This window comes from Oreochromis niloticus, unplaced genomic scaffold (genome assembly GCF_001858045.2).
Source record: "Oreochromis niloticus isolate F11D_XX unplaced genomic scaffold, O_niloticus_UMD_NMBU tig00000734_pilon, whole genome shotgun sequence".
Taxonomy (NCBI): Eukaryota; Metazoa; Chordata; class Actinopteri; order Cichliformes; family Cichlidae; genus Oreochromis; species Oreochromis niloticus.
This window is the reverse complement of record NW_020327228.1, coordinates 1-66866: the sequence shown is the minus strand read 5'-3', so window position 1 is coordinate 66866 and position 66866 is coordinate 1. Positions and strand designations below refer to the sequence as shown.

Genomic DNA, 66866 nt, shown 5'->3' with positions numbered 1-66866 from the left:
AAGATATCTACCTATTCGGAACCATGGTAACAGGGTTCTTGCTGATCGGAGCTGGCTTGGCCCTGGCTTATCGGAAAATTGAGAGAGCGGAGCCGGCTGTCCAAATTCCCACAAGGCTGCCCGCTGGGATTGAAACGATTGGACGAGGTGCGAGTTCTCAGAAAGGGCTCACTGAAAGCAGCAGCATGGTTAAGAGCTTGGAGGCGCTTACGACTGCAGTGAATGCTCAAACTAACACCTCTGAGCGTATGTTGGATTACATCAGGAACGAATCCACCCGAAACAACAACTCAGGGAGGAAGCTGGACTACATCTCGGATCAGTTGGCTGCGGTTGTGAGGTCTCAGGATCTGCTTTGTGAGCAACAGAGTGACAAGATCTCGGGATCGATGGCTAATAACATCTTGGAGAAACTCGAAGCTATAAAAAAGGAGATTGAGAGACCAGTGTCGGAGTGCTAAAAAACAGCCTGAAATTCTTATGAGTTGTTTGCAAAAGAAAAATCACCATCATTATACGGCTACCCCTTCGGCGCCAGCTGCGGGCTCAAGGCTGGAGCCGATCAAAAACAATCCCTGATAACGACTATGCTGTGACTGTTCCTTCCCATCCCAAGGCCACCTGGGTTGGCTGGTAGACTGTTTACTTAGCCTGGCAGGGCGAAGGACACTGTCTCCGCTGAACTATGGACACGCATACACATACACTTACACTGATAAGCAAACACTGATCCCTCTCCCTTTCCAAACGCCTTCGATGCTTGTTTCCTGCGGGGGAACACGGCGGGTCTATGTGCCGCTCTGGAATGATAGCGCTGTGCAGGGCGGCTGCTGTGTTCGCTTCGGATAACTCCTCACCCCCCACCCATCCCCGTGGCTTGTCATGTCCTTCATAATGTTGTGCTGTGGACATTCATGTGCTTTTTTGTGCAGAGGAGTTTTTTTGTTTCCTGTTCTCATGCTGTCCTACCATGGAAGCACAGCATGAGTAGGAGTCTCTTTTTTTCCTCTTGTACTTTCCCATTGTAATGTACATTTCAATGTTTTTCTCTAATGCTACCAATCTCCGACCGGTATCCCCATGTAATGTCTGTGTTGTATGTGTAAGGTCGGGGGGGGTCCCATTTCACTGCAGGGCAACCTGCATGTGACGAATAAAGCTTGATGATTGATTGATTGATTGATTGATTGATTGATTGATTGATTGATTGATTGATTGAATTGCTGGGACGGAAGTTTGGGGTTTTGTTATGTATAGTAAAATGTCATCAGCATAAAGCGATATAGTATTAGAAGTGTATGCTGTGTCATAACCATGTATATCAGGGTGAGTACGAATTGTCTGTGCCAGGGGTTCCAGAGCCAGAGCGAACAATAATGGACTAAGAACACATCCCTGTCTTGTCCCTCTGCTGAGCTTAAACTGAATTGATAATGTTTGATTTGTAAGGATTCTGGCTGTGGGATTTTTATAGAGCAGTTTTATCCAGGAAATAAAATCTTGTCCCAGTTGAAATTTCTCTAAGACAGCAAAGACATAGGACCACTCCACATGATCAAATGCCTTTTCGGCATCTAAGCTAAGTACAAGTAGGTCCTGTTGCACCTTGGAGGAGTAAATTATATTAAATAGACGCCTAAGATTATTAAAAGAGCTCCTATCTGGTATGAAGCCTATTTGATCTGAGTGTACCAGTTTATCTATTACCGTATTGAGTCTACTCGCTAGTATTTTAGCCAGGATTTTTTGATCTGAATTTAATAAAGAAATAGGTCTATATGATCCCACTTCCTCCAAGACTTTACCTTTTTTTGGGAGTACTGTAATAATTGCTTCATTCAATGTTGGTGGTAGAGTGCCCACTTTGTATGCATGGTTGTACAGTTTAAATAGATATGGAACAAGTTTAATCTTGAAGTGTTTGTAGAATTCATTCCCTAACCCATCTGGGCCTGGACTCTTATCATTTTTTAATAAACCAATAGATTTAGTAATTTCTTCAGTTGTAATCTTGGCATTCAAAATAGTGCGATCCACCTGATCTAACACAGGGAGGTCACACTTATCTAAAAAATCCTGCATATCTTTAGGCCCTGCAGTAGAATGAGAGGTATAGAGAGATTCATAAAACTGTCTAAAGTTATCGTTAATGTCTTTATGTGATGTAACCAGGTTTCCATTGCGTGATCTAATTTTGTGAATCATTCTGTCATTTTCTAACTTCTTTAGCTGTCTAGCTAACAACTTATGTGGCTTATCCCCAAATTCAAAGTACTTCTGTCTTACAAAGGCGAACGCTCTATTAATATTGCTGGTTAGTATCTGATTTAGTTTATATTTTAATGCACAAATAGTGTTGTATTCATCTAAAGAGGGAGCCTTTGCGTCGTTGGCATCCAAATCGTGGATCATTTTTTCTAATTTTAACTGTTCTAGTTTATTATTTTTATTCCGTGAGGCCTGATATGATATTATGGACCCCCAAATATAAGCTTTAAACGTTTCCCATAATATGTCAGGTGAGGTTTCGGCATTATCGTTTATATCAAAAAATAAAGAGGTCTGAGAGTTTATATACTGTTGAAATTTTAAATCGCTCAGTAGTGGGTCAAATCTCCAATTCCTATATGCTTTGGTGAGATTGCTAAGTGCGAAGGAGCAGGTGACAGGGCAATGATCAGAGATAATAATATTGTGATAGGTTACATTACGAACTAGGGAGAGCATTTTTCCATCTACCAGAAAATAGTCAATCCTTGAGTAGATGTTATGTACAGAAGTGTGGAAGGAATACTGTCTACCTGATGAATTTAAAGTTCTCCACACATCACAGATATTCATATTGTTCATATATGTTTTGATAAAGTTGCTACCTTTACACGATGTGGTTCTTTTGGAGAGGGATTTATCTAAGTATGGGTCTAACACTAAATTAAAATCGCCTCCAATTATTAAATTACCATTAGGTATATCCGGAATTAAACTGAAAACCTTTCTATAAAACTCTGGGTCATCATGGTTAGGTCCATAAATGTTCAGTAGAATAATCGGAATAGCGTGCAGCTCCCCGGTCACTAATACATATCTACCATTCTTGTCAGCTATAGTGGAAGTATGCCTGAACGGGGTATCTTTCTTAATTAATATAGCTACCCCTCTGGTTTTAGTGGAAAATGTTGAGTAATACACCTGATTAATCCATCTACACCTAAGTTTTGTCATGATCCTGGGTCCTTTTGACCCAGCGTTTTGTGTTTTCTATTATTGTAATTTTGGTTCTGTTCTTCCTCGGTTAGTGTTCATTCTTTTCTACCCGTGTATCCCTGTGTTTAATCTGCGTTTTTGAGTCTGTGTCATTACGTGTATGTGTTTCCTGTTTTACTTTAAAAGTCTCTGTCTTATCTCAGTGTGTTCAGTTTACTTTTCCCCTGTCTCGTCAGGTCGGATTACTCCCAGCTGTGCCCTCCTTTTGTGTCTCATTCCCTCGTTATCCTTCTGTGTATTTAAACCTCGTGTCTGCCTCTGTTAGTTGCTGTTTCGTCTGTGTTGTTCCCCGTCATGTTCTGGTGTATTCTCCCTGCATCTACGTTTCTCACCTCAAGGTTTCAGGTTAGTTTTTGTGTAGCTTTTCCCAGTTTAGTTTATTCTTAGGGTTTGGTTTCCTTCCTCCTCGTCTTTATTGGTTTTCCCTTTGTTAATAAAGCTCGCTCACAACTGAAGCAGTCTGCATTTTGGGTCCATTCATATTCACACACGGCCTGCCTCGGCACCCCGCGACAGTACGAAACAGCCACGACATGGATCCAGCAGACTTACCCGGGGAGAGCGATCTGATGCGAGTCCAACGCCTGGTCGAGTGGATAACCCACACCTCGAATATGAGAGCTAGGATCGTGGGGATAAATGGCATTGAGGAGATCCTCAAAGGAAATCCCTATCTCCGCCAGGTCAGAGGATGTTTGGACTTATTGGCCAACTTGTATGAAGCCCGGGAGGCGGCGCGAGCTCGGGAAATATCGGACTTTGTCCAGCAGCAACAGCCAACAGCCACCCCGGAGCAGCCGCGTCAGCCTCACCTGCCGGATGCGAGTTTACCCGGCCTGTCGGAGCCGGCTGCGGGGAAGAAACGTCGATCGCGCCGCCGGCGCGCCACCCCACAGCCGGACATTCGGACTTCTAAATCGCCGGCTGTGGTGAGTGAGGACTCTTTTTCCGTTGTGGATTGTGGAACTGCTTGTTCCGGGGCAGTGTTTTGTGCGGCAGATAACAATGTAAACAGCTTATCGCCTGCTCAGCCATTCTTAGCTCAGTTAGCTGCCCAGCTGCCATTCTCAGCTCAGTTAGCTGCTACGCAGCCACTCTCCACTCAGTCTCCAGTGTCAGTCGCTCACTCACCGTCTGCTCAGTCTCCGGTGCCACACTCTGCTCAGTCTCCGATGCTCCCAGCGTCACCCTCAGTGCAGTCTCCGGTGCTCCCAGCGTCACCCTCAGTGCAGTCTCCGGTGCTCCCAGCGTCACCCTCAGTGCAGTCTCCGGTGCTCCCAGCGTCACCCTCAGTGCAGTCTCCGGTGCTCCCAGCGTCACCCTCAGTGCAGTCTCCGGTGCCGCCTGTAGTCCAGGCCCCGGTGCCGCCTGTAGTCCAGGCCCCAGTGCCGCCTGTAGTCCAGGCCCCAGTGCCGCCTGTAGTCCAGGCCCCAGTGCCGCCTGTAGTCCAGGCCCCAGTGCCGCCTGTAGTCCAGGCCCCAGTGCCGCCTGTAGTCCAGGCCCCAGTGCCTCCAGCGTCACTAGAAGGTCAGGCTCCAGTGTCACCAGTGTCTCCAGTGCCTCCAGTGTCACCGTTACTTGCAGTTCAGGTTCCAGTATTACCAGATTCACCCGTTCACTCCATGCAAGGAGAAGGTTTTATGTCTACGCAGTGTTCTTTTCAGGGTTTAGCCGCCGTTGGCACAGTTAGCCACTCCAGGGCTTCCCCAGAGGCTGGGTCTCGGTCCCCAGCCGATTCTGGACCCCTGCAGTTTAAGCAGCCCCCTGAGAACCACATCCTGTCAGCGTTGCCTGGGCAGAGCCAGTGCTCAGTGCAGTGCCAGTTGCTTTCGTGTTTGCTAGTGGCCTTCATGGCTGCTGGCTTAGTGATGGCTTCTGCTGGAGGGTCCGTGGGACCGCTCCGGCCTTCGTCTCGTGTCTTCGCTGGAGGATCCAAGGGACCCGTCCAGCCTGCAGCGCCTCCGGCTCCGGCTCCCACGCCGCCGCCTGCAGCGCCACCGTCTCCGGCTCCCACGCCGCCGCCAGCAGCGCCACTGCCTCCGGCTCCCACGCCACCGCCTGCAGCGCCACTGCCTCCGGCTTCCACGCCGCCGCCAGCTGCAGCCTCACCATCCACGCCAGCTGCAGCCTCTTCATTCTCGCCAGCTGCAGTGCCTCCGTCTCCGGCTTCCACGCCGCCGCCTGCAGCGCCACTGCCTCCGGCTCCCACGCCGCCGCCAGCAGCGCCTCCGGCTCCGGCTCCCACGCCGCCGCCTGCAGCGCCACTGCCTCCGGCTTCCACGCCGCCACCAGCTGCAGCCTCACCATCCACGCCAGCTGCAGCCTCTTCATTCTCGCCAGCTGCAGCGCCTCCGTCTCCGGCTTCCACGCCGCCGCCTGCAGCGCCTCCGTCTCCGGCTTCCACGCCGTCGCCTGCTGCAGCCTCATCATCCACGCCAGCTGCAGCGCCTCCGTCTCCGGCTTCCACGCCGTCGCCTGCAGCGCCTCCGTCTCCGGCTTCCACGCCGTCGCCTGCGGCCTCCGTGTCTTCCGCTTCAGCATCGCCAGCCCCGTCTGGGTCTGCAGCTAACCGGCCATCTTCCAGGCCACTGGCCAGGCGCCATCGCCGTCGTGGGCGGCCCCCAGACTCTTTTCGCCTGAGTCGCCACCGTTGCCTTCCGCACGGTCGGCCTCCGGACCAGCTCCATCACCTCGTTTGCCAACGACGACGCCATTACCGTCCTCACGGTCGGCCCCCTGAACTGTTTGGGCTCCGGTGCTGTCGGCCCCCTGGCCGGCCCCCTGAACTGTTTCCACGTCGCCGCCGCTGCCTTCCGCACGGCCGGCCCCCTGAACTGCTTCCCCGTGGCCGCCGCTGCCTTCCGCACGGCCGGCCCCCTGAACTGTGTCCACGTTGCCGTCCTCACAGCTGGCCCCCTGAGGTGTTCTGTTTTGGACTGTTTTCCTGTGTTCTGATGTGTTTCCTTTTTGTCTTCTTTTGGTTTTGGACTCGTGTTGTGTTTTCTGGTACTCCTATTTTGTTTTGGCTTCGAGCCCTCCTTCCTGGACCCCCACCGCCCGCCCTGGTCGGGTTGTTTTCTGTTTTTGGGCGTTTCTTGGTTTTCTTGTTTTGGGCTGTCTGGGGCCAGCCCTTGAGGGGGGGGTACTGTCATGATCCTGGGTCCTTTTGACCCAGCGTTTTGTGTTTTCTATTATTGTAATTTTGGTTCTGTTCTTCCTCGGTTAGTGTTCATTCTTTTCTACCCGTGTATCCCTGTGTTTAATCTGCGTTTTTGAGTCTGTGTCATTACGTGTATGTGTTTCCTGTTTTACTTTAAAAGTCTCTGTCTTATCTCAGTGTGTTCAGTTTACTTTTCCCCTGTCTCGTCAGGTCGGATTACTCCCAGCTGTGCCCTCCTTTTGTGTCTCATTCCCTCGTTATCCTTCTGTGTATTTAAACCTCGTGTCTGCCTCTGTTAGTTGCTGTTTCGTCTGTGTTGTTCCCCGTCATGTTCTGGTGTATTCTCCCTGCATCTACGTTTCTCACCTCAAGGTTTCAGGTTAGTTTTTGTGTAGCTTTTCCCAGTTTAGTTTATTCTTAGGGTTTGGTTTCCTTCCTCCTCGTCTTTATTGGTTTTCCCTTTGTTAATAAAGCTCGCTCGCAACTGAAGCAGTCTGCATTTTGGGTCCATTCATATTCACACACGGCCTGCCTCGGCACCCTGTGACAAGTTTATTATGAGCAGCATTTTTCAGATGAGTTTCTTGTAAAAAGATAATATCCGCTTTAAGAGATTTCAAGTGTGATAACACTTTGCCTCTCTTAACAGGCTCATTTACACCTTTCACATTCCATGTACAAAAGGTTAAATCCACATTCTTTACATTTCCATTGTCTTGCATTTGAATAAATTAAGGCGGCTTAATTCTAGTACTTTCCATACTTATGCAGTGAAGATATGGGCCCCAACCCTCGCCCCCCACCGCCCAACCCATGTATAACCATAACAAATCTAGACAAATTCGTAAGCAGTGCATCCCCGTCCATGCAGTCCCAACTGAAAATAAAAACAAAAACAAAAAATCCAAAGGGATGCCGTAACAAAAACTAAGCTTACCAAAATACTTTATCTCAAAACTTCCTCTATCCAACGTAGCTCCATAACATGCCACGTGTTGTTCCTGATGTGACTGATGACTTCCTGCAGAACCTGGTCTTTCAGAGTCCCTGTTTTTATCTCCTGAAGTGTCATGGCTTTTGGGGTGGAGTGATAAGAGAAGAAATTGACATACTCTTCTGCAACCTTGCATGCACGAGCACTTTCATTCTCCTGTGTTGGCACTGGATGATGTGACATAAAGTCAGCTGGATTATCAGCACCTTTTCTGTATTCCACTCTGAAGTTACATGGCTGAAGTCTCAGTCCCCATCTTTCTATTCTGGCAGGTGGTTTTGATCTTGGGTTGTTCCAGATGATTTTGAGTGCCTTGTGATCGGTCACCAGTGTGAATGGATGTCCATAAACATACAAATGGAAATGTTCGCAACTCCACACAATGGTGAGTGCTTCTTTCTCAGTTTGCGAGTATCTCGTTCCCACATCACTCAGTGCTCTGCTTGCATATGCAATAATGTGCTTCATCCCCTTTTCATCTTTTTGGCAGACAATGGCACCCAGTCCTACTGGACTAGCATCAACAATCAGTTCAGTCTGTCTGCTGGGATAGAAGTAGGACATCATCGTGTCGCTTGTGAAACTGACCTTGAGTGCCTGCAACGCAATGTCTTGGTCCTGACCCCATGTCCAAGGGGTGTCCTTGTGTGTGAGCCTGCGCAGTGGCTCAGAGATCGATGAGAAGTCCCTGATGAACCTCGAGCAGTAATTGGCCATGCCAAGGAGACTTTTGATGTCAGCAGGTGTTTTTGGGTTGGGAGCGTGTTGAACTGCTGCAACCTTTTTAGGATCTGCTGAAACGCCCCCTGCAGACAAGATGAAACAAAAAAACTCAAGTCTTGTTTTATTAAATTCACACTTCTCTCGATTCAGAGTAAGACCTGACTCTGATAGTCGCTTAAAGAGAGCTGTAAGATTGTTGTCATGGTCAGCCTGGTCCCTGCCAAAGACTATAATGTCACCACTAAGATTTTTGACTCCATTCAGTCCTTGCAGCGTCTGATGAATAGCATTTTGGAACACTTCAGCTGCAGAAGAGACTCCAAAGCTCAGTCTTTTATAGCGCCGAAGTCCCAGATGAGTAGTGAACGTCGTAATGTAGCGGTAGTCAGGGTGTAGTTCAAGTTGGTGCCCTGAGATCAAGTTTTGAGAACACCGTAGATCCATTCAGCTCATGGATTACATCATCAATTGTGGGCGTGACATGTCGTTCTCGTTCGATTGCAGTGTTTGCTTGTCTCATGTCCACACATATCCGTACTTCGTCTGGATTCTTTGGTTTTGGCAGTGTTACAATGGGTGAAACCCACAGTGTTGGTCCCGTAACCTTTTCAATAATGTCATCAGTTTCTAATTTCTGAAGTTCGTCCTCCACTTTTTGACGTAAATGAAAAGGAACACGTCTGTGTGGTTGACAGGTTGATTTTACATCTGTGTTTATGTGCAGTTTCACTTGAAAATCTTTGAGTTTTCCAATTCCCTGGAAAAGTTCTGGGTGTTGTTCTACTAGCTTGTCTGCAACAGAACGTTGAGACTCAAAAGAGACCGCAGTGACAATCTGGAGGAGTCCCAAGTCTTTTGAGGTTTCAAAACTCAAAATATTGAAACCTCCTCCTTTAATGACAAAGAAAGAACACCTAACTGTTTTGTCTTGTTTTTCCACACTACACCTGAACGCACCACACACAGGGAGAGACGTAGATGAGTGGTATGGGTAAATCTTGATGTCTGTAGAAGTTAACGTAGGACGTGGTGTCAGTTTGTTGTAGGTAGCTTCAGTTAAGCAGTTAGCAGTGGCCCCAGAGTCGATTAGCACCGGTATCTGGGTGCCCATTACTCTGACTTCAGTGTGTGGGAGTCTAGGATGTTGAGCTGTGTTCACCACATATACATAAGCGTCATCACTGCTGGATGTGTGCCCTGTCTCCACATGTGCAGCGCTGTCTGTTACTTGATGAACAGTTTGCGGTGGCAGGTTTTTCTTATACTTCTTTCCACAATGTGTCTCTTTTCTCTTTGAGTGACATTGCTTTGCAAAATGATTGAATTTGCCACAAGAATTACAGATTTTGTCTTTCGCTGGGCAGCCTTGCTCATGAGGATATCTGCCTCCACAGTTTCGACAGCGGTTATTCGGCTGCCATGAGGGTGTCCATTTGTTTCTAGCCGTGGTGTCACGTCCTGTTTTGTGCTGTACTTTATTAACTGCAGCTGTCTTGTCAGCTTCCATCCCTGTAGCTTGCAATTCAGACAACTCACATGCACGGCCATGATTTAATAGATCATCCAACGTTAAATCAGGTTCTCTGAGTGCTTTTCTACGCAGCTGTGATGATGTACAGCTTTGGATAATTTGTGTTTTGATTTTTGCAGTCATGTCTGCAAACTCAGTTTTTGGCTAAAATCCTAAGCCTGGTGTGATAGTTGTCCAACTTTTCACCTGATTCCTCCACCACTTTCCTGAACAGATAAATCTGATACTGCACGTTTTTCTTAGGCGCAAAGTATGCTGACAGCTTCTGTTTTGTATCTGCGTACTTGTCGCCATCCGTTGCTAACGTGTCGTAAACGTCATGCACTTTTTCACCAGCCACATGCAGCAATAATGCTCTTAATCTCGCATCTCCAGTAATGTTCATTGCTGTGGTGTAGTTTTCAAACCTTTGAAGCCATTTCGTCCAGCGAGGTCCGACGGAACCGAAGTCGGTCTCCGTGTCGAAGGGTGGAAGTGGAGTAGCGTGTGTAGCCATGTTCTTGTCTCCTAAGCTCCAGGTAGGGCAACTTCCTTCGTCTTGCTTTGGTTGTAGCCTTTACTCGCCAATGTAATGTTTGCATTCCTCAAACATTAATGATGCAGGGTTCGTACAGGTGCTTGAAATCCTTGAAAATGCTTAAATTCTAATGTCGTCTTTTCAAGGTTTGAAAAGTGCTTGAATTTCAGATGTGGTGCTTAAAAGTGCTTGAAAATGTAAGTGTATTTCATTCACAATAAATAGCTATCTGATTGAATTGTTTTCTTATCAGATAGAGAAATAAAATGAGACGCAAAAGCAAAATTTCCCCGCCTGGGCTGTCTTGCGTCTGTTTCAATATGTGACCCCGCCCCTCCCTCGGACAGTCGGGGACAGTGTTGCCAACTTAGCGACTTTGTCGCTATATTTAGCGAGTTTTCAGACACCCTAGCGACTTTTTTTCTATAAAAAGTCGCTAAAAAAAGACGTGAAAGCGCGTATCGCCTTTACTCTCAACAAGCAGCGGGTGCTGTAACGCAGTCAGTTCTTCTTTTACTCTTTTACTCTTATGCTGTTTTGTGGATCACAAGGTTTAAAACTACACACAAACACAAAGTAACTCCACCAGAGTGCCTATTTCGTGTCACTTTTGCCGGTCTAAGCCCGGGTAAAGGAGCAGGGTTGGAATTGTGACATTAAAAAAACAATAATTGCTAAAAGAAATTTAATTTGTAGTTCTAAATAAACTCTAAATGCATTTAGGACGTTTTTTACTCACTTTATGTCTCTTCCACGATGTTATTTCTCTCTCCAACAACATAGGTTACAATTATATTAGCGTGACCAATTATGCAAATTAGGTGACGATGTCATTTAGCGACTTCTAGCGACTTTTAGGACAGCCAATAGCGATTTTCCTTACTGAGGAGTTGGCAACACTGGTCGGGGATGAGTGCGCTAACATACCTGTAGGTTGCTGTTTTAATGAGTGTTTGATGGAAAACAACAATGGCGGAGTTTGTGTTCTCCAGTCGCATGATAGGTGAGTCCTAGTAAATAATTTTCCAGTACGCGTACGTTACACATGCTATTTTTTTTAAATTATGGTTATTATTTTGCTAGCTATCAAACTCGCTGGAGAAATGATTGAAATGCACTGAGTGTGATGCAGTATGGCAGCGCTATTACAGAATATGCTGTGAACTTAGCTAACATTACTTAGCAGTAATATGAGTTAATTTACTCAAGTGAAAGCTTTAAACATTAGCCCGATACATAACTAGCTAACTTAAGGCTTTCTGATTAACCCTCTGGGGTCGACGGACCCAGAGTCTCCATTTCAACTTGGGTCGAAATGGAGACTCAAGCTATATACCAGTTTTTAAATTATGTTGATAGGTCACGTAAAACCGATGTTTTGGGGGGGGGGACATGTACCATGTCGACCAATCAAAAAATGATACGGCAACATGTGGTATTTGGTTGTTGGGAAGAGAGAGAGCGCGAGTGAGCGAAAAAGAGAGAGAGAGTTTTGATACGTGAGAGATTTGTGATGTTTATCATGTTTGGAGTCTCAAGTTAGTGTGTTTTCTTGTGTAGTTAGTGTGTAGTGTAGTCGTTTTGTTTTGTTTTGTGTGTCAGTTCTACTAGTGAACGTCACAGTTGCTGCAACTGTGTGCTGGAAAAGCTTAAAAAGGGACCTTGAAAGTGCTTAAAAAGTGCTTGAATTTGACCCTGAAAAAAGCGTACGAACCCTGATGACACCTTCAGTATTTCCATTCTTTAATTCTCAGGCTTGCAGCGGCAACACAGTCTGCAGCGCTAACTTGTTTATCTCCCATTTTTCGTTGTCCCTCTTTTCTATATTCTCCTTCCGCCTTACATTTGACCTTTCAAAATAAAATCTCTGTAAACATCACAACTGTGTACCTGGATGGTCTGCTGATAACTGGGACTTCACCCAAATACTCAAATGTTCTGATATTTGTTCTTTGGGTGTTTATTCAGTTGTTGTTTCTTTGACATCTCGCTCACTCACAGCATGATGTCTGTAAACAGGGTGAGCAGCTAGCTTGTCTCTGTCCAAAGATAAAGAGCAGCTGTACCTGGGCCTCCTTGTTCTGATGGTTGTTTGTCCATAACTGACATCTTCACTTCTCACCGCTGAGTAGACCACAGCTGAATCAGTCTCTGTACAACAAGCACATTAAAATTACTGCAGGTACAACTGCAACAGTACTGTGATATTATTACACATTATTATTTAGTTTTATGTGGCTTTTTGAAGATATTAAGTGTTGCCTTTTTATAAACCACGATATCTTTTCACAGTTTTTCCATCCTAACACCTCTGCTGTGAAACTCAGAGTGACCACAAAGAACTGTGGAGTTTCTGAGAAATGCACACTGACACTCTTCAGAACAGAGCTCAAAGCAAACATGTTCTCACAGCATGAACACTATTATTAGCCACAGTAAAACACACTGTGCTGTGTCACACAGTGTCACCTGCTTCAGACTAAGACCAGTGAACAACAGGAAGTAGCTGCTGTGTATTTTTCACAACTTCAAAGAAGACAAAAAGTTTCATTGCATTAAAAAACATTTGCTTTGTTCTAAAACAGAGTAGTAACAGAAATTAGTCAGTGGGCACTAAAACAGCCTTGTTAAAAAGTGAATTCCTCATTAAAAAAAATCTAAAAATGAAAATGCAAAAAAGTCAAATTAAGACTGATGGCCTGTACATGTGCCATGTGGAATATTGCCTATTTAGATTGAATCCATGATGTTCTTGTTCAGCCTAAAAACATATCCATTTGATTGATTAGTGACGGCTGCAGAGTCAGGAAGGGGAACTCTGGCCAAGTTGCCCCACTGTCAATGACGCTGCTAAAAAGATGCATTGTGTACGAGCGTCTTTATTGATTAATCCTCTGTTTAGGTAGAGAATATTTCTACTCTTGAACTGTGGAAATATATATGTTGAGCAATTTTCACTCCGTTTGCAAATATACTGAGAGAACATTAGAGATGTTTAGAAGATTTATTTTTTGATATATTGTTGGCTCATGGGCATAACTTTGTGCTGAACTGTCTAAATAAATACATTGGTTTTAAACGAGGACGACTGGCATTTTTGCTTGTCACCTCTCCACTGCTGTATTCAGAATCAGAATCAGAATAATTTATTAATCCATAAGGAAATTATTCCTAGATGGCAAAAATACCACATGGAGCTTATTTATGTATATATTCAATCATCTACATCATTGTATTGACACCAATAAACTATACCAACAACTATTCCTACATGACCTCATAGAGCTAAACCTTGCTGAGCTAAGTATTGATGGAACCTACACTCTTCAATAATCCATCTGTTGCTTCCTCCTGTTGTCTGGCAACAGCTGAAGAAAGCTGTGAAGCTACAGTGTTTCATTTTGAGCACAGATGTTTATGGCATGGATGTGTACCTGATTTTTTGCATGTGCCTAGAACCTGAAGAGAGCCTTTTTCCAATTTCTAAAGCCTGCACTCACAAAGGCAGGCTCACACTTGCTTGCAAATGTTGACTGATTTGAATAAATTTGGACCAGTAAAAACACAGAACCCCTTGTAGTGGCACCGTAATGCAACCAAGGAAAAGTTGTGAACCCTTTTTGTTTAAAAGACAACACACATTTAGCTCGCTTCTGCACTGCTATAAACTCAGGATCAGGTTGTGCAGGTGATGATGTCTGAAACATCAAATCCTTCTCTGTCCCTGTCATCTGTGTTTGGTTCCTGACATGGGGCTCAAGTCCCTGTGGTAAACATGGCAAGAAAACTTGCCACTCTCTGAAATGACTATATTTTAAATGATTGTATTGCACATATTAACCCACTCCCTACATGCACACAGCACAGCACACTGCCAACCCCCCTCCACCCAACTGAATCATCTGTAAGCCCCTTCCTCACATATACGGCATATTGTTAACGTCAAACTTTGCAGTGATTTATGGTGGCAGACGTCGACAAATAGGGGAAAAAAATATTTTCCTTGCATTGCAATTATTTTACATTTACATTTTTTGCAGATAAGCTAAAGAACAGCTAACCAGATGTTTCTGTTACTCCTCAACTCACCATCACCGTCATAGACTACATCTTTTTGTAACCAACAAGCCTACAATCAGTGTTGGGGAGTAACGCAATACATGCACCAGCATTACGTATTTAAAATCCAATATATGACTAACTGCTACAGTTCATTACAGTTACCGTTATAGTTACTGTTTAAATAAATAGAATACACAGCAGTCATTTCTGGTTTCATATGTTAGTTAGGCTATCCCCCCTCTATGCCTTCTCCAGTTTGGTGACCTGCGCCACAGTTGGGTGCAGGTTTAGCTCAGTTGGATGGGCATCTATCATATATTGCATGGCTGAGAGTGGCCGGTTTGAGTACGACTTGTGGCCCTTTTTTTTACTCAATTTCCATCTGGGATTAATACAGTTTCTCTGATTCTGAATGCTGGAAACCCAAACAAAACACGCAATAAGAGGCTCTAATGCAGGGGTCGGCAACCTTTCTGATGATGAGTGCCATCTAAATTTTCCTCAGGAGTCAATGTGCCATATGATTGCATTAGCAATAAATTTAATAATGCTCTATATGAACAGTTACACACTATAAAGAACAACTTTCTAGAATTATATTTGTTCGCAGATGTTGGCAGCTATCAGCGAATAGTTATCAGCTATTTTGAAACAAAAAAAGAAGACGCAAGAACTCCATAACAGCATATGAACTGTACAACAGAAAATGCAAATGCTATTTATGGTCTCTGTTAAGAGATTTTTACATTTACTTACTTTGATAACCTTTATTTTGCCTAAGTATAATTTCTTGTGAAAACATGATGTGCCTGCAACCTACAGATTAAGGACCAGAAGCATGCGTGAGGAAGTTACAAAGTAACACACACTCAGGCAGAGACAGTTCCAACCTGAACCTGATATGACAAAAGATACTAGTTCCTCTTGTCTTATGGATAACGGCCACTCATGCGATAACCATATCTAGAGATGTTTTTCTATTACGTATGCTCCACCTAGAGATGCTGTGTAAGCTATTCTCTGCTATAAAATAAAGAACGGACTGAGGCTCTGCGCGACTTGCCTGTGTCTTGCCACGCAGTAAGCCTCGCCCATGTACATGCCATAATTTGAGTTTGTGTTTCTTGCTTCTCTAAGGTTTTTTCCTTTGACAGTCTCCTCACAACAATGATATGAAAAATAAGCTGTGCCAACATGGCATGTTTGTTAATACAGAGATACATATGATAATGTGATCTCTGGTCTCCCACTCAGAGATACAGGTCTCCGAGTGTCCAGCATTCAGACGGCTACCTGAGAGAAAATCTGCTCACACAGATATGTAGAGCCAAATACTGTCAATAAGGCCTCTGCAATGCTCTGAAGACAGTTAAACTTGTCAGGTAGTGATGTCCAGCAGGTGAAAATGTAAGCTCCATGAACACGCACAGCTGTGGATTCCAGCTGCGTTCGTAGTTCTGCAAACTTTGACCCCCACAGAGTCGAGCTTTTCAGTTCAATCAGCTGCATTTCGATGCCCACTGTGTCCAGCCAGTTAATGCGAGACAAATCCAGCTGCTCATTAAAGTTTTCTGGTTTGATCAGAAAAGAAAACATTGGTCCATACACCTGAAAGTCACGAAAACATTGTGAATTCTGTCTCGAGTCTACAGATGTATCCGTGTATTTCTGTGGTGCTGATGCTGTGCTGAGCGGAGAGCTCCTGAAGCATTTGAAGTGTTGGAATGTGGAAATTTCAACATCAGTTGAAAAAACTGCCAGCTAGTAATGTCCCTCTCACCAGTAGGCTAAGTTATTTTTAGCCAATTACAAGTTGAATCTGATAGTTGGGGTTGTTAGCTAAGATATCGTCATTAAGAAGTGGCACAACTAATGTGTCTATGCGAGCTAATTTGCGATGTGCACTGCTGGCCCAGTCATTTATTTTTTAATGCACCTTCTCAGATTAGTTCACTGCGTGTCGTGCCAGCTGTGGCACGAGTGCCCAGGGTTGCCGACTGCTCTAATGTAAGCATCCTGTTGGTGTAATGTTGGTGGCATCAGTTACACAATGGACCCAGAGCCAGCACAACAGAGCCAGCAGTGCATGGGGAGGAATGCATTTCTTGGCAATTCCAACACCACTTCATAAGAAGAATGGGACGGACGAAACTTCAGTATCGTCGATGTACCATATTGCGGTTTTGTCGGCCATGAAAAGGTTCAACAGTAGTACAATCTCAGCAGCTGCAGCCTCCACTTCACCATCGCCGCAGCACATGTCCAGCTAAATTGCTGGACATGCTGGTAGGCAAGAAGTGAAGCAGCTCATAGCGGTGAGAAGTGACTGTCAGGGGAAAGCAGTTTGCATTAATAGATGATTAATCATGCAACTACTTTGCTGGCAGTAATTGAAATGTTTAAAGAAAATCAACAAGCTATTTATGCAACAAAATTAATAATTTTATTGGGGGGGTTATATTGGCTGGATCTGATTATTGGTGTGGTCATAACCCCCCTAATGCGCCTGGGCATACTGTTAAGCAGCTAGCTAAGCTAAGCCTTCTGCTGGTGAATAGCAGAGAACATCAAGCTGCTAGAATGTCAACAACACATATGGTTCTACTGCTCTTTACTTTTCAAGACATAAACATGAAAGACTGCAGCAGATAATACACAAAACTAGTTGAAAAGAGAGTTTTTAGTATTACTTTTTTATCAGCAGAATGATCCCAGACCTGAGGAACCTTTTGTCTCAGCCTTGCTTGGTGACCCTGAGCTCTACTTTCTGAACTCTTCCATCATCACTGGGAAAAGTGTTTGTAACGAGTGCTTTACACCAGTTGCTTTGGGCCGCATCACTCTACTTAAGCAGCCCAGTGTTGCCTTTCTCAATGTTAGGATATAACTTTAGCAACTTCTGACAAGCTTGAAGTGTGTGTAAATGCTTGAAAAGTGGTCTGCGAGATGCTGCACTTGCCGCCATTGCTATTTATAGAGATCCTTCCCTGTGAACTACCAGGAGTACATGCCTTTTGAATGAGGAGTCAGACTGGACTAAGTATTTGAGGTGAGTCTCTCTTTTCATATCGGCAGACCGGTACAGCATCTGCATCACTGCAGCCGCAGCACCTATCCATCTGTCGATCTCGGTCCCTGTTCCCCTCGGCTGTGAACTAGACCCTGAGATACATAAACCCCTCCACTCAGGGCAGGAACTCGTCCCTGACCTTGAGTGGGTACGTCATCATTTTCCAGCTGAGGACCATGGCCTCAGATTTGGAGGTGCTGATATTTATTCCCACCAACTTCACACTCTGCTGCAAACCATTCCAGTGCGAGCTGGAGGCCATCACCTGATGAAGCCAACAGAACCACATCATCTTCAAAGAGCAGAGATAGCTATGCCACTTGCCTATGCCTAGAAATTCTGTCCATAAACATTTTGAACAGAATCAGTGAAAAGGGTAGTCCTGGAGTTCATCATCCACCGACTTATGGCTGGCAATACAGACCACGCTCTTGCAATGGGTTAGAAACTGCATACTACCAAAGCACACCCACGGGACCCCCAAGGTGGGACATGGTCAAATACCTTCTGCACAAAATACATGTAGACTGGTTGGGCAAACTCCCATGCCCCTCCAATATCCTCGAGAGGGTAAAGAGCTGGTCCAGTGTTCCGCAACTGGGACAAAACTGCATTTTTCTTCCTGTTTCCGAGGTTCGACTAACAGATGGACTCTCATCCCAGCACCTAGGCATAGACTTTCCTGGTGGAGACTGAGTGTGATCCCCCCTAGTTTGAGCACACCCTCTGATCCCCATTCTTGAAGATGAAAAGCACCACCCTGGTCTGCCAGTCGAGAGGTACCCCTACTTAATTTTCCCCTTGTTTTTGTCAGGAAAAAGTGAAGAAATAAGGGAACACGTAAAATGAGCATCTTGCTGCATTTCATTGGTATTAGAGACTGCACAGCTAAATGCAGAATTTATAAAATTAGGAACTGGCTAAAGTGATACCTGTTTTGATTTCCTGTAATTGTGAAGAACAAAAGGTTATAATTAGAATTTATAGTTAGGATTTATAAATCTTAACTCGTTTGATCTGCTCCTACAAACAAACCCAAGGAGAAATGTTATTTAAATATAGAGACATGTGGTATCCACAGAAATGTCAAAATCTCAACTAAGCTCACAAAAGCATTTCAACAACCACCAAACAGCTGAAACAGCAAATGATTAAAGAGCAGGGAAACAGATTCTGCAAAAAGATGTAACACAAAGTGTGGATAGTTCACCCGAGGACACGTACACTGACATGCTATTGGGTGCTGTCTGGCAGACATCTCACAGATCCTGAAACTGCGGTGTGTTATCACTCACCACCCAAAATTCATTGAACCAGCAGCAAAAGAAGACCATACCTCAGCTTCACTTTTTAAAAACATTGTAATTAATTCTCTCTTACTTTGGCTGTTTTGCTTTCACCATGATTAAACAGCCCTTCCTGCACAGCTCTGTCAGTCTGCATCGAGACCAGTTTCTAATCAAAAATCTCTATTTTCTGCATTATTTGCTTGCTTATTGGGTACCAGTTTTGGACAGTGTTGTTGGCCGCTGTTCAATACCGCACAAATCTCAACTTTCACAAAATATGACAACCTTCCGTAAATTACTTTCTTATCGTTGTGGAGGGGTTTGTATGTTCTGTGGGGTTTCTGTGTTGTCAGGGGACTTTGTTGGTGGGGTCTCCCATGGAAAATTGTTCCTGGTTGAGGAACCAGACAAAGACAAGTGGACGACCACAAAGCTGCCATCTCTTTTAAATTAGAACTGACAAACTTCCCCACAGACCACAAAGCACACATGATCAAATGGCATGAACAATTTTATTAGCCTGAGTAGAAAACACTGTGGTGAGAAGTGCCACCTGCTTCAGATTAGGTGGAGTGAACAACAGGAAGGAGCTGCTGTGGTTTCACATGCAGAACTTCAGAATGATATTTGATACTAGAAGACATTTGCTTTGTTTAGTCTGTCTCATATCAACAATAAATCTCAATAATCCTGCTGATAACTTGTGTGGGGAGATGAGTCTGCAAGGAGCATTCACACACTTTCTGCACATCAGAGGATGTGTACAAAAAACTGGACAATTGGGCAAGAACTGTTCCATATTCTGACTGTTTGGCTGATGTTCTGACAATTTTCTGTTTCACAAATGGTTGGATTTAACCACAAACACACACACAAAACAAAAACAAACACAACTCTTGAACCCTGCCATTGCTGATCTCAAGCCTGGATAAGAAAAGAGGAGGGGTGAGTGAAAGTGATGTCGTGGTGACACAACAAAGGGTCCAGGGTCACAATAACAACAGGATTCATTCTAAAGGACATGGATGGGCACGTAAAATTGAAAAAATGGGTGAAAGATTATAAAAGACACATTACATCTAAAATTAAAAGTTTGACCTGTAGTCAAAGCAGTGCTAAAAAAGTCATCACAAAAAAACAATAGGGTTCATCCTCTTGTGGTCATTAATGTTGTCAGTAATTTTGAAAAGATTTAAATGCAAAATTTTAAAGATACATTTATCCTCAATTAAAAGTTTGTCCTGATGGTGCTGCTCGAGTTTCATTATCTAAGAGCTACTTATGTGCTCAAGAAATAAACAAAGTGCTTGACACAAACACTTGGTCAGTAATTGTATGTTGAAGGCAAACGTGTTCGTAAGATTGAAGGAGAATGCTAATATCTTAGCATGTTAGTATTAGCATGTAGCTTAAAGCAAAGCCTCATTGAACCATGACAGAGACAGAAGAAGAGCAGCTGTACCTCTCAGATTTGATTTCTTCTTCTTGTCTTTGATGATGATTTTTCCACAAGTGACGTCTTCAGTTCTCACTGCTGAGTAAACTGTAGCTGGATCACTGTCTGCACAACAAACACACACAGAGGACATCAGTGCAGGAATAACAGCTGATCATATAGAAACTGACAGATAATGTTTGGAAGTGGAATTTAGAGTCGCTGAATGAATCAGACCTGATACAGGAGGAAGAGACTGAGCTTTTATCAGCAGGATGAATGTTTCTGATGATCATGTCAGGATGTCACAGAAACCACCAAATTATTAACTTAGAATAATGTTGGATCAAATTTTAAATATGGTGTGATTATTGAATATGAATCAATGAAGTGAATTAAAAAAACAGCAAATACTGTATATAATACAAATCAACATACGACTGAAAAAAGTAGAGTTTTATCTGTAGACTCGTGGTCTGTGTGCAGAGTTTACTGTTTGTTCAGAAACAGGATGCTGGACGCCTGCAGAGCTGTTAGCTTCAGTTAACCACAGACTACAAACACACAGTCCAGCTCACAGTGAACAACACTCAGTAAGAACAGAGTTAAACATTCATGGTTACATTTGGTTTGATCTTTGAAATCTAAACCAACACTGCAGACAGTTTATCATTAAGTGTGTAAATATAAGCATTAATATAAACTCTTTCAGGGTTAAATTCTGGCACCAGATTAGTAAAATGCTTAATTAAACATTTTAAATATATTTTATATATTGTTTCTATTTTATTTTTCATAACTGTGAATATAAACCATCCATCACATGATGACAGTAAGAAATAGTGCTCATAGACATAAATCTAATTCTAACCATCATCCTAAAACCCAGGATAAATTATGTGAAGAAGGTCAAAGGAAATGTCCTCAAACATGATATTATATTATATTATATTATATTATATTATATTATATTATATTATATTATATTATAAAGCAGTGTCACAGTGCCTACATCCATCTTTCACTGATGGAGCAGACACTGGGCTCGCTCATGTTATAGACTCAGTTATCCAAGAAAGAATAACAGGAGTTTAAACTATTGTGAACCTCAACATGAGTCAGTTATATTTTTGTGTTTCAAATCAGAAACAAAGTTTTAACAGGACTCGTAGATTATTACTGAAACAAAAGGCTTGACATCAAAGTTTATGTGGAAGTTTTACAAACATGTAAAACAGCTTTAAGTGAAGCTGAAATGTTCAACCTTCAAATGTGTGTAAATGTTAACATGTACATAGAAACTAAATACAATTTAAAATAAATGAAATAATTTTTAAAATCCAGAAGTTTGAGTCTCACCTTCAGGTTTCCTGTGAACACATGTTTTCACCAGCAGAACCAGTAACACCAGTAAAACCACAACACAGGCTGCTCCAACAGATGACAACACAGGTATGAGAGGGGAACCAGCAGGAGGTGTGGATGTAGGTGGAGGTGTGGATGTAGGTGGAGGTGTGGATGTAGGTGGAGGTGTGGTGGTGTGTTTGTCTAAAATAAAGCAAACACAGTCATTAAGTTGTCGTCACATTGTGAATGTTGAAAGCTGCAGAAACACAGACATGTGAGTGTGTCACCTGTGACAGTGATCCAGCTGGATGGAGACTCTCCATGACCGCTGATGTCACACTTGTAGAGGCCTTCATCAGACCTGGAAACATGCTGGATGGTCATGTGACCTGTAGGCTGCTTCCTGATGAGGGAGCCATCTTTATAGAAAGCAGCTGGGAGGTTGGAGGGAGTGGTCTTTGTTTTACAGAGCAGAGTGACGTCATCTCCCTCCATCACAGGGAGGACAGGACTCTGCAGGATCACTGATCCACCTCAACACAGAGACAAACTACAGCATTTCATCCATTTACACACAGCTTCATCAACACTAACTCCACACACTCAGCTTACCAGTGACTGTCAGGTTAACCATGTTACTGATGGGACCCTCTCTGGACTCACACCAGTAAACTCCACTGTCCAATGGGTACATGTAACTGATATTACAGGAAGATTTTTTTGAACCAGCTGGTTTTCCCCACCCATCTCCACACGGAGTCCTCTGTCCTTCAGTTGTGTTTCTCCTCAGAGTCCATCCAGCAGAGCTGTCGTCCTCCTCACAGCTCAGAGACACAAAGTCTAATTTAAAGAACTGAGAGCTGCTGGGACTCACAGTCAGACGAGCTGTGAGGGTTAAAATGAAAAACTGATGATCTGTTAGACTTTACATTGTGAAACATGAACCCAATCAGGTCATATCAGTGAGCATTTATCAGGTTTAAACTGTGACAGAAGAAGGTTACTGACCTTGGTTTGTTGTGCAGCTCAGCAGTGAGATCAGAACTAAAGAGAAATGACACTCAGGTTGATTTGAGGTCAGTGTTGGGGAGTAACAGAGTACATGTACCAATGTTACGTATTTAAAATACTAAATATGAGTAACTGTATTCCGTTACAGTTACTGTTTAAAAAGGTGGTGTTCAGAATGCAGTTACTTTGTTGAAATAAATGGATTACATGGCAGTCTTTTCCTGTTTCATATGTTAGGCTATGCCCTCTCTATTTTTGGTTTCCATGCCGGTGGAAACCCAGACAAAACACGCATTAAGAGGCTCTAAATGTACGAGATCGTACCTAATGTCCACCTACTTTTACTCATTTTATATTAAGATTTAAACATCTAGTTGGTATTGGTATGGTTACTAACCTTCAGTAATAGTAATAAACAGTGTTGGGTAAGTTACTTTAAATTAGTAACTTAGTTACATTACTAGTTACTTCTATAAAAAAGTAACTCAGTTACTTCAAGTTACTCGTTACTTTCAAAGTAACTAGTTACTAGGGAAAGTAACTTTGGTTTTACTCAGAATTCTCTTGTTAATGTGTTGCTTCCGTAACTGGATACCCAGCCAGACTACCAGTCTTCTAGCTTGCTTACTTGCCACAAGTGCACTGTGCCACCTACCAATAGAAAGGAAAAATAATGCGCACATTTCCACGAGAGAAATCCCACGCCTGGACCGTCGTTGACCGCCGCCATGATTCTAGCCTGCTTTTTACATCCAACACAAAAACTGCAGTCGTGGTGCTTTTGATTGTACTCAGAACTTGGAAATTCTGCCTTCTGAATAGGAAGATGTAGGTAACACCAGACTGCAGATGAGCTGCATACAGAGCTGGACTGGGACAAAAAAATCGTCCCGGGCATTTTGACTAGAGACCCGCCCACCATTATAGGAAAAATCATAAAGCCTTTGAATGAAAACAAACACTGTTGTGACAGTGATGTACACTGTTCTGATGGTATATATGTATCAATCTATCAATTGTTTGTTGTAAGACTCAGATAATTATTTTTTTTAAAAGCGAGACATTTTAAATGAGAATAATAAAGAAAAGTATTTCCTTGTGTCCACCTTTCCCTGTTAATGCCCTACCTGGCCCCCTGGCAACACTTTGCTAGACCCGCCCCTGCACAGTTACCAGCTGTCAGCTACTTAGAAAAGGATCCTGGTGTTATTTGTCTCTCAGAAACAGTTCATAACTTCCCTTCAACTCATCCATGTCACCTAAAAGGTAAACCTGTTTCTCCATCACCTGTTCAGCTCTGATGATTCAGTAAGGACATCTCCTGGTTTCATCTGCATGTTTCCCTCTCACCAGATAACCAAACCGATATCATGACCAGCAGCTTTACAGCTGTGGCTCCAGCAAACATCAGCTGATACTAGAAATTAATATTAAATAAATTCTAACAACAGCTGATCAAGCTTAAACGTGCTGCTGTTGTTTAACGCGACATCCGCTGGTTTCCTCTTTCTGGCGCAAAGTGGGCGATAAATAAACAAGAGAGAAAAGCCGATCAGCTGATCATTGATCAGTTTCGTGATTGAAGTAGAAACAGGAGAGAATGAGAGAAGAAGAGGTAGCTGTGCAGCTCCAGCTTTGTGTCTTTTTCATTGTAGCTGAAGTCCGGGACAAACTGTGTTCCTTTTCACCTCAGTACGAAACGCGTCATATTTTCTCTGAATACCAGACGATTCTGTTTTTTAGGGGACGGTTGGCAACTCTAATAATTAACCTTATGAACAAAATAAAGTTCAACATCAGTAACATAGCACCCACCCAGCTGTATAGAAACTCCGTCATGCTAGCTAGCACGCAGTACGAAAATGTCAGCACACCGAAAATAAACTCCACCTAAACTTGGTTTATATCTGACTCCGATAGACTGCAGGTCATAACTTCTTACCTGAAGTTCAGTTCACCTGACACGCGGACCGGCGGCCGCTTCGGGTCTCTCCTCTTGCCTCCCTTTTCCTTCATCCACCTGCTGGCCTCCACCACTTGATAATGTTACTGAATCTATGGAAGCTCCGTGATAGCACCGCAAGAAGTAACGAGTAACGAGCCTATCTAAATCCCAGTAACGAGTAACGCGTTCCTGGTTTTGGCATAATAACTAGTTACCGTGCTCGTTACCACAATAATAACGTAGTTACTGTAACACGTTACTTAATAACGCGTTAGTCCCAACACTGGTAATAAATCACACAGTACATTCACGTAGTTGTAAAAGGCATGATAATATATTAAGTATTCAGTATTCAGAATCCATTACAAATACATTTTGGGGCATGTAATCTGTAATCTGTAATCTGTAGTGGAATACATTTTAAAAGTAACTTTCCCAACACTGTTTAAGGTGAACATAAAGAACAACTTCACACAAACTCGTCTCTCTCTGATGAATCTGCTTATTTTCTATTTAACACCAGCAACATGTTTAAAATATATATGAGTAACAGATAAATAATGAAATCAAAGAAATGTTCCTGCTCTTCACTGCCTACTAGAGAAAAACAAAAAAATGTCATCAATCAACAAAAGTCTTATATCAGTACAGAACAGTGTGGGCAGTGAGTGATCTGAACTTCTATAATTTTACACATTTGTCATGTAGAAACTGAGATTTGCTCATTTTCAGTTGGAAAAAAAAACATCTGGTAGAAGAGTGAGAGTAAGTCTTTAAACAAGTTTTTATCCTAAAAGCAGCACTTAATGTGCACTAACTACACTGTGATCATGTACAAAATGTTCACTACATTTAAATACCACAGTAAAGTCATGTGTCCACTGTCCAGCTGTGTTGATATACTGAGTGAATGATTTGATCTTTTCACTGCCTGCTGTGTTTCCTCGACTCCTGAGCAAAGATAAAGAGTCAGTTCAGACCTGCAGTTGGTCCTCGTGGTGTTTTGAACTTGAATTCAGCCTGATTTGTTTTTCATGTCTTCTCCTCCATCATCAGTTATCAGGAGAGCAGACAGTCAAAGTACAAGAATTCAAACTGTAACGTGAGGGTTCACTAGATGGTTTAGAATCTCTCTGAATAATTAGGAACAGCAAGAGGGAGACGGATAACTTTTTAGCAGCCTCTTTACTCTCAGCACACAGCCACAACAACACAACACTTCCTGTGTACCGCCCTCATGAATACTTCACTGGCCTCTCAGAAGCCAGGAAATCCTATACTCAGATCAAAACAGGGAAAACAACTAGGTAGATATAACACATACTTATTACTGGTTTGAACATGCATGTCTAAACATTCAAACGTGTAAACATGTAAATATCAAAATACGTAACCACCAAATAGCTACATAACTAGCTTTATAACCTTTGTATATCAAATTAGATTTAAATTTACTTCTACACTTTACATTTTCCTCCCCCCCTCACATAAGAAACGTCCCCGTTTCCCAAACAACATGCTGCGAGCAAAGGGGGCAACAATAAAACAACAGCAAAACCAAAAACAAGATCAGTTCAAAACATAGTCCTTGAGGTATCTGGGAGGCACAACTTGACGTCTCCCACATCGCCGTGAAACACCAGATACTCGATGAGAAGGTGAGGGGACAATGTCTGATTGGTGTATCACCACATGGCCAGAGGGGGTAGTAGTTACAGTCTCAGACCGAGGAGAAGGGGACAAAGGAGAGTGGGAATGTGGTCGTGACTGGTTTAGAGGTGGTGGCTGACAAACCTGAGGGTCTGATGAGGTTGCAGGGCTGCGGCCCTGAACATTCCAGCTCCCTTTAGCTGCAGATTTTGAAGCTGTGAAGGGCAAAGCACCTGATAATGCAGTCAATTGTGGAATCTGGGGCTGTCCAGGTATGTCACCAGCAGGCGAGTTGGTTCCACCTTTAGGGACCGGTGCATTGTAAGGCCTGAGACGATTGTAGTGAACAATTTGAGTCTTGTCTGATTGGTCCAGGAGGTAACGAATCCTGTACGTGACACCAGGGTTTTCTCCATCTGTTCCAAGGCACTCCAATATCTCAAAGGGGCCCTTCCAATGTGGAGCAAGTTTCTGCTTTGCTGTAGTGGGGTCATTTAACCACACCAAGTCACCCGGATCATAAGGAGTGTGTTTGATGCCCCTATCGTACAGTTGTTTCTGCTGGTTGTGGGCACAATCCCTGTTCCATGCAGCAGTGCTGAAGGCAGACTGAAGTCTCTGAGTCAACTGGGTGACGTAGTCAGCAGGAGAAGCAGAAGTAGATGATGCTGGCATGTTGGTAGGCAACAGCATATTAGCAGGCATCCGTGCCTCATGTCCATGTGTGAGAAAGAATGGCGTAAACCCCGTAGTAGAGTGAGGACTGGTGTTGTAAGCCAAAGCAACTTGATTGAGGCAGTCATCCCATTCGCCAGGCTGCTGAAGGAGTAACTTAGCTAACTGGTCAATAAGTGTTCGGTTGAACCTCTCGACCATCCCATCACATTGAGGGTGATATGGGCTGGTCCGTGTCTTCTGGATGCCTAGCAGCTGACACAGGTGTTTCACCAGGTCAGATTCAAATTGACGACCTTGGTCTGTGTGCAGCATTTCAGGGATGCCGTGCTGACAGATGAAGTTGTCAAACAGGCATTTAGCAACTGTTGTGGCACGTTGGTCTGGGATAGCATAGAGATTGACATATTTCGAGAAGTAGTCTTGAACAACGAGCACATACCTGTTGCCACGACTCGTGATGGGGAGTTCAAGTATGTCAGCTGCCACCTTTTGAAATGGCTCCGCAGCAACAATTGTTTTCATTGGAGCTCTGTGATGAGGTGTGGGATTCCGTCTGGCATCACATGGAGTGCATTGTGTACACCATATTTTGATGTCACGTGACATGAATGGCCAGTAATATAGCTGCTGAGCACGTTTCAGGACCTTATCTGCTGATAGGTGACCGGACACTGGGTTGCCGTGCAGCAGCTGTAGGACAGTGTCTTTTAAAGACTCAGGAACAACCAACTGATGCAACATTGACTTTTGGGATGGGTTGAAAGCTTTACGACAGAGTAAGCCATTGTGAAAGGTAAGTCTAGAGTACTCATGCCATAGCACTTTTCCCTGAGGTGGGCACTTTTTCATACGCCAGTAGGGTGGTTTCCGACCCCTAGCTTTCCAGCCAATGACTTCTGACAATACAGGATCTTTTTGTTGTTCACTTTTGAGATAATCCTCAGGCAGCTCAAGCGCAAATGTGGATGAAACAGATAGCGCTGAACACCGCAGTCGTGGATCAGGAAAGTCATTGCATGGAATGTGTTTTCGGTCAGTACTGCAGGGACTATGGTTGGACAGGCCTGCAGGACCTATGCACCTTTCTTCAGGTTTCAAGTTAGCAGAAGCAGTGCAGACCGTGTCCTGCTCTACGGTTTCACCAGTGACAGGGCGACGTGACAGTGCGTCCGCATTGAGGTGGCGGTGGCCATCTTTATGAATAACAGTCCATTCAAAAGGATCAAGTTCAAGAGCCCAGCGAGCACGGCGACCAGTTCTATCACTGTCAATGGGTATTTTCCGAAGACCTAGGAGGGGCTTGTGATCCGTGACAATAACAAATGGCTGCTTGTAGAGATAGTGACGAAAATGTCTAACTGCCCAAACAATGGCCCAGAGTTCTCGATCATAAGTCGACCACTTTCTTTCTGCCTTTGTAAGCGCATGGCTAGCATAGGCAATGACTTTCTCTTGCTGTCCCTGTTTTTGAGCTAGTACACTGCCAATAGCTGTGCTTGAAGCATCAGTATACAGAGAAAATGGCAATGTGAAGTCAGGAAATGAAACCACTGGAGGGTTTGAGAGGGCATGTTTCAGATACATGAATGCATCCTGGCACTGAGAAGTCCATTGAAAAGTTGCATGTTTTTCAGTGAGAGCATGTAGGGGAACACTGTGGTGCGCAAAGTTTTGAATGAACTTGCGATAATATGAACAAAGTCCGAGGAATGACCTTACTTCTGTCGCTGTTCGTGGAATAGGCCAGGCTTGCACACTGTTCACATTTCTGGGGTCAGGCTGAATGCCATTTTTTTGATACAATGTGGCCCAGAAATTGTACCTGATCTTTGGCAAAACAGCATTTTGAGGGGTTTAGCTTTAAGCCACTTGCCTGGAATCTGCCGAAAATTTCTTCCAGGTGCTGGAGATGTTCTGCAAAAGAGCGGCTGTAAATGAGGACATCATCTAAATACACTAAGCAGGTTTTCCAGGGAAGGCCACGAAGTACCATCTCCATTAACCGCTGACATGTGGCTGGAGCGTTTGTGAGTCCCATGGGCATAACCGTGAAGTGGTAAAGTCCACTGCCGGTTGTGAAAGCAGTTTTCTCACGATCCTTCTCTTCCAGTTCAACCTGCCAATAGCCATGTTGAAGGTCCATTGTGGAGAACCAGGCAGAACCTGACAGAGCATCCAGTGCATCATCAACCCTTGGAAGAGGATGAGAGTCTTTGATTGTCACTGCATTGAGTTTCCGATAGTCGAGACAAAAACGCCACGTACCATCTTTCTTTCGCACCAACACAACTGGGGCAGCCCATGGGCTGTAGCTTTCTTCGATGACACCTGCCTTTAAAAGGTTGTCAACTTGAGTCTGTATTTCAGCTCTCTGTTCGGGTGTCACTCTATAGGCTCTTTGTTTAATCGGTGTAGCATCACCTGTGTGAATATGATGCTTGATTATGCCTGTGTGACCTCTGTCTTCTGAGTGCTTACTGAAGATTCCTGAATACTTCTGGAGAAGTGATTTCAGGGATTGAACCTGGGAGTGTGACAAGTTCGTTTCATCGATTTCTACCGGCAGAGTCGAATCATACACAGGTGAAGTAGCACAGAATGTCTGCTCCAGTGGGATGATATCAACAGATGAGCCTGAATGAAACTCACCAAGATGCTGTCCAGGGTGCAGTTCGATTTCATCGCTGGAGGGATTAAGCATTCGAACCACTGTAGTACCATTCTGAACTTCACTGAGAGTGTGAGCCACAACAATGTCACAAGTTGGATTAGGGATCAAGACACCATAGTAGTCTGTTGGAACAGGAGAAGCCGGTGTGGCTGCTGACACACAGGCTGTGATCAGAGTTTCGCTCATAGCTGGGATTTTGGTTGGCGCTAACACAGAAACATTACAACAGGCAGCCACCTCATGTCCTTTAGGCAACAGGGGAATTTTCATGTCCCACAGTTGCAGTACTTTGTTTTTGAGGTCGAGAAGAGCATGGTGCCTCTGCAGAAAATCCCAACCTAGTATGACTGGCTGGTAAGCACCCCTGAGGACTTCAAAGTCCTGCTGCCATACCTGAGACCCAAGCCTAATACCAACGGTTAACTTGCCTAAGATTTCCAGACGTTCTCCATTGACTGAACGAGCTGGCACAGAGGATGCTACAATAGGCCGTTTTTTCAAAGCTGGATGAGAGTTTCGAAAATCTTCACTCACAAGGGAGACAAAGGAACCAGAGTCAATTAGAGCACACACTTCAATGCCCTCGACAATAGCCAAGACATTAGAGGAGACTGATCCCTCAGAGTCCGAGGGGAACTGGGGGATATTGTATTGGGGCTCTGATACTGCAGCTGATGTTTGCCCCTCAACAGCAGCTAATGAAAGTTTCCCTGTGGGCCGGAGGTGAAATGTGCAGGCCTTTCCGGGGACTGGAAACGAACACTGGGCCTACTGTAGGACCCTGCATCTCTAACTCTACGTGGAGCAGGACTGGGACTGCGTCGGTATCTGTTACTGTCAGGGTAATCGTACCTGGAATACTGGGAGGGCCGTTGGGATTGGAATGTGCGTTGATCGTGTCTCTCACATTTGTCCCACTCATTGAACCTCTGGGGAACAGGGGAAGAAGGACGTTCACGGTGAGACTCTGGATCACGATGATAACGCCTCTCAGGCGAGCAATAGTCTCTGGGATGTTGTCCGGCATGATAAGGCGACGGGGATGCACTGCGGGTGCTGTACTGAACATTGGAAGAGGAGGATCTATCACGACTGGAGTCCAAACGTTGGGCAAGGTAACTCTGTTTCTCCCGTAACTGCTGTACTTCATGTTTCAGGCTAGTTACAGTAAGCGTGAGCTCCTCAACCGCTTGAAGGAGTTTAGCATCAGTAGGCTGAGGACGTATCATAGCAACCTGTTCCGAAGACGGAATAGGAGAGGATCCTGCAGCTGTAAGTTGCAATGCTGCCCGTGCTCTCTCACAACGACTGGCAATGCGCAGGGCTCCGTCGAGATCCTCTGCACCCATCTCATGAATCTTAGATTGCAAGGTGGGGTCCAACCCAGCAACAAAACGGCGAAATTTTTCCCCTTCCAAGGCATTGTAGTCATAGTTAGGGAAAGCTTCAAGCACCAGACGGTTAATATCTGCGCTGTATACATCCAAACTTTCACCTGGTTTCCGGGGGCGAGCATTCACATGTGTCTGGAAGAACGGCAGAGAATATTTTGGACCGAAAACCTCTTTCAGCTTATCCCTCACTAGATCATAGTCTTTCTGGGTTGATGAAGGCAAACTGTCCCAGTACAAAAATGCAGCATCTGCTAGACGAGTGGGCAGAACAGAGGACATCACAGTTGCCAAATCTACCTCAGGTGGAGTCGTAGCTTGCACCGCCACTTCAAAGCGACGAGACCAACTTGTAAAAGATTCAGTCCCATCTCCTTTAAAAACAGGTGGAAGATCTATTGTCAGGGCACCGGAGACGGTATGGTGGGCGGGAGCAGCAACAGTCCGTAATGCATCCACCGACCTCGAATGCAGCACAGGAGAAGAGCGCAGCTCGTGCACAGATTCACTCTCGTCAGCCGACATGTTCCCAACAAATATCCAGCACGAAAAAATCACAAAAATCACAAAAACAGAGAGAAAAGCTGCAACAATCCTTACTATCTCCAAAAATTATTACTGTTATTATTTTCAGTTCATCAGCTGTTCACAGAGAGGGAAAAATCCCAGCGGAAAAAAAAAAAACGATCGTATCCGCAGCTTGGGAGTAAAACTCACCAAATACACAGAGCCATCAAGAAAATAAATCCCACCGCTGCCACCAGATGTAACGTGAGGGTTCACTAGATGGTTTAGAATCTCTCTGAATAATTAGGAACAGCAAGAGGGAGACGGATAACTTTTTAGCAGCCTCTTTACTCTCAGCACACAGCCACAACAACACAACACTTCCTGTGTACCGCCCTCATGAATACTTCACTGGCCTCTCAGAAGCCAGGAAATCCTATACTCAGATCAAAACAGGGAAAACAACTAGGTAGATATAACACATACTTATTACTGGTTTGAACATGCATGTCTAAACATTCAAACGTGTAAACATGTAAATATCAAAATACGTAACCACCAAATAGCTACATAACTAGCTTTATAACCTTTGTATATCAAATTAGATTTAAATTTACTTCTACACTTTACAAAACAAACACAGAGATTCTACTTACAGAGCAGACACAGCACAGATGTTTCCTTCATCGTCCTTCTCACTCATTTGAGCTTTTTTTCATTTCTCTCACTGACACCAAGTAAAGCCCGCCCTCTTCCTCTGAAGATGTCCTCTTCCTTTGTTAGTACAGAGACAGTTGGTACAACTACGCTACCAGAGATGGTGATGCATGAACTTCATTAACAAAACTATTCTGAAATATACAGACAGTCACATTGCACATCCGTGTATTTAAAAAACATTAAATGTTTTATGTGAGGATAAATAAATCACATCATACTCAGTGAAACTTCTGAGTTTATTCACAAACTCTAAAGAGAATAAAGTCTCCTCTGCTCTCAGTGGTCTGAACAAATCCATCTCCATGCTGTTGCAGCTTAGACAGTTTAGGCCATATTTAAGTATTTTGTGATGATCTTTAATTTGAGTTTCTAGTTATAATCTTGATTGTTTTATGTTGTAATGTAAAATAATATGCTACACAAATTTTTCCTGCTTTGTTAATCTATTGGCTTGTTGTAAAGTGTTGGTAGGTGTGTGAAGCGGGTGTGTGAGGCATGAGGGGTAATGAAAGGTTAAGCAAGTAAGCAGGACGTGGAGCAACAGTTTTTCTAACCATTGCTGTTTATTGTTGCTTAATTAGAACAGAACAGAAATATAAACAGAGCGCTGGAGGCTTTTGTTTTGTACTTTTGGTTTGTATGGAGCAAATAAATGTTTTCTCCTTTACATTTGCCTCGTTTTTGAGACATAAAAGTATACAAGACATCCAAGAAAGACACGAGTCAGAAACTTTATGTCCTGCAGAAGCGACAAAGAAGGACCAAAGACCGCTGCTACACATGTAGTTACGTCCCCTCAGTGAGAGAGGCAGATATGAGCTGAAACACAGGAATCAAACCAGGGACGCTGCTGTTATGGAGCTGAACTGGAACCATTCAGACACTGAGGCCCTGTGAACACATTTTAATTACAGCTGTGCAGAGACACACTGATGACTGACTGGAACACTATGGCTACGTTCACACTGCAGGTCTTAATGCTCAATTCCGATTTTTTTCCGATTCCGAAAGCCTGTAGTGATCCCATATGTGTCAGGAGTATCGGAACAGTTGAGACGCATTTTTTCTAAACACCGGGTCTCTGTGGCTTTTAAACCCCAAAATACGCTGCGCCAAAAACTGGTCCACCCCAAGGATCGGGTCCCCCGACACAAACAGAGTAACATAGTGTACGCTGTTAAGTGCCAGGAGGATTGCCAGGATTTATACATCGGGGAAACCAAACAACCTCTGGCGAAGCGGATGGCACAACACAGAAGAGCAACCTCGTCAGGCCAGGACTCTGCAGTCTATTTACACCTACAGGCCAGTGGACACTCTTTCAACGATGAGGATGTACACATCCTGGACAGGGAGGAACGCTGGTTTGAGCGCGGAGTCAAGGAGGCCGTTTACATGAAAAGGGAAAGACCATCTCTGAATCGAGGAGGGGGCCTAAGGGTACATCTGTCACCATCTTACAATGCTGTGATTGCAGCCATTCCCCAACTCTCTGTGAATGGGACTCATGGCCATTGATCAGTGTTCTTTGATCAGTGGGTTTTGGTCAGTGATTGTTGATCAATGGTCATGAGAATTTGCATAATTATGATTAAGGAACTGACCTCACAGCCCATTGTTCCTTCAGTGGGCTGGTTTCAGTCATTATGCAAATGTACTGTTTATAAGGTTTGGGGAAACCTGCAGTCAGCTGAGACTGAAGAAGTCACTTGGATGAGTGACGAAACGTTTCTCCCACAAAACGCTACGTCCAGATGAACAGATTCAACTTTTGGAGATTTGGATATTTTGGTTTACAAGGTTACAAAACTCATTTCACAACTACGCAAAATATTAATGACCACAATTTCAGCTCATAGAGCTGGTCTGAATGTGTTCAATGTGTTCTGCTTTTATTATTTACATGTACTCGTTCAGTTTGTCATGCTCACTCTTTAATGACTACATGGCACATACATTTATTTAAATTTGACTTTCTGTAAAAATTAACAGCGTGTTAGCTTTCAGGGTGATTTTTTGATTTGATTTTATTGATTAGCATTCAAATATCTCAGTGAATACAGAATAATGATTACCATTAAATACACATGCATGCAAAATCCATCAATATTATCCAACATTTCATCCACACTATCAAGTTTACGCCTCTTAAACAGGATTTTTCTTTTAAGTATTATTAAAGTATTACACACACGACCAATGTAAAAAAGTTTAACCTTTTTCCTGATTTATTAATCATAACTGAATTGAAACTGAAAATTATTACACCTTTCAATCCCTTGAATCTCTACATTAACACCATTTGTTATATTTTATATATATTTTATACAAAAAACTAGACATCACAAAAACACAAAAGGGAAATTTGCCATATTTACAAATTTACATTTTAAAAATTTACCTGCAGCAGAAGTTAAGTAGACGACGTTGGAAAGCATCAGAGTGTCAGGATCAGACTGAGAGAAATGTCTGAGTCTAAGTTGGATCAACTCAAACTATCTCTATCTGACTATCTCTGGATCAATAATCAGTTTGATGAAGCTGTCATTTTCTCTGACTTGCTGTTTGGAGCTCGACATTTTGTCCAGACTGGGACGGTTTTCAGGTCTGAAAGAGGAAACAACACAGAGCAGAGAGGTTAAAGGTCAAAGTACAATTATGATCAGAATGATTGACTTTAAATATTTTGTTTATTTCCTTTGACATTTGAGTTTTCAGTCATGTTGGATTTAATGAACCTCTGAACATCCAGCAGGTCACCAGTGACCCACTGAGGGGGAATTTTAGCCTCATGCTAAACATGCAAAGTGTCAGAAACTACAAGATTTACTTTACTGTGCAGATTTTCTGATCTGACACTTTGATTCTTGTAAAAAATGTGAACATATTTGTGTTTGAATGAATAAAAGAATCTAAATGTCAAACCTGCCTTCATGATATTAAAGGTAAAGCTGAAAGTCAGTAATTATGTAATTAAACAATCTGTCAGCCACACTCAGCACTTCCTGCTTATAGTTTTGTTAACATGTTGATGTTTCATACCAGAAGAATTTAAATATGAAGCCAGAGTGATGTGTTAGTGAGCTGTGTCGGGCAAACAGTCAGAGTCGTCTCTCTCACCAACCTGGTTAAATCACCATGGTAACGTTTGCTGAACACATGTAAATATGGAGCTGAACATTATTTATATTTGTTCTGTAACAAAAGTTCAATAAAGTTTCAGAGTATCAGGATCAGACAGAAATCTGTGAGTGTGCAGCTCCATAAATCTGTAGCTTCATAACAATCATAACACTGTGACTGTAAAACACTCTCAGCTGTATTTAATGAAAAGATGATGAAACCTGCTGAGTGTAAAATAAGCAGCATCAGTTACAGAGAGGGTTGTTACACACACTTTGTTTTTCTTCCTGCTGCATTCAACACACACAAAGTTCATAGAAACATGAAAGAGCTCAGTTTGACTGAGACAACATTTCTACATCAAACTGAGTCACAGCTCATTCATTTGTAACTGATCAATGATCCTGAACACAATCAGGCAGATTATTGATCGTCTATAATCCACAGACCTTCATCTACACTCAGATCATCACACAGTATTTGTGTTGTCACTTCATTCAGTGTGTGTAACAGCTGATCTCAGGTCTGTGTTGTTCATCTCTCACAGAACAAGTTCTTACAAACAGCTGAAGCTCCAACACAAAAACACTCACTGACTCTGAGATCAGAGCTCAGAAATTCATGTGTGTTTGTAACACAGTTTGACTTTGTGTCAGTAAATCTCATGAACAGCCTGAAGATGAAGAAACTGTAGTTCAGAGTCACTGACAGACAGCACAGACACACACTGTTGGTCTGAGTCTGAACATGATGATCATCAGAGAAATAACATCAGACTCTGAACATCCAGCTTTCTACAGCCGTCTGCTGGATGTTCACCATCATTTATTTATCTTTGTGTTTGTTCATCTGACTCACATTCAGGCTGAAGATGCTGCTTCATGTGGATCAGCAGGATTCAGATTACATCTTCTGTAGATCAGGAAACCAACAACAGCAGCAAGAAGCACAGCAGAAACTGACAGACCAACAGTCAGTCTAACAGGTCCTCCTGTCTGACCTGCAGGTGAGAAACAGGTGTGAGGTGTCAGCTGTCAGGTAGGTGATGAGTGAAGAACAGAACAGAATCCATTTCCTCTTCAAACTGCTGTCAGACATTATCTACTGCACTCTGATCACATCACTCAGACCAGCTGCTTTCTACAAAGTCTCATCAACAACATCTTTAGAAACAAACATCAACAACCAGGAAGCAGCTTCACCTCTGATCACACACACACTCAACTCTACTCACTCACCTGGAGGAACAACATGAAGGTAGGTGCTGTTGATGAGCTTCAATAAGTTTATTTCTCCCATTAAGACATGACACTCATATGCTCCATTATCAGCAGTTGTCACATCCTTCAGAATCAAAGACACGTCTCCATCCTTCATCTGTCTGTCCTGCAGATCCACCCGGTTCTTAAAAGATGGATGCTGGTCGTCTGGAACAAACTGCTCATCCTGGTACAAAAGCACATATTCATCTACCAGGTCAGTTCTGCTCCACTGCACAACTATGATGTTGTTGTTTGGAGCTCGACATGTCAGAGTGACGTCCTGTCCAGAATTAGCTGTGATGATTTTGGCTAAAAGAGGAAACAACACAGAGGTTAAAGTGTCATGAAAGACTGTCAGTGGGCCATCCTCTTGTTCACAATGCTGCAGTTAACTAGATAATTAACCAGGCTGTTAACAACTCTTTGTTAACCAAAGTATAAATAATATTTTTATATAAATAATTATTTACTTTAAATAATTAATAATAAGTAAAATAATTTAAATAATGTTAATTAATTTTTATTAATTAACATATTAATATTAATATTAAGTTTAAACCCCGATTACACGAGTTTAATGTTTAAACAAGCCTGAAAGTCAGCTTTGTTTAAACGTGAAAAAGTACTGCAGATAGGCCCGAAGCGGAAACTCCCTCGCCAGAACACGTGACACCAGTGACGGCCGAAGCTTCGTGACGTCACTACTCGGTGAAGAGAAATCTGCAAAGTATAATCCACGTATAATTCATTACTTTAAGCTTCACGAATCGCAAATGTCTAAAATTCCTCCAACATCTTCTGGTTCACCTGCAAAACCTTAAATGGATGTTGAAGAATCGCCTAAAGCTGATGTTATGTTAGTGTGTATGTAGTGTTTATAATTGCTGACTCTGTGTATTCTAGCAGAGCGATGATGAGATGTTGTGTTTATTTAGAAAAGTAAGCGTCATGTTTATTAATAAACAAACAATAAAAACTAACAAACAAACAAACAAACAAAGAAACAAACCCTATCCGGAGTAAAGAGGAAGCTCAGATATTCCACTTTTACACTGTGACTTGAATGCAGCTCACATTTTTGGATCTGTGGGAAAGACAACGGTCTGGTGTTGGTGCGCTGAGAGCTGGATCGACGGGTTGAGCTTTTCCCCAGAACTGAACGAGGAAAACCGTTGTTAGTGGTGTGTGACTGGCTGGAATGGAGTCTCAGGAAATCCATGGATGAAATGGATTTTGGTGACTGGACCCCGGTTTCTAGTGGGGGAGGAAAAGGAAGAGGGAGAAGCAGAAGAGAGGAGGGAAGTTTCAGGACACAGAATACTCCTGAATTCAGGAGTAAACGGAGTTTGGAGGCGAACAGTTCGGATGAAGGAAGAGGGTTGTGAGGAGAAAGAGGGAACTGTGGCCAGCTCCCTGTGTAACTCCTCCATCTAATACACTGTAAACACCAAAATAGTTACGTCCTTTTGCACACGCTCTTCTCTACTCTGTAATATTCCCGTCAAGCCTTCATATTTACTATTGAGCGATTTGTATATATTAGTGTTATTTCATCTTAAATCTGTATCATATTGTATTGTTAAATAGTCTGTTTCTGTTACTGTTATCTATACTGATGCAATTGTAACCCAGATAATTTCCTCAGGGATTAATAAAGTATTCTGATTCTAATGGTGTTACGGCCGAGAGGGCTGTGGGTGTGGACTTAAATGCAGACACAGAGGGAGGCGAAACGGGCGTGAACTCAGTGCTTTATCTACAGTGCCTAGTTAATTTACAAAGCAGGAAACTATGAATGCTATGATACAGTTTTCAGCAGTTTCAGCAGGAGGAACATCAGAGCAGCCAGGAGGTCCGTAACCGACTCACACAGCATCCTGCAAACACTCAGTACAGAAGAAAAACAAAGTCTGTGTTCAGTATTTTCTGTCTGAGAAAACTTTGATCAGCTGTTTTACAAAGAAAATAAAAGCGTCTGATTGTGACTGAGGAATAAAGTTTTCAGCAGTTTCAGCAGGAGGAACATCAGAGCAGCAGGAGGTCCTCTTGGTTTAATATACGTATGAAATCGAGGAGGAAGTGAAACAGTTCATTCCTTTTAAAATGGGAGTTTTTTCTTCGCACTGTTTCCAATTGATTGCTCAAAGAGAGCCATCTGATTGTTGGAAATACTATTTCGTCCACTGCAGTGGAGCCAGAGACCGCACCCCTGCCACAGTCCCCTTGTCTCCTCTGTGTCCTGCCTTTGACCTGATTGACTTTAATTAAAAAAAGTAGAACATCTTGACATCCTCATATTTTAAACCTTGTTAAAGTTGACTGATCTCCATCATGAACACTTTTGTTAAAGTCCACGTACAGCAGCATCTTATGATGTCAGGTGTAACAGAGATAATGACATGTTTCATATTTAGAGACACTTTTTAAATACATTCACAGCATAAATCAGTGTGACAGATATCAGAGCTCACTCACAGGAGTCCTCCCTCCATGGTCTGTATATTCCAGCTGTGGCCACGCCTCTTTTCTACCTGAAGGCCAAAGGACTCCTAAAGGTGATAGTGATGATGATGATGAAAGACAGTCTGTGGGTACAACTTGATAACCAAGCAAGCTAACGTCAGCTGATAACACTCCACGGTCTCATTAATACAGTAACAGAAAACAAACAAACCAATGAAACGTGGGATCCTGAGGCCACGAGTGTCATTAGCAAAGCAAACTTTTATTGTTTTCCTATTCAGGAACAAGAGGGCGGAGGGGCGTGGCCATGGTGTGCTGGGTTTCCCTGACACACCTGAGGATGCTTTGGCTCTATCAGGCTGGTGTAGTTAAGGAGCAGCGTGGCTGATCATTGTCTCTGCTTTGTGGTAACCAGTCACTTCGATGTTTACTTTAAAGATGAACTTTGTCAAGGTTGTAATCTGCACTCTTTACTTCTCCAGAGTCTTCTGCCCAGATCACCAGCTTTCTCAGGATCTTGCAGAAGGACGTCTGCCAAGAGCTTTCTTCACCTTCACCTGCATAAATCTCCCACCTCTCCTCAAGCCCCACCAAAAACGTTTGAACTCCACTTTCCACTAAATCCTCTCACTCACATTCAGACAGATTTCTAATCACGAGCTTGTCAGTCACTATCTGCTGTTTCCACTTTGTCCCTGCATCACCTGAGATCCCTGGTTTGTTTCTGTCTTGTTATTTGTCACTTCACAGTAAATGAAGGATTTTTCACTGCAGTGTGTTTGAGCTGATCTGCTCCTTGGTTCCACAGTTATGATCAAAGTTTTAGTTTAAAATTAAAATGTTTTCACTGAGTCTCTTATCACAAGGAAGAAGAGTCACATGACCAATAAACACTCTTTAGTATGTGAGTGCACACAGAGCCTGGAGCAGAAACACTGAAAGATGACACCCACAGTCATGTCACCTGCTGGGGTTTTAGAGTTTACTGAGCTGGCGAACATACAGGAAGATCTGACCTTTGACCTTCCTTTGTCTGCCTCTGGTTAAAAGTGCATCTTTATTGACACAATACTGCATTTCACACATCTTATCATTAGTTACCATGGTGATCTAGCTCGACCCAATAATCTCACTTCATCTGTCTCTGGAGAACCTTATCTGCTGAATCAGTATTAAATATGTAAAACAGGACAATAAATAAATGGAGAAATTAATAAAAACTTGCAGCACTGATACAGTCATCCAATGTTTAGCATGTCTTCTTAAATAAGGCAAAAAGTAACCTTAGATGAACATAAATATTATAATAAGATCACACTCCACCTCTCAGTCACACCAAAGGGTTAAAATCAGCTCAGAAAAAGGTGAGACTCTTAACATCTGAGTGAAAAAAGGTTTGCCCACTGAATTCTAACAGATTTAATCCATAGCCCCGTTTCTGTGCACAATAAATAAAAAATAATAAAATCTCATCATCAACCATCTGTGCAGCTCTGCAGGACAGTCCACAGTGGGGTGTAGAGGGTGGATTTGGAGCCTGCGTCTCTCAAAGTTAGAATCAGCTTCGTGACCTGAGCCTCTGTCTTCATGAAAGGACGGCAGAAGTCCAGGTTGTGAATATTCAGCTCAAAGTGGTTCATCAGTGAAAGTTTGCTGCTGCTGACTTTGTTCTTCTGTTACATCTTTTACTTTCTGTGACACCATCTCTTTACTCAGCTGTGTGTTTGTTTCCTTTACTTAAATTATGCAATAAACCTGCTCCTGACCCAGAAATTTATGATATGAACACATAAACACATAAATGAACTGGTCAGATATTAGAAATGAATTGTTCCTCTGAGTATTTAACTGCTGTTGTGTTGCTTTTGTGTGCTGGTGTCACTGATGGCTGTGACAACAAACACACAAACAGTTTGATGTCATCAGAAATCATTCTGGAAATACTCAGAAAAAAGATGGTTTATGGTTTAAAGCTGATTTACTTTCACACTCCAACACTGTTATAATGTCCTGCTGTCTGAGTGTGTAACAGCACTGCCCCCATGTGGTCAAACTGGAGCATTGCACATGATCGTTTTCATCCAAACAAGCTTCATTAAACCTCCACTATGGGCTCAAATCTTGGTTACAAGTATTTTTATCTGGCTCACCTGGTAATTCCTTGTGGTTTCTCCTAACGACCTTCTCCTCTCCTTGTACAAAGTGTTCCTCTGACAGGAAACCTATCAGCTCTCTGATTGGATAGTTAAATTTATGATTGACATGGCATACACCAATTAGCTGAAAGGAAAGGAAATCGGGTCAAAATGTTGCAAGTTCAAACTCACACACAAACTGGGAACTTGAGTTTTAAATGTAGTTTTTTGCTCTGTATCTATAACCAGACCTTAACAAAAAAAAAGGTAACTTGTATAAATATTTTTTTATAAAAACACACATTTTCATCTATAGATGCACAAACATAAAATTTTTAGATATTTTGGCTTACAAGGTTACAAAACTCAGGTCACAACTACACAAAATATTCATAACCACAGTTTGAGCCCATATAGGGAGGTTTAATGAAGCAAATGTCCTGTTTATAACTTGGATGAGTGACGAAACGTTTCTCCCACTGAAAACATCCAGATGAACAGAATCAACTTTTGGACATGATGAGAAGCCAGCAGGTGAATATGGTAGATGGCCACAGGTGAGCATTGTAGGCGAGGCCAGAGGCAGGGAGCAAGGTGCAGCTCCGCTTGTCACGTTCCTGGGTCTGTTGACCCAGCGTTTTGAGTTCTAGTTTATGTTTTATGTTTAAGTTCATTTGTTTAGTAGATTACCGTTGTGTCTTCCTACCCCTGTGTTAAATCTCCCTTACCCATCATGTGGTTCATGTCTGTTTGTCTTATGTTGTCAAGTTCATGTTGTCATGTCATGTCCTGTTTTATTTTGAAGTGGTCCTGTGTTCATTGTATTTGGTTTTACGCTTATATTATATATACATACATACATACATATATATGTGTATATATATATATACATATATATACATATATATATATGTGTGTGTTTATATGTATATATATATATATAACTTTAATCTTACAATGTTTATTTATCGGATAAAATAAGTTAAATGTCACTGTTATTATTGTCCGGCCGGGCCTGTTTCATACACACACATATATATATATATACATATATATATATATATATATATATATATATATATATATATATATATATACATACATATATATATACACACACCACTCCCACCCTCCAACAGCCCTTTTGAATTCTGAGGTCTCAATGTTGGCAAGTATGTGCTAGGCTTGGCCCACATCAGTCTAAAATTGTATGTAACCATGAATAACGTGATGCCATGTCCACCAGGAGAGACTGGACAGTATAGATGGTAAATGGCCTGTATTTGTATAGCGCTTTACATGGTCCCTAAGGACCCCAAAGGTTAACCACAAAGTGCTTTACACATCCAGTCATCCACCCATTCACACACACATTCACAAACTATAGATTTAAAAGTATAGATGTAAAACCAATATGCCAGCAGTTTATCTCAGTTAACAAGAGGAGAAGGCATGTGTTTGGCTCCTTCACATAGTGGACATTGAGTTGTTGTGTGGGGCAACAGTAGTCCGTTGCTGTAACAGTAGTTCATGTTTAGAATGAAAAATCCCAGCTCACTGACTTGATAGGGGCAAAAGTGCCTAAAATGTTGCATAATTTTGCTGAGAGATCTTTTACTTTGTGGTAATCTTAGATGAGTAGTTTTTTCATAAGCAACTGAAGTAATGTTGTTAAGTCCTTAAAGTCATATTCTTTTATTGTCATGACTGTATTTGAAGCTATTTTTATTTTTGTATGATACCTGATTTATTATGAATATGGCTGAAGTAAACTAAAGTCTAAAATACTTAGTAAGTCATTTGTTTAATAGTAATTTAACATTATGTAATTCACATATAAAACTAAACTAATTGGGCAGCACGGTGGCACGGTGGTTAGCACTGTTGCCACACAGCAAGAAGGTCCTGAGTTCAATTCCACCATCAGGCCGGGGTCTTTCTGTGTGGAGTTTGCATGTTCTCCCCGTGTTTGCGTGGGTTCCCTCCGGGTACTCCGCCTTCATCCCACCGTCCAAAGACATGCAGTTTGACGGGATAGGTTAATTGGATAATCCAAATTGTCACTAGGTGTGAATGTGAGCGTGAATGGTTGTCTGTCCCTGTGTGTTGGCCCTGCGACAGACTGGCGACCTGTCCAGGGTGTACCCCGCCTCTCGCCCTATGACAGCTGGGATAGGCTCCAGCGCCCCCCGCAACCCTGGAAAGGATAAGTGGATGGATGGATGGATGGATGGATGGACATATAAAACTATGAATTTTAATTTTAAATGGTTTAAAAGCATGCAGAATTAGGGCAGGGCGATATGGCCAAAAATATATATCACGATATATATTTGAAAATTTGCGATAACGACATAACTGACGATATAATTTCTGCGAGACAAAATACAACTCCACAACTTTACTAGCGCAAAAAACCCCGATCCATTCATTTTACTTAAACAAGTAACTGTTTTTATAGGCATTAAAGCTATATAAACATTTAACAGTGCAAATGCAAATTCCTTGCTGAAAGTTTAACCAAAAGGCATTTCCAGTAGAAATGGGCTGACATATCCTGAGCATAACCATGTATAATATCCACTGAAGTTAAAAAGAGGTGCTTTGCAACATTATACTGCAGTGTGCCAAATAAAAAAGTCAAATACATATTTTTCGGACCATACGGTGCACGGGATTATAAGGCACATTAAGCGAAACAAAGCAGTCAGATAAATCAAACTTTATTCAACTCATTCTTCTTGCTTCCTCCACTTCAGTACCATTGATTCATTAATGCTGTATTCTATCACAGCTGCTCTGTTCCCATGTTGTTGCAGTATATTAATGACTAACCTTCTATTGTGGATGGATTATCTCAGTTGTTCTCCTGACTGAAGTTTGGTCCGTTTACAGCATCCTGCTATGCGATTGCATTTGTCTCTAACCATCAGGAACCTTCACATTAACTTTTATCAAGCAGATAAAAGTTAGCGTTCATCCTCCAGCTTCACTGTTTAAATTATGCTAACATAGCTGTGTCGCTAGCGATCACGTAGCACATCATTATATACCAGCTAGCCCAACTTCAGTAACCCTACAAACGTCACTGTTGTTTAGTTTCCTGTCTTCATTTATGTTGGAAGTGATAGCAGAGCTGTACATTTGAATTTTTTCAGAAATCTCTCAGTCAGAACATGCTATATCATGTTTATGTAACTAGCGAAACTAGCGAGCTAACTTCTGCTAACTTCCTGCTAACTTCTAACTCTGTTAAATGTAATGAATTCTGTTTTCATGGATGCCTGGATGTTAAACTAAATAGTTACACCTGGAAAAGTAGCAATGCTGATCATTTCATTAAATGTGAAAGAATTTAGACAGTTTTAAACTCTCAGTGATGTTCGTTTGACTTCGGGACTTTAAAGGACAGAGTTTAGCTCCCAGATTACTCCCAGCTTTACAAGCACCTTAGTCCGACAAATACGGCAATAACGACGGCCCGCTTGCATGTTCTACAAAAAAAGTGCTTTGTTGTGTATCTGACGGACAAACACCAAACCAGTTAAGCTGCACCATTTTTACAAAACAATTCTGGCTCATCCTTTTCACTCAACAATCTACTTTCCCCATTCACATTCTCCGTTACCGTGCATTCTCCGTGCTTTTTCGGCACTGCGCATGCGTGTTTTACCCATATTCTATCACGATATGTCATTTTCTTATCGTTGCCTAGCTTTCTACCGGTATTATCGTGAACGGTATAATATGGCCCAGCCCTATGCAGAATAGTACATGTAGGCAAATATATTTCTCCTCATTTTATTAAGAAGCAAAGACAAAAAGAAAAAAAAAAGAAACAGCAGGGTTTGGTGGTTGAATCATCTGTCCCCACCAATGCCAAAACCAAATCTACGCCCTTGGATCCACCTCAACACAGAGACAAACTACACCATTTACACACAGCTTCATCAACACTAACTCCACACACTGTCTGACCACTAATTTAAAAAAAAACCAAAAAAAAAAACAGCTGGTAATCTAAACCTAATGGTAACCCTAAAATGAGCAAACATTCTTTATAGTTACTGCCAGAGAATTTTTTAGTATTTTTGCTCAATTTTTTTACAGTGTCATATGCGGATTGTTGTTTTTTCCCAGGTCGCTAAGAAGATAAAGAATAAATTCTATAGATGTACACAAACATCCTATACTGAAGTTTTTCTGTGCAGTTTACTGACATTGAATCATGCCTGTGCTGTTTTAGTCTGAGGTTTATTTTGGTTTCTGCTGTGAAGAGAGGTGTGTATTGGTTAGCCACAACCAAACCAGAAGTATTTAAATTTTCCATCTGCGATGTCAGTCAAACCCACAGAACCACATGAGGAAAACAAAACAAAAGTTTTCTCACATCTTTCATCCAAAAAGCCCAGATCATTTTTATGTGAATAAGAGCCGGCAAAGAAAAATAAACACAGTAAAATTAATGAGGACATAAAGCAACCAGAGGATTTTATTACAAAGACATGTGCATTTATAAAACATGTTTATAAATTCCCCCAAAGGAGTAATTTTGTGTCCTGTGATCCTAATTCAGTGATAAAAAGACATAAAACATATAAAAATCCGTAACATGTGGATGTCCTCTGGTCTGAGGTGCTTGGTAGACCAGTTAGAGACCAGCAGCTGGACGTCAGTGGTTTGACTGGTGGACTACTTCAGTGAAGAATAGACGACGTCTGGCTCTGGTTTAAAGTCTGAACACAAACACACACAGTTCAAACAACAGGAAACATGATTACAAGCTTTGTAGTTCAAACAAGACCTCCAATCTCCACCTCTCTGCATCACACACAGTCCCAGTTCAGACTTTACTGGGAAGCAGCTCAAATGTTCACTAATCACATTTCTGCTTAATTTTGGCACACCAATAAAAAAAATAGAAAACTTTGGTAATTAAAAAGTGGCAAATTTTAACCAGCACCTTTGAACTAGGCTGTAATTAGTTTTCGGTGTATGAAAGACAACATTTTGTCCAAGTTCAATATATAAACTACATTTAATGATTGTTAGGAGGTTAGGTAGAAGCAAGTCACTGACTTTTCATGGAAAGCTATTCAGTTTTCGGTTTGGTTTATTAATCATTCACTTAGTTCAGGCCATTATTGCTAAGTTAATGACACTGTTGCATGACTGACTTAGTTTTTAAGCCTGTTAGCAAATGTCTTTTCAGTCAAGGCTTAGAGAAACATATGATCAGTATCCTACTAATTAGTAATAATGTCTCTCTTGGCACAGGAGAGACAGAAGAATTTCATAATTCATGTCTCCATATGTTCAGAAATGCAGCAGTTTGTATGACAGCTGAAGTTAAATATTCCAGTGAGTCTGCAACTTGTATTTCTAGCAACAGTAAACTTTCAAAATCCACACACTGCAAGTAAGCACATAATGTATGTGGTCTACTTGTCACGATCCTGGATCATTTTGAACCAGCGTTTTGAGTTTTAGTTTGTTTTTATGTTTAAGTCCTTTAGGTTTTCTAAGTTCATGCTATCATGCCTAGGTTGTCATTATAGTTCTTTGTTTGTTAGTTTCTCTTTGTGTTTTCTACCCCTGTATTAAGTCTCCCCTGTCCTATGTGTTTCATGTCTGCATGTCATTTGTTGTCAAGTTCGTGTTGTCATGTCTGTCTCATTATGTTTCCTGTTTTATTTTGAAGAGGTCATGTGTTCCTGTGTTCATTGTGTTTAGTTTTACTCTTCTACTGTGATGTCATTATGTTCATTTGTGTCAGCTGTTTCCCCCATGTGTTTCCACTAGGGATGGGTATCGTTTAGGTTTTATCCGATACCAGTACCAAACCGGTACTTTTGAAACGGTGCCGGTGCTTAAACGGCAAACCGGTGCTTAAAGAATGGAGAACACACAATTTGTCCTTTTCTGCAGGTATAGTGCATATATGGTATCACTCTTGGCTGGAAGCAGTGCTTAAACAATGGGAAAAAAAACACAAACTTTGTCCAAAAACCTCTCATGTTTAGCTGTTTCCCACTTTTTCTTTGGTCATTTTAGCCTTTTTGGCCAGGGTGAAGGGAGTATCTGCCATCAAACAAGAAGACAGCCGCATGTAACTACGACGATGTTTGCTAGTTCACCTTACATGCATTAATGTAATAATGTGGTTAGCCTACTCAACGTAAATTACACACGAACAACATTAAGCTACTCACGCAGAGACGAACGGCTGCTGCGGCCATCATCATCCGTCATCATTTCTGCTACACCGGCAGGGCTAGGGGCCAGGACTCTACTCTTCTCTCCTTTGCACAGTATCACAGTATCAGCTTAAAGCACTTGTTGCAGGCTGCTGAGTTTGTATACTTTGCTGTGAAATACAGCCAGACTTTTGACCGCTTTGCCTTGGGCTTTTTTAATCCGTAGCTTTGCTCTAAAAGAACGTACATACCTGGGCCCGCCAACTACACTTGCAAAGGTAAAATGAGTGGCTAGAATTCAAAGTGTTTTACATCTCAGGGGGAAAAAGCACCGAAAGAAAGCACCGAAATGTGCGCTGCTTTTCAGTCTGGTTACTACCGTTTATGTCAGAACCGGTGCTATAATGGCACTGGATACTGGTACCCATCCCTAGTTTCCACTTCCCCTGATCACCTCCTGTGTGCTTTTAGTCTGTGTGTGTTCATTCATTCGTCGTCCGAGCATCTGCTATCCTACTTTGTCTCCATGCCAGGTCTCTATGTCTATGTTTATGTTCCAGGGTTTTGTTATGTTTAGCTCACCCAGTTTAGGTAATGATTTAGTTTTGTCTTTGCTTTAGTTTTTCATTGCTAAAATCAGCCTTCAATAAATGGCTCGTTTTCAGTTAATGTTAAGTCTTGTTATTTTGCATGTACGCACTTGGGTCCAACTTCTTCACTCCCTATAGTCTGCCTCTGCCAGACTGTGACACTACTAGAGGACAGTGCACTAAAGTATATAGTTTTACACTTTGTACTATATACACGTTTCATAAATTTGGTTTGAGCTGCACTTTTGCAGTTAATGATGAAATTAATACAATGTGAAGAGATAACTAAAAGAAAAGATACTTTTCTATTCGGTGAAACTTTTTTTTAACTACAAACGTCATTCTCAGGCAGGAGGATATATACACTTTTGGATAGTATACAACATTCTGTAAACGGTTACTGAACCTCCTCAGATCCTGTACCTTTAGATCTATGTAAGGTCCTTGTAAAACTTTCCAATTTTTGTCTTTGCTTCAATTAAGATGTGTCTTTAAATCTACAATACCTTTCTTGTTCAAAAAGTTTACTGACATAGTAAAGAAGTAGATAGGGAACTCAGTAAGTAGGAACAACAATAATTTAAGGACATTTTCTTAAATGAAGATAATTTCATTATCTGCAGTTTGTGAAAAAAGGCGCTACATTAAAAACAAATCAGTAGTTTCACAAATTATGGATACACACTTTTTTCTGCTATAGAGGTAGAGGCACACTTCATGTTCTTATCAACATACAGTTCAAAGAGGGACTTCCGGTGTCATGGTGGCGAGAGTAGCAGCATAAACAGGAGCTCCTGCATCGATAGCTAAAATAATCCGCAATTCAAGAATATAATCCATTAAAAGTGACTTTCCCCTCAAGAATAATGAGCGGAGATAAAAATAAGAAGGGACGAGCCCCAGGCCGAAGCTTAGAAACGTGACTTGAGAGCAAGACATACGAAACACGCACCGAGCAGGAGGGAGAGAAGATGGCGGAGGAGGCCTCAACATCAGCGCTAGGCTCCCTCAGACAGGTGGTGAGTGAAGTAGTGGCGGAGGGCATGCAAGACCTTAAGGCAGAGATGAAGAAGGAGCTATCGCTCATGAGAACAAGTTTGAAGGAGGACATGAAAGCCCAAATGAGCGAGTTAACACACGAGATAAACCTACAGGTTACCGCCGCCACACCAGGATCGAGGAGGTGGGGAAACATCTGGAAGAAATGGAAAGAAACATGGTAGGGAAGGAGAAATGGGACATTGGAGTGAGGGATGCCATTGTTCAGCTGATGGATAACCAGAGGCAGCTCCAAGAGAAGGTTATGGATTTGGAGGGGCGCTCACGCTGTAATAACATACGGATATATGGCATCCCTGAGAACGTAGAAGGCACCTCCATGCTAAGGTATGTGGAAAGCATGATGATATCGGAGTTGGGGGACGGTGTGGACTTGGGCAGCGAGAAGAACCTAGGGATAGAGAGAGCTCGGTGGGAGCGCAGCCGAATGTAAATGGTACAAAGAATCCCATTAAGAGGAGTAAGATAGTTTCAAAGCTAAAAAGGGAACAAATTGATATTGCGTTTCTGCAAGAAACGCATCTATCAAAGGAGGAACATGAGAAGTGGAAGAGAATGGGATTCAAAAATATTTATTATGCCTCACATAGATCTGGGAAAAAAGAGGAGTGGCCATTCTGGTACTGAACAAGGTTGGTTTTGAGTTTACTGGAGAACATAAAGATAAAGAGGGAAGATTTGTGTTGGTGAAAGGGAAAATGGAACAGGAAGATGTCACGCTGTGTAATATATATGCACCCCCTGGTAGTAGTACAGGGTTCTTTAAGGAGATATCCAGTCTTATTGCTGCAGAAAGTGTTGGAACATGTATATGTGTGGGAGATTTCAATTTACTTCTCCATCCAAAATGGGATACAACTAGCCGAGACCGGAGGGGAACTAAATTAGAGAAACAAGTAAAAACAATGTTATCTGAGTTGGGACTTACAGATATATGGAGATATTTACACAAAAATGAACACAAATTTACATTTTATTCAGCGAGACATGATATGCACTTGAGGATTGATTATTTTTTTTACTTTTAGTAAAGATCTCCACAGAGTGAAGGATTGTATAATAGGACAGAGAGATTTGTCTGATCATTCGGGACTAACTATGAAGATTGGGTTTAAAGCTAGCCCCAAAAACACCTTATGGAGGCTTAACACAGGTCTGTTAAATAATGACTCGTTTAAAAGAGAAATGGGACAGGAGTTAAAAACATATTTAGAACTCAATGACAATGGAACAGTTAATCCTACAATTTTATGGGATGTGGCTAAGGCATACCTTAGGGGTAAAATTATTGCAAAATGTGCAGTCCTAAAGAAGGTGAGAGCAAAAAAACTGTCAGATTTGCAGGAAAATTTGGGAAAATTGGAACAACTGCACACCGTTACAAGGTGCCCCCAGGTATTGGAGCAGATAAGGCCAGTTAAACAGGAGATCCACAAAATTTTAAGCGAGGAAATTGAAAAAAAATTAAAATATAATAGACAACTGTGTTATGAGGCAGGACCCAAAGCTGCTAGGCTATTATCATGGAGACTCAGGAGACAACAACAGGAGAACACTATTCATAAAGTTCGAAATTTAAAAACAAATAAGATAACTAATAAACTCGAAGAAATTCAGAGAGCATTTGAAGAATATTACGCGGAGCTATACACACAACCGGATAGAGCAGATGAGCATAAGATTCAGAATTTCTTATCCAGCTTAGATCTACCATTTATAGGTAAGCAGCAGAATGAAAAACTCATCAGAGAAATATCAGCAGAAGAAATTAACATTGGGATCTCAAAACTCAAGACTTTCAAAGCTCCAGGATGTGATGGATTCCCACCAGAGTGGTATAGGCAGATGAGGGAACCCTTAATCCCACTATTAAAGGCCTCTTTCAATTACACTCTGTGTGTGTGTGTGTGGGGGGGGGGCATACGATACGGTCGGGTGGGAATTTCTGTTTCATGTGTTGAAGAGATTTGGGCTATGTGACAGGTTTATTCAATGTATAAGAATGATTTATATGTCTCCAACAGCGAGGATCAAAGTTAACGGCAGCCTCTCAAATCGGATAATATATGAAGATATATTAAGATCTGGAGAGGTGGGGTCTGCTCCACCTCGATGTGGGCAGCAGAGTTAGAGCGATAAAGATAAATATCCTCCCAAAGCTGCTATATTTGTTTGCAGCACTTCCAGTGGAGGTTCCAGCAAAACAATTTAGGGAGTGGGATATGCATTGCTCAAGATTCATATGGGGAAATAAAAGGCTGAGAGTGAGATATGCAACATTGCAGCTGCCTGGTGAGCGGGGGGGCATTGCCCTACCATGCTTTGAGGATTACTATCTGGCAGCCCAGTTTAGACCTCTAGTGTGCTGGTGTAACTCTAAGTATGAGGCAAAATGGAAGGACATTGAGCTTTCCTTGATGTATTTCCCAATACAGTCTGTTCTGGGGTCTCTTGTGAGTTTGCCACAGGCATATCAGATGCAAAATTTCTGTGTAAGTTTTTCCCTGAAAAAATGGGCAGATGTGATTAAAATTTTCGGTCTTAATAGGGAAATAGGGTTGCTGGGATGGCCAGCGTATCTCCCACGCTTCCTTCCAGCATTGTTAGACCATAAATTCAGGGAGTGGTCCAGGCATGGAATCACTGCAATCTGTAAGATAGTTAAGCATTGGGAGCTGATAAATTTTGAGGACGTGTCAGATTTACGAGATCGGCAGGGAAGATTTTTATCGTCACCCACAGGTTCGGAGCTTCTTCTGGAAGGAAGTTAGAATGCCTGACGCAGATGCTAGTGGGGTGATCCAAATATTTATGGATGCTTATGATGAGAACATTATAAGAGAAGTTTTATAGCTATGAAAAAGACCTCAACAAGATATGTCAGTCATTGATGGGAAAAAGAAGCAGGTATAACTATCTCTGAGGAAGATTGGTCACGGATGTGGAAGAATGTGTTATCTACCACAAATTCTTTAACATGGCGAGATTTTGGATGGAAGAATTTAATTAGATTGTTCATCACACCAAAGCAGAAATCCAAAATAAGTGGTTCAGGCTCTTCATGCTGGAGGGAGTGCGGGGAGGTCGCTGCAGGTTGCTTCCATGTCTTCTGATCATGCCCTAAACTGAAGACCCTTTGGGAGGACATTAAACAACACACACACACACACACGGAAGCTGGTCATAGACATTATTAACACAATTCACCATATGGAACTGATTACCCTCTCACTGTGGCTGCAGAAGGAGAAAGGAGAGAGACTTTGGGAAAGATGGGATCGTTATACGTCAAGAGACTAGAATCTGATACCTCTGTGATGCAGAGGGACAGCTGCGAATTTGTTTGAATGGAACATGCACCTGTGTAATATGTAATATATGCAAGTAAAACGAGGCGATGTGTATTTTGGACTATGTGAACATATGTGAATGTGTTGGTTTCCCTTGCCCTCTTTAGTTCTGTATGTAAAATAAGATGAAAATCAATAAAGAGAGAGTATTAAAAAAAAAAACATACAGTTCAAAGGCCTGCAGTAGAGTGCATTCGTGCACACTTGGGCATCTTTTATTTAGCATGATTATACCATGCATTTTGCTATATAAATATGCTTAAGAGTCTATCATATGTTTGACATCCTGTTTGTATAAATTCACACTGAAAACCAAAATACACACCAAGCTTGATAAACAGAATTAAATAATGTATTATACATCTACATTTTAAAGATGGCATCGAAATCGATACCTACTTTTCTCTAAACATTTTGAAATTTAGACCATGAAATAGTCACTTTACAGAAACATGACAGCTGGGGGGAGGGGGGTTAGTATCATGTCCATAGTCTTTGATGGGGGCTTTGGATGGCACAGGTTTCTTCCTGTTAAAAAGGAGTTTTTCCTTCACACTGTCACCAAAGTGCTTGCTCAATTGGGTCATATGACTGTTAGGTTTTTCACTGTATGCATTATTGTAGGGTCTACCTTACAATATAAAGCGCCTTGGGGTGACTGTTGTTGTGATTTGGGGTTGTATAAATAAATAAATAAATAAATAAATAAATAAATAAACTGCCAAAGTAAAGAAGTAAAGAAGCTGAATGCTGCTATTGAAGTACCACCAGAGCTTCGAGTCACTAACTTCACAGTACCCCCAGTCACAACCCATCCTCTCAATGCATCAAGTCCCCCATTCATTCCTCAATCCCTAGCAGTTACACGTCAAGCTCCTTGTCCTCAACAGCTACCCCAGTCTCCTCCAGCCTCAGTGTTGAGGTCTCAGGAGCAGAATAGCTCGGATCTGGTTAATGTGCTAATAGAAGCTATGAGTGCAAATCGGTTCCCAACACCAGAGCCTGCAGTGTTTACAGGAGATCTCTTGAAATTCAAAGACTGGCAGCTATCCTTTGAAACATTAATAGAATGGAAAAACATTCCAAAGAATGAAAAACTATACTACCTAAGTAAGTACTTAGCTGGCACAGCAAAGAAAGTCGTGGAAGGATTTCTTCTACTGGGCACAGAAGCAGCATATGAATCAGCCTGGAAGCTTTTAGAGAAACTTTTCGAAGACCCATTCCTAATTGGGAAGTCCCTCAGAGACAAAGTGCTTGCATGGCCAAAGATAGGTTCTAAAGATGCTAAGCTAATAGAATTTGCATACTTTCTCAAGCGCTATGAGGCTGTGATGTCTAACATCAAGATGCTGGAAGTTGAATGACTGTGCGTTGAGAGTAAAGAATTCTGTTGAAATTGCCGGATTGGTTGGTTTCCAGTTGGAATCGCAAACTGAAGGCTGAGTACCCACCACTTAAGGTGTTTGCTAACTTCCTATCAAAAGAAGCAGATCTTGCTTGTGATCCCATTTCCTCTATACAAGCACTTAAGAGTGTTTAAAAGTGAGAAAACAAAGCATCCACAAAGCCAAATGGTTCAACTAAAGACTCTGAACACAAGTACAACACAGAGCAATATTAAAACATGTTTTCTGCAAAAGGACAGGACATATCCTAGACCAGGGGTTGGCAACCTGCGGCTCCAGAGCCGCATGCGGCTCTTTAGTCCTTATAGTGCAGCTCCATGTGGTTTGAGAAAATAAATTAGAAGTATTTATTTATGTTAGTTCTTTTTTAACTTGTAGTTCTACATTGGAAGATTATTGTGATATTGAAATATAAAAATAAAATTATATTTTATTATTTTTTCATCGCTCAAAATAAGCATCACACTCGCGGAAGCCGGTATACCCGCCGAAACGCCATGCTTTTATCGAGACTTTCAACTCCAGGTAGGCCAATTATGGATCTTCGGATCCACATTATGTCAGCAGTGATTTTCCACCGTGAACTATGTTAAAAACAAACACCGCTCATGCCTCACAGATGACGGCTTACAGTCCTGCGTGAAGTTGAAAGTGACTTCGTACAGCCCCGATTTGCAGACGCTGTGCACAGAGGTTCAGGAGCAGAAGTCCCATTGTAAACAAATCACGGCAGACCCGACGATGTTTCCATGAGCATGCTTTTGAGCATCTCTTTATTGAGCACTTTTCACACACGGTTGCTGTACGCATACAGCCGGCTGTAGCTTTTCAGCTCACAGCCCGACACACACCACCAACAACACAACAGCACAGATAGCGCAGACCTAAAGGCAGCGAAGCGTGATTGCGGGTGTCGCTCAGGTGCGTCCGCCTCCCCTGCAGCGGTGCTGCAAACCACGCCCCGCCGCACACATTAACCAGGTAAAATACATATTTAGGCAGAATTTTGCAAATATCTATTTTTCATTTTTCAGCAGCATAGTGCTTTTTTCCAATTATTTTTTAACAGTCAGGTCAAGGCTCCAACAGCCCAAAGGCGATATAAGGGCGGCGGCTGACAACAGTTTTTGTTTGCTACATGGTTCATTTTAGTTCAGGTTGGTGTCTTTCCTTTTGTTATATTTCTTTAAGAGTTCAAAATGTGTTGATTACATAAATATAATTTAATTTTCTCTGTAGCACTTCATGGATTTCATAAGCAGCACACCTTAGTGGTTCACACAAAGCATAAAGATAAAAAACAATATATACAGTGTTATCTTCATTTTAGATCTCAAAAGGTATTTGCGGCTCCCAGTGTTTTCTTTTGCGTGGAAACTGGGTCCAAATGGCTCTTTGGGTGTAAAAGGTTGCAGACCCCTGCACTAGGGTTTGTGGCTCCATCCATACTCATCGACAAACAGATTCTTCAAACACTGTGTAGAGCCAAGGTAAGGTGGGACGACCTCTCCCTTAGCACATCCAGCCACAATGGGAGTCATGGCTCAAAGATCTGCCGCATTTGGCAGCTCTAAAGATTCCAAGAAGCTACCTTCAAACTTTGGTGAAGTTGCACTGCATGAGCGTCGCAACTTTTCTGATGCAAGCTTCAAAGGGTATGGTGCATGCTCATACCTTAGAGCGACGAGTGAAATCGAACATATAAGTTCTTCACTTGTCTTGGGGAAAGCGAGAGTAGCCCCTATTAAACTAACAACTATCCAAAGGCTTGATTTATCTTCAGCCGTGACTTCAGTTCGCATTGGTGATATGGTAAATGGTAAATGGCCTGTATTTGTATAGCGCTTTACTAGTCCCTAAGGACCCCAAGCCGACACTGACCGAGCACTCAAGGAACTGTGCAGCGCGATCAGCAGTGAGGAAACCGCACATCCAGAGGCGACGTTTATCACGACCGGGGACTTTAATAAGGGTAGCCTGAAAAAAGTTTCACCAAAACTCCACCAACACATCCATTTCAACACTCGTGGAGACCGGCTTCTTGACCACTGCTACACCTCTTTCCGGGATGCGTACAAAACCCTCCCCCGCGCCCCATTCGGCCAATCAGATCACCGCTCCATTCTGCTTCTACCCGCCTACAGGCAGAAGCTGAAACAGGAAGCTCCAACCCTGAGGGCGGTGCATCGTTGGTCGGACCAATCGGAGTCTACGCTGCGGGACTGTTTTGATCACGCGGACTGGGAAATGTTTCACGTGGCTGCTAAAGACATTGATGAGTACACAGACTCAGTCTGCGGATTTATCAGAAAATGCGTGGAAGATGTCGTCCCATCCAGAACAGTTAAATCCTTCCCAAATCAAAAACCCTGGATTAACGGAGATGTTCGCACGGCGCTGGCGGCACGGAGCACCGCTTTTGCCTCCGCGAACACATCGGACTACAAACATGCACATTACCAACGAAGACGATCAAAGCAGCCAAACGTGAGTACAGGGACAGGGTGGAGCAACAGTTTGACAACCCTCGGAGTATGTGGCAGGGACTAAACACAATCACAGACTTTAGAGGGAAAACCAGCACACCGCAGACCACGGCCTCTCTGTGTGAGGATCTAAACGTATTCTACGCTAGATTCGACACAGCGAACACCATGAGACCGGACAGTGTGCGCACCGCGGATGACGTCAGTGCGCACACTGTGTCTGAGGAGGATGTGCGGAAGTGCTTCAGGAGGGTGAACGCACGCAAAGCTACTGGTCCGGACGGGATTCCCGGCCGCGTCCTCAAGTCATGCGCGGCTCAGCTGGCTGGAGTGTTTACACACATCTTCAACCTTTCCCTCTCTCTGTCTGTAGTCCCAGCCTGCTTCAAAATGGCCACCATCGTCCCTGTACCCAAATCCTCCACCATCTCCTCATTGAACGACTGGCGACCCGTAGCCCTGACCCACATCGTGAGCAAATGCTTCGAGAAGCTGGTCAGGGACTTCATCTGCTCCGCACTACCCGACTCACTGGACCCTCTACAGTTCGCATACCGCCACAACAGGTCCACTGATGATGCCATAGCCCTGACACTCCATGCTGCCCTGTCACACCTGGAGAAGAGAGACACGTATGTGAGAATGCTGTTTGTAGATTACAGCTCAGCATTCAACACTATCGTTCCCTCGAAGCTGGACAGGAAACTGCAGGATCTAGGACTGAGCAGCTCCCTCTGCAGCTGGATCCTTAACTTCCTGTCTGACAGACGCCAAGTGGTCAGACTGGGCAGCATCACCTCATCCCCCATCACACTGAACACTGGTGCTCCACAGGGGTGTGTACTGAGCCCTCTCCTGTACTCACTCTACACCTATGACTGCACGGCCACTAGAAACTCCAACATCATTGTGAAGTTTGCGGATGACACTACAGTGGTGGGTCTTATCACCAACGGTGATGAGACGGCCTACAGGGAGGAGGTCAGCGCCCTGACCCACTGGTGTCAAGACAACCATCTCACCCTCAACGTCGCAAAGACAAAGGAGTTGATAGTGGACTTCCGGAGGTGCAGGGAAGTACACACCCCCATCACCATCAACGGCGCCGCTGTGGAGAGAGTGAGCAGCTTCCGCTTCCTTGGTGTACATCTGGCTGAGGATCTTACGTGGTCAGTACACATAAACAAAACAGTGAAGAAGGCGCAGCAGCGCATCTTCTTTCTCAGGAGACTAAAAAGATTCGGCATGAGCCCCCGCATCCTCAGGACCTTCTATCGCTGTGCCATTGAGAGCATCCTCACTGGATGCATCACCACCTGGTATGGCAACAGTACCGCTTACAACCGCAAAGCTCTCCAGAGAGTAGTGAGGTGTGCTGAACGGATAATTGGAGGTGAGCTTCCCTCCCTCCAAGACATCTACAGGAAGCGGTGCCTGAGGAAAGTGGGGAGGATCATCAAGGACTCCAGTCACCCCAGCCATAAACTGTTCAGACTACTTCCATCAGGAAGGAGGTTCTGCAGCATCCGGTCCCGTACCAGCAGACTGAGAGACAGCTTTTTCCACCAGGCCATCAGACTGCTGAACACGTCATAGACACCTCACCCTCACTACTGGAACTTCAACATTATGCACTCCATACTGTACATTAATGCCACTGTTTTGCACATGTCCGACTACCAACCTCTGTACATTTTATATATCTTATTTTATTGTTTACTCTATTTCATTTGTAAAATATGTATATACACACTCACACACACACACACACACACACACATGCACACACACACACGTAGAAAAACATATTTAGTATACACATCCAGTAATGCATATACTCTTATATATTGTACATATATTTATTACTTTCAGATTTAGCCATTCTTATATTTTTGCTTGTTTTACGTTATTGTATTTTGCACAACTCTGTTGCTTGAGAAGCTCGCACACAAGAATTTCACTCGCATGTACTGTACCAGTGTACCTGCACATGTGACAATAAAAGTGATCTGACACTGGTGATGGCAAGCTCCATTGTAGCCACAGCCACCCTGGGGCGCACTGACAGAGGCGAGGCTGCCGGACACTGGCGCCACCGGGCCCTCTGACAATCACCAGTAGGCAACGGGTGAAGTGTCTTGCCCAAGGACACAATGACCGAGACTGTCCAAGCCGGGGCTCAAACCGGCAACCTTCCGATTACAAGGATCACAATCGTTATATAACTGTTTATTCTCAGTTACTTTGACAAAAAGGCATCTGCTGTGATGCTACACCTCTGATGAAGATAACAGTATCAGTACTGATAAATGATCAGAAATATAATATTTCTGACTATCTGGGGCACAATTGAATCGAATTGGGACCTTGTGAATCGGAATCGAATGGATTATAAAATCAGTGATGATACCCAGCCCTAGTGAGTAGCCCAGGCCCGACAGAAGTGGATGTAGCGGTGGGTAATGAGAAAAGATGAAAAGAAATGTTGATACCTTTTTTGTTAAGGCCTGATCCGTCTGAAATTCATAGCCAGTGCTCTGACGTGGAGCCATCAATCTCTCAACGCTGAAACATTATATGCCTCAATAAAGGCACTGCCCAAGTGTCTCCTCTCCCCACTGCCTTTCAGCAGCAGGCAGCAGCAAACAGGTCATCAGAGTAGGCCAATGTTATGATTAAGTTTAACATTGTCTACAATATTGCCAAAGAGTGCCGAAGCATCTGGCACTCTTTGGCACTTTTTCAGTAACTTGTCTTTCTTGTAGAACTGTGCTCCAAATGAAGAACTTTGTGTTGACAAGATTGTTAGTTAATCGTTTGCAAATCAATATTGTCTGTATGGACAGCAATTTTCCCTCAAAAAACGTGCAAATGTAAAACTGCGCTGTGAAGTGATGCCGTTGAAAAATTTGGGTGCGCCTAACTTTTGTGCTGGTGCGCCCAAGAAGGCACATCAGTGCAACCATGGCAAAAAGTTAGTCTAGATCCCTGATTAGACAGTTTTACTGAAGTCTGTGCCCCCAGCAAGACAGACAATAAAGACCTGGCAAAAATGATTGCACTTGATTTCCAACTATTTTCAGTTGTGGATAATAAAGGATTTAGAAAGTTTATTCATGCACTGAATCCTACATATGCAATTCCAAGCAGGAAAACACTCTTCCAAAAAATCATCCCAAGCCAATATGACAAAGAACATGCATCTTCTTTTTGTTTTGCATATTTTAATTTATATTTTATTGTGTTGTGGTTTGGAATGTCTTGTGTTGTTTCACTGTAAATTTGTTTTAAAAAGGGAAAAGCTGAAAATTCAAATAGTCAAAAGTTGAATTGTAAATAGTTGTTTTTTGTATTTTATTATTTATTTTTTTTACATTCAATGCAGAGTGAATAAATAAAAGCAGATTTATATAATAAACATATATAAATAAAAAACACTTTTTAAAAACATTAGTAATTCATTTTGTGCCTAATTTTATATTGTTGTTGATAATAAATTAATTAAAGCAACAACACAACCTGAAGAGCCGGTTCAGAGCCGATAGAGCCGGCTCTTTTTAGTGAGCCGAGCCGGAAAAGACGATTCTCTAAAAAGAGTTTATTAACTCTGCACTTACTGAAAATGGAAAACAGCATGATGAGTTTCTTTTTCTTTGGAGACTTATGAATTACAAAAAAAGTAACTGCTGTTTCTGCTGTGGAGGATGTTTCTTGTTTGTTGTCAACTTATCAGAAATAAAGACTAATTTTAGAGACTGACTATATTTGATGGGATGTCAAATGTGAGGCATCAGGTCTAGACAGAGGGCAGTTGTTCGATTAATGCCTTTTCAAGGCAGAACTATGACTGATATGAATTCTGTTGTTGTTTATATCTTTAAATGAAGTTGTTGGGAAGCACTAATGTAACAAAGTGTTCTGCAGGTTACCTCCGTGGCGACCATCTTGTTTTTCCCAGTAAAGAGGAGGCCTGCCTCAATTGCAGCTCTTTTATAGGGCAGTCTGAATTGAGAAGGTGTGGTCTTTAGAGTATTTAAAGTGGGCAGGAAATGGATTGGGGGCCATTTTGAGAAGTTGCTGTCTGTATGTGCATGATATTGGCAAGAGACAATAAAGCAATTACTTCAGTTAAGATAGAGTGAAGTCTGATGTTTCCCTCACCACACCTCTCTGCGTAACAGAAGTGTTAAATATGCTGACCTTGAGTCATGGTGTGCTGTGGTTTAGTAAACTTAGCATGATGGGGGGGAAAGGATAAGCAGATAAAGAGCAACTGTACCTCTAATCTTCTTTGGTCTGATCACTCTTTGTCCATAACTGAATTCCTCAGTTTTCACTGCAGAGTAGACTGTGGCTGGATCACTCTCTGCAAAAAACACATTTGGATTAATACAGGTACAAGTGCAGTTATCTTGGGTATGGAAAAACATCTTTTCTTTTATGCAGCATTGTGGAGATGTTAAGTGATGCCTTTTACAAACAGCAGCATCTTTTTTCACAGGTGTTTCTGATCTTATCGCCTCTTCTGTGAAACAGCAGCTGCCCAACAAGGAACTGGTGGGTGTTTCTGCAAAAAAGAAAAGTGGAGGACCACAAACCTGGCTTCCGTCTTTAGAGCAAGCTTACACTGTTCACAACAAAACACAAAGCATTGCACAACACAAACTCTATTATTAGCCAGCGCAAAACAGTGTGGTGAAATGTCACCTGCTTTAGAATAACTTGAGTGGACAACAGGATGTAGCTGCTGTAGTTTCACATGCAGAACCTCAAAGAAGACGGAATGATTCTTTGCATTAAAGGATGTTTGCTCTGTTCACTCTCTCTCATATCAACAACAAATGAATCTCACTAACCCTGCTGACACATTGTGTGAGCAGATGAGCCACATTTGGGCAAAAAAGCATCTGAGGTAGTTTGTTCCCTCTGAAAATGCACCTGATATAATCCTTCATCACCATGTGAACACATACTGTAGGCATTTTTTTCACTAGATAGCATGGCTGGTCATCCCTATAGTTACCAGTGTGGTTTCACTAGAATTTTTTTTTTTAAAATTATATATGTTTTCTTTTCAGGTAGAGACATCAAAAAGTTTAGAAATGACCATGTATTTAAACCATGAATCTGAACCAGCATTAACTATGGTCAATTATTTTACGCTTGAGCAATGACATTTAGGAACTGACAGTGCTTTAATAATGTAGCCTTTATGAAAGCCACATAAACAGCTGAGAACAGATTCCACCTTCTGATGTGATCTGGTGCTATATCAATAAAACTAAATCAAATTTAACTGAATAGATTGTCAGGTCAAATGCATGTCTCTAGAAAAGAGACATCTCCAAATTGTTCCCCCCAGAGTTTGAAGCAAAGGACTGTCCAAGTCGTCCAAACTGTCTTGGTAAACTGGAGAATGAAATAGAAATGAACAAGCAGTTTCCTTATTTCTGTTGACAAATACATGAAAACTCATGTTAGCATCAGACTGGTGTTAATTATTATGGGTTTGCATGGTAGCATTGGTGGCTGTCTCAGATGGTCGAGCAGGTCACCTACAAGTTAGAGTATGAATGTGTGTGAATACTAGATAGAAGCACTTAACATAGGGAGAGCATAGAAAAAAGTGCTTGTTTGAATAGAAGACTGAGGCAAGTTAAATAAAAGCTCTTTGAGTGCTCAGTTAGAGTAGCAAAAAAAAAAAAAAAAAAAAAAAAAAAAAAAAAAAAAAAAAGAGTAGCAAAGTGGTATATAAGAACCAGTCCATTTACCATTAAACAAGATGGTGAATAGAATGAAGAATAAACCCAATACATATCACTGTGTTAAAAGCCCCAGTTTCTGTTTTTAGAAGTGAACCATGATTGACACAAAGAAGAGCAGCTGTACCTCTCATCTTTGATGTTTTCTTCTTGTCTTTGATGATGATTTGTCCATAACTGACGTCTTCAGTTCTCATTGTTGAGTAGACTACAGCTGGATCACGTTCTGCACAATAAAACACATACAGATGAGCTTATTCCACTGAATCAGCTGTTTCACTACTTCTTAAATTCTTATTTAAGAAGTAGAATTTGGATTCAGTGGCTGCTGCAGTGACAGATAAACTTCACAAATATTATATTTAAATGTGGATACTTAGTTTGAATTTTAAATGTTGCTGATTAATAAAATTCACTTTATTAAAGTATAGTAAATTTGAAAGAAAACAGTGAATACTGTAATGATGCAATTATTAAACATATTTTTATGTTTAATAAATCCCATTAGTTGTTTTAGAGTCATGGTCTGTGTGCAGAGTTAACAGAGCTACAGTTAACCACAAGACCACAAACACACAGTCCAGCACACAGTGAACAACACTCAGTAAGTGACTGTGGGGTTGAGACATTCTCCTGACTCTTGGTGGTGCTGTCACTTGGTGTTCGCTCGCTTTGTGGTAGAGTATCACTTCCTGTTCCTGCTCAAACACAGTGGTGTTTCTGAGTAGCTTTTCTGCTTAGCAATTTAATTTAAATCTTTTGATACATTCCTTTTTCATAGTATAATCTTCACATGCTTCATCTGAAGCACCCTTTCTGTGTGCTCACTACCTAATTTGTAGCCAAAGTATTCACTCACTGTCTCTGTACTGTTTCGCTAGCTTAGCTTAGCTCGTAGCCGACTCGTTAGCACGATGGCTCCTTCACCTGTCCCTCCTGCACTTTCTTGCTCATTGTGTCAGATGTTTAGTTACTCCTCGGCCTCCTTTAGCAGTAATGATACCTGTAACAAATGTAGCATATTTGCAGCTCTGGAGGCCAGGATTACTGAATTGGAGACTCAGCTTCACACCCTTCATTCACCCGTAGCTAGCCAGGCCCCTGTAGCTGGTGCAGCCGAAGATAGCGTAGGCCCCGCTAGCTGTTCCCCGGCAGACCCCAAGCAGCTGGGGAAAGAGGGCGGCTGGGTGACGGTGAGGAGGAAGCATAGTCTTAAACAGAAGCCCCAGGTACACCACCAACCTGTTCATGTGTCTAACCGTTTTTCCCCACTCGGCGACACACCCGCCGGGGGTCAAACTCTGGTAATTGGTGATTCTGTTCTCAGACATGTGAAGCTAGAGACACCGGCAACCATAGTCAATTGTCTTCCAGGGGCCAGAGCAGGCGACATTGAAGGAAATTTAAAACTGCTGGCTAAGGATAAACGTAAATACAGTAAGATCATAATTCACGTCGGCAGTAATGACACCCGGTTACGCCAATCGGAGGTCACTAAAATCAATATTGAATCGGTGTGCAACTTTGCCAAAACAATGTCGGACTCTGTAGTTTTCTCTGGTCCCCTCCCCAATCAGACCAGGAGTGACATGTTTAGCCGCATGTTCTCCTTAAATTGCTGGCTGTCTGAGTGGTGTCCCAGAAACGATGTGGACTTCATAGATAATTGGCAAACCTTCTGGAGGAAACCTGGTCTTGTTAGGAGAGACGGCATCCATCCCACTTTGGATGAAGCAGCTCTCATTTCTAGAAATACGGACCAATTTATTAAACCCCCCAAAATATGACTATCCAGAGTTGGGACCAGGAAGCAGAGTTGCAGTCTTACACGCCTCTCTGCAGCTTCTCTCCTCCTGCTACCCCCACAAAAACCCATCTCCATTGAGACTGTGTCAGCTCCCAAACAGACAAAAAAACAAACTAAAAACCAGCAATAAACAAATTAAACATAAAAAATCACAAAGAAAGAACAATACAGTATCCACATCTGAACCAAAGAGTAAAACAGTGAAATGTGGACTATTAAATATTAGGTCTCTCTCCTCCAAGTCTCTGTTAGTACATGACTTAATAATTGATCAACAAATCGATTTACTCTGCCTTACAGAAACCTGGTTGCAGCCGGATGATTATGTTAGTTTAAATGAATCAACACCCCCGAGTCATTCTAACTACCAGAAATCTCGAAGCACAGGCCGAGGGGGCGGTGTGGCAGCAATTTTTCACACCAGACTATTAATTAACGAAAGACCAAGACAGACATTTAATTCATTTGAAAGCCTGATGCTTAGCCTTGTCCAACCCAGCTGTAAAACTCAGAAACCAGTCTTACTTGTTATCATCTATCGTCCACCTGGGCCTTACACAGAGTTTCTCTCTGATTTCTCAGACTTTTTATCTGATTTAGTGCTCAGCTCAGATAAAATAATTATTGTGGGTGATTTTAACATCCATGTAGATGCTAAAAATGACAGCCTCAACATTGCATTTAATCTGTTATTAGACTCAATTGGCTTCTCTCAAAATGTAAAAGAACCCACCCACCACTTTAATCACACTCTAGATCTTGTTTTAACATATGTTACGGCCCTAGCAGGGCCTCCTCCTGAAGGTGCCTGTGTGGGAGTGTCCTTCAATCGCTTCTGTCTGAGGTGCCGCCTTTCCCTTTTACACAGCTGACTCTCGTCAGTAATTAAAAGTATTTAAGCCCAGGGAAAGGTGAGCTCTGGGCCTGAGTGCCATGTGAGTGGTTACAGCTAGTGAGCTGAGTGTTTGTGGTGTTTACAGCTAGTGAGCTGAGTGTTTGTGGTGTTTGCAGCTAGTGAGCTGTGTTTTTGTGGTGTTTGCAGCTAGTGAGCTGTGTTTTTGTGGTTTTCAGCTAGTGAGCTGCGTGTCCGTGTTCTGAAAAGGCCCACTTGTTACGTTCCCCTGAGAGGTCTAGGCGGTAAGGGGGAAGTAACAAAAAGTGTCCGGGTGAGGAAAAGGAGACAGAGGCAAAATGGTTAAATCAAAGAGTTTTATTAAAGTTTCTATTAAAACTAACTAAAAGAGACGGACAAGCCGCTATCACCATTTAAAGAAACAAACAAAACTCAAGCGTTGGTCAATAAAGTACAAATTAAGTCAAAAAGAGAGCAGCTCACTAGCTGCAAACACCACAAACACTCAGCTCACTAGCTGTAACCACTCACATGGCACTCAGGCCCAGAGCTCACCTTTCCCTGGGCTTAAATACTTTTAATTACTGACGAGAGTCAGCTGTGTAAAAGGGAAAGGTGGCACCTCAGGCAGAAGCGATTGAAGGACACTCCCACACAGGCACCTTCAGGGGGAGGCCCTGCTAGGGCCGTAACAACATATGGCATAGAAACTGAACATTTAACAGTGTTTCCTGAAAACCCTCTGCTGTCTGATCATTTCCTGATAACATTTACATTTACAATAATTGATTACACAGCAGTGGAGAGTAGACTTTATCAAAGTAGATGTCTTTCTGAAAGTGCTGTAACTAAGTTTAAGAATATAATCCACCCACTGTTATCATCTTCAATGCCCTGTACCAACATACAGCAGAGAAGCTATCTGAACACTACTCCAACAGAGGTCGATTATCTTGTTAATAATTTTACCTCCTCACTACGTACGACTCTGGATACTGTAACTCCTGTGAAAACTAAGGTCTCAAATCAGAAGTACCTGACTCCGTGGTATAATTCTCAAACACGTAGCCTAAACCAGATGACTCGTAAGCTGGAGAGGAAATGGCGTGTCACAAATTTAGAGGATCATCATTTAGCCTGGAGAAATAGTTTGGTGCTTTACAAGAAAGCCCTCCGCAAAGCCAGAACATCTTACTATTCGTCACTGATTGAAGAAGATAAGAACAACCCCAGGTTTCTCTTCAGCACTGTAGCCAGGCTGACAAAAAGTCAGAGCTCTACTGAGCCAACAATCCCTTTAACGTTAACTAGTAATGACTTCATGAACTTCTTCACAAATAAAAATTTTTATCATTAGAGAAAAAATTACCAATAATCATCCCACAGATGTAATATCATCTACAGCTACTTTTAGTACCATTGATGTTAAGTTAGACTCTTTTTCTCCAATTGATCTTTCTGAGTTAACTTCAATAATTAATTCCTCCAAACCATCAACGTGTCTTTTAGACCCCATTCCTACAAAACTGCTCAAAGAAGTCCTGCCATTAATTAATGCTTCAATCTTAAATATGATCAACCTCTCTCTAATAATCGGCTATGTACCACAGGCCTTCAAGGTGGCTGTAGTTAAACCTTTACTTAAAAAGCCATCTCTAGACCCAGCTGTCTTAGCTAATTATAGGCCAATATCCAACCTTCCTTTCATATCAAAAATCCTTGAAAGAGTAGTTGTCAACAGCTAACAGATCATCTGCAGAGGAATGGCTTATTTGAAGAGTTTCAGTCAGGTTTCAGAGCTCATCACAGCACACAAACAGCTTTAGTGAAGGTTACAAATGATCTTCTTATGGCCTCTGACAGTGGACTCATCTCTGTGCTTGTCCTGCTAGACCTTAGTGCTGCGTTCGATACTGTTGACCATAATATCCTATTAGAGCGATTAGAACATGCTGTAGGTATTACAGGTACTGCGCTGCAGTGGTTTGTATTAAATGGAGAGTCCTCTTCACACACTAAGGTCAATTATGGTGTTCCACAGGGTTCGGTGCTAGGACCAATTCTATTTACATTATACATGCTTCCCCTAGGCAGCATCAATAGAAGACATAGCATAAATTGCACTGCTATGCAGATGACACACAGCTCTATCTATCCGTGAAGCCAGGTAACACACACCATTTAGTTAAACTGCAGGAATGTCTTAAAGACATTAAGACCTGGATGGCCGCTAACTTTCTGCTTCTTAATTCAGATAAAACTGAGGTTATTGTACTCGGCCCTGAAAATCTTAGAAATATGGTATCTAACCAGATTCTTACTCAATGGCATTACCTTGGCCTCCAGTAACGCTGTGAGGAACCTTGGAGTCATTTTTGACCAGGACACGTCCTTCAGCGCACATA

The 66866-nt window shown here is 42.3% G+C and overlaps 1 protein-coding gene and 1 long non-coding RNA gene across 3 annotated transcripts; both read right to left on the bottom strand.

Moving 5' to 3' along the window:
• Positions 1-29487: 29487 nt before the first annotated feature.
• On the bottom strand, positions 29488-31870 carry LOC109199182 (uncharacterized). Its single transcript, XM_019354513.2, has 2 exons — positions 30843-31870; positions 29488-30758 (listed from the first exon to the last, which is right to left on the bottom strand). The coding sequence occupies exons 1-2, from the start codon at positions 31261-31263 to the stop codon at positions 30043-30045; spliced, it is 1137 nt and encodes a 378-aa protein (XP_019210058.2). The 5' UTR covers positions 31264-31870; the 3' UTR covers positions 29488-30042.
• Positions 31871-45462: 13592 nt separating this feature from the next.
• Positions 45463-62023, bottom strand: LOC112844664 (uncharacterized). 2 transcript variants are annotated; one of them, XR_003217399.1, is made up of 3 exons: positions 61929-62023; positions 60319-60405; positions 45463-45684 (listed from the first exon to the last, which is right to left on the bottom strand). It is a non-coding gene; the product is annotated as an uncharacterized LOC112844664 (long non-coding RNA). The 2 variants fall into 2 exon arrangements; XR_003217400.1 differs by lacking the exon at positions 45463-45684 and adding an exon at positions 51826-51928.
• Positions 62024-66866: the final 4843 nt, after the last annotated feature.

Excerpts from the sequence above, each read along its gene's own strand:
- LOC109199182 (XM_019354513.2), bottom strand. The coding sequence starts at position 31,263 with ATGTCGGCTGACGAGAGTGAATCTGTGCACGAGCTGCGCTCTTCTCCT. Across the intron at positions 30,759-30,842 it reads TGCTCGCCCCCGGAAACCAG|GGGAAAAATTTCGCCGTTTT; the intron begins GTGAAAGTTTGG and ends ATGCCTTGGAAG.